This window comes from Lathyrus oleraceus, chromosome 6, assembly GCF_024323335.1.
Source record: "Lathyrus oleraceus cultivar Zhongwan6 chromosome 6, CAAS_Psat_ZW6_1.0, whole genome shotgun sequence".
NCBI lineage: Eukaryota > Viridiplantae > Streptophyta > Magnoliopsida > Fabales > Fabaceae > Lathyrus > Lathyrus oleraceus.
In genome coordinates, this window is record NC_066584.1 from 38,014,836 (window position 1) to 38,071,503 (window position 56,668).

The 56,668-nt window shown below is 37.6% G+C and overlaps 1 protein-coding gene across 1 annotated transcript; it reads left to right on the forward strand.

Moving 5' to 3' along the window:
- The first annotated feature begins 25,254 nt into the window (after nt 1–25,254).
- LOC127092094 (uncharacterized) lies at nt 25,255–34,773 on the forward strand. Its single transcript, XM_051030896.1, has 10 exons — nt 25,255–25,602; nt 25,773–25,855; nt 25,961–26,038; nt 26,676–26,788; nt 26,898–26,963; nt 29,160–29,261; nt 29,398–29,947; nt 31,619–31,824; nt 32,017–32,180; nt 34,324–34,773. The coding sequence occupies exons 1-10, from the start codon at nt 25,448–25,450 to the stop codon at nt 34,457–34,459; spliced, it is 1,653 nt and encodes a 550-aa protein (XP_050886853.1). The 5' UTR covers nt 25,255–25,447; the 3' UTR covers nt 34,460–34,773.
- The last annotated feature ends 21,895 nt before the right edge of the window (nt 34,774–56,668 follow it).

The following is a 56,668-nucleotide window of genomic DNA, read 5'->3' on the forward strand; positions in this document are numbered from 1 at the left end:
AACTAAGGATCAACGTCTATGTGAATCCACAGTTTCACCGCTTTTCGATTCAATATCTAGAATCCAAGCCACTACGTCTATTTCCAATTAAGGATCAACGTCTGCTACGCCTATTTCCAATTAAGGATCAACGTCTATGTGAATCCACAGTTTCACCGCTTTCCGATTCAATATCTAGAATCCAAGCCACTACGTCTATTTCCAATTAAGGATCAACGTCTGCTACGCCTATTTCCAATTAAGGATCAACTTCTATGTGAACCCACAGTTTCACCGCTTCCACTATGAAGTCGACCATGCCATGAATGAATGTACAAATACCGACACATATGCAATTAAGATCATATCTATCATCTTAACATTCCACATATCACCATAATTTAACTCTATGAATTATCCACAAATGGTACATATACACATTCATAACAATATATCATTCACAAATATACGCTAATTATCAAGTAAGCACACTTAGATTTCATTCCAAAATGAATACAACTTTCAAAATCTCAATTTTTCATTTTTCAACAGTGTTAACCGGTTAACGCTTTTGGTTAATCAGTTAACACAAAACAGAATGCAATTCCTGGTAGATTTTTAAGTGGTTAACCGGTTAACGGTTTTGGTTAACCGGTTAACACAAAAACAGAATGCTATTTCTGCGCAGATTTTTAAGTAGTGGTTAACCGGTTAACGGTTTTGGTTATCCGGTTAACACCAAAACAAAATGCAGAATTTTCTGCGTTTTTCATCGTTGGAGGACTTTCGGACCTCCGATTTCGATTCCGTAAAAAGCCAAACACTCAGAAAATTATAACTCATATAATACTTTAAGTATATAAGGTTAATTTGCAGTTTTAACACAATTAAATCACCACAAATCAAGAATACTCATCAAAACCTAACAATTCCAAAAACCATGAAATTTAGGGATTTCAACGTAAACATATTTCTACCCATTGACCCAATCATACTAACCCATAATAATAAGGATTCCCCCCTTACCTCTTCAATTTTCTGGAAACCTTAGCTTCTCTCTTGTTCTTCCCCTCTTCTCCTTACTTTTCTTCTTTTCTTTCTCTGTTGCCGTCAATGATCAAATGAATCCTACTTCTCACTCTCCTCACCTCTTATATTCTAGTATTGTATTTGGGCTTAAAGAGTGATACCTCTAATTTAATTAATAGGCCCAATAAGACCTAGTATTATAATTATCTCTATTTAATTCAAATAAATTAAACCAACACAGTATACCCACCAAGTTAATTAATATAATCAATTATTATACTACCTAACAACCAATTAATTAATTAACACTCCAAATAAATAAAATATAATATAATAATAATAATATAAGAAATAAATACTAAAATTGGATTGTTACAACTCTCCATCACTTAAAAGATTTTCAGCCTCGAAAATTTACCTCAAACGAACAACTCCGGATACGATTTCTTCATCTTATCCTCGAGTTCCCAAGTAATATTTCCATTGGCGACTCCGCCCCATATCACTTTCACCAAAGTAATCTCCTTACCCCGAAGCTTCTTCACTTCTCGATCTTCAATTCGCATAGGTGATGTATCAACCGTCAAATTATCCCTCACTTGAACATCATCTACTTGAACAACATGCGATGGATCCGCAATATACTTCCTCAATTGAGACACATGGAACACATCATGAAGATTAGAAAGTGACGGTGGTAATGCAATCCGATATGCCACTTCAACTACCCTCTCGGAAATCTGATAAGGACCAATGAAACGCGACGTCAACTTACCCGACTTCAAAGCTCTACCAACACCCGTTATTGGCGTAACTCGAAGAAACACATGCTCATCTTTCTCAAACTCAAGAGCTTTCCTCCTCTTATCATGATAACTCTTTTGACGACTCTGAGAAGCCTTCATCTTCTCTTGAATCACCTTAACCTTATCCGTAGTCTCTTGAATCAACTCGGGTCCAACCACAACACTCTCTCCCAATTCGTACCAATATAAAGGAGTTCTACACCTTCTACCATAAAGAGCCTCGAAAGGTGCCATTCCAATACTCGAATGGAAACTGTTGTTATACGTAAACTCGATCAAAGGCAAGAAATTATCCCAATTTCCTCCTTGTTCCAAAACACAAGACCTCAAAAGATCTTCAAGTGACTGAATTAGTCCTCTCCGTTTGACCATCAGTTTGCGGATGATATGCCGAACTCAAACGCAACTTCGTAGCCAAAGCACTTTGCAAACCTTCCCAAAATCTCGAAGTGAACCTCAGAACTCTATCCGAAACAATGCTTGACGGAATACCATGCAAACACACAATCCTTTCGATGTACAACTTAGCAAGTCTCTCCATCGAATAATCCATCCTTATCGGAATAAAATGGGCACATTTCGTCAACCTGTCCACAACGACCCAAATCGCCTCACAATTACTCAATGTTCTCGGCAAGCCCGAAACAAAATCCATAGAGATACTATCCTACTTCCACTCGGGAATAGATAACGGTTGCATCAAACCAGACGACTTCTGATGTTCAATCTTTGACTTTTGACAAGTCAAACATGAATACACAAATTCCGCTACATCCTTCTTCGTACCTTGCCACCAAGACATCTTTCTCAAGTCTTGATACATCTTAGTAGCACCAGGATGAATACTCAAACTACTTCTATGCCCTTCCTCAAGAATCCTCTTTCTCAAATCCGCAACATCCGGAACACAAACTCGATCACGACACCTCATGATACCATTCTCATCAATCCGAAAGTCACCACCTTTATCTTGATTAATCAATTTCATAACATCGACTAATTTCAAATCTGACTTCTGACCTTCTCTAATCTCGTCAAGGATGCCACACGTAAGCTTCAACATACCAAGCTTAACACACGAAGGCGTCGCTTCACAACCTAAACTCAAATCTCTAAATTGCTCCAACAATTCAAACTCTCGAATCATCAACATAGACATGTGCAATGACTTCCTACTCAATGCATCAGCTACAACATTCGCCTTTCCAGGATGATAATTCAAACCAAAATCATAATCTTTCAAGAATTCCAACCATCTCCTTTGCCTCATATTCAATTCTTTCTGATCGAACAAGTACTACAAACTCTTGTGATCACTAAACACGTCAAATCTCGATCCAAACAAATAATGTCTCTAAAGCTTCAACACAAACACAACGGCGGCCAACTCTAAATCATGCGTCGGATAATTCCTCTCATGAACTTTAAGTTGCCTTGAAGCATAAGCTACCACTTGCCCTTTTTGCATCAAAACACCTCCTAAACCCAACAAAGAAGCATCACAATACACAACAAAGGTTTCTAACGGATCTGGTAAAATTAAAATAGGAGTCGTAGTCAATATTCTCTTAAGCTCTTGAAAATTCGCTTCACACTGCGAAGTCCAAATGAAAGCTTGACCTTTCCTAGTCAACTGCGTCAATGGTAACGACAACTTAGAAAATCCTTCAATGAACTTCCTATAATAACCAGCCAAACCAAGGAAACTTCGAATCTCAGCAACAGACTTAGGAGCTTCCCACTGAGATACAGATTCAATCTTCGTAGGATCCACAAAAATACCACCACTCGAAATCACATGTCCAAGAAAACTTACTTCACTCAACCAAAACTCACATTTAGAGAGTTTAGCAAACAACTTCCTCTCTTTCAACACCGATAACACAACCTTCAAATGCTCGGCATGATCTTCTTTACTCTTGGAATAAATCAATATATCATCGATGAACACAACCACAAACTTATCCAGATAATCATGAAAAATTCTATTCATATACTCCATAAATACACCAGGTGCATTAGTCACACTAAAAGGCATCACGGAGTACTCGTAGTGACCATACCTTGTCCAAAAAGCAGTCTTTTGAATATCCTCAGCCTTTACACGAATCTGATGATACCCAGACCTCAAGTCAATTTTGCTAAACACACAAGCTTCAACCAGCTGATCCATCAGATCGTCAATTCTCGGAAGTGGATACTTGTTCTTAATCGTCACTTTATTCAGTTGTCAATAATCAACACATAATCTCATAGAACCTTCTTTCTTCTTGACCAACAGAACAGGCGCACCCCACGGCGACACACTAGGACGAATAAACCTCTTCTCAAGCAAGTCTTCAAGTTGACTCTTCAACTCTTTCAACTCAGAAGTAGACATTCTATAGGGAGCCATCGATACAAGACTAGTTCCAGGAATTAAATCAGTCGAAAACTCAACCTCACGTTCCGGCGGTAAATCACTTATATCTTCCAGAAATACCTCCGCAAACTCACAAACTATTGGCAGTTCTTCAATCGTCCTCTTCTCACGAATATCCAAAGTTGCCAACAACAGAAACAACTCGGCACCATCTTGCACCGATTCATCAACTTGCTTAGCAGACACAAACCAATCTTCCTACGCACCAACCTCAGGAAAAATAACTGTCTTCTCGAAACAGTTGATATACACCTGATTAAATTCTAACCAACACCATCCTCGAATCCGACCTCTCTTCGGGTTCAGGAAAAGCACAACATTCTCAAAACAGGTTAACTAGCCAACACTGCACTCTTGTATGCAACAACATAATGTCCAAGCTCGATACAATTGGAACATCCAAGATAAGCAAACGCTTCTCCCCACTTATTTCATTCCCAACCTGACAATGGAAAATAAAACAAGCATCGACAGTGTTCTCACACACATGTCGCATACTAGGGAACAGACATAATTAAACAACCTGGGCGGACAGACCAACCTGCTCTGATACCACTAATGTAACACCCCTTTTCTACCCCAAAATACTTAACATATAATCAGAGTGAATAAGCACGCATATAAACAAAAGGGCCTCACATCGACGTTTTCAAAAACTCAAAAGCTTTCAAAAACCAACATCATTCATCATCAATATACAATACACCTGGTCATTTAAAATAACACATTTCAATTATCATGAATATTCAAGAATATGCGTTCGCAGCGGAAAATAAGGAATATTCATGCATTTCATAAAATGATTCATGTCCCATACCATGATCATCTCTCAATAATCTCTTCAAGATAAGATAAAACCATATTCAGACCATTTGGCACTATGGCCTCTCAAACAACAATTGCAATTAAACATGTTCACAAGTAATGACATAATACATATCCAAATAAGATATGAGTTCACTACTACTAATCTACCCCGTGTTACATGACTAGAGCATTGACTCACTACCTCGTCTCTAAAACAAAACACGGAAGCTCTCCGGCTAAATCCCGAGTGAGCTACCGCCCACTTACTCCAGCAATACTACTCTTGAGTATCTACACGATGCCCATGTAAAGGCAGCATTCAAACAGCAGGGTGAGAATTCAAATCATTATGAAGAAGTATAATAAGGCACAATGATTAAATCAACAATTAACGGAATTCATCACACCTTGTATAACCATGTCAATAATATTAACCAACATTTATTTCACATGTTTCAAACATACATCAAACGCAAGGAGTATAACATTAAGATCCAATAATATATTCTCAAATATACACATAACTACAATTATCACATCATCACATATTTCACCAAGTTATGTATCCAAACATCACCAAATTCAATTACCATATCTCATACACACCTCACAATCACATCAATGCATACATTCAATTATCACATAACTCTAATGTGACTCAATGCAAGACATGTGACTCTATGCATGCGGTACCTCAATGTGAACCCAACGTTTCACCGCTTTCCGATTCAATATCTAGATTCCAAGCAACGCTTCCGATCCGGACAAGATCAAAGCCACTACGTCTATTTCCAATTAAGGATCAACGTCTGCTACGCCTATTTCCAACTAAGGATCAACGTCTATGTGAACCCACAGTTTCACCGCTTCCCGATTCAATATCTAGAATCCAAGCCACTACGTCTATTTCCAATTAAGGATCAACGTCTGTTACGCCTATTTCCAATTAAGGATCAACGCCTATGTGAACCCACAGTTTCACCACTTTCCGATTCAATATCTAGAATCCAAGCCACTACGTCTATTTCTAATTAAGGATCAACGTCTATGTGAACCCACAGTTTCACCGCTTCCACTATGAAGCCGACCATACCATGAATGAATATACAAATACCGACACATATGCAATTAAGATCATCTCTACCATCTTAACATTTCACATATCACCATAATTCAACTCTATGAATTATCCACCAATGGTACATATACACATTCATAACAATATATCATTCACAAATATACGCTAATTATCAAGTAAGCACACTTAGATTTCATTCCAAAATGAATACAACTTTCAAAATCTCAATTTTTCATTTTTCAACAGTGTTAACCGGTTAACGCTTTGGGTTAATCGGTTAACACAAAACAGAATGCAATTCCTGCCAGATTTTTAAGTGGTTAACCGGTTAACGGTTTTGGTTAACCGGTTAACACAAAAACAGAATGCTATTTCTGTGTAGATTTTTAAGTGGTTAACCGGTTAACGGTTTTGGTTAACTGGTTAAGACCAAAACAGAATGCAGAATTTTCTGCGTTTTTCATCGTTGGAGGACTTTCGGACCTCCGATTTCGATTCCGTAAAAAGTCAAACACTCAGAAAATTATAACTCATACAATACTCTAAGTATATAAGGTTAATTTGCAGTTTTAACACAATTAAATCACCATAAATCAAGAATACTCATCAAAACCTAACAATTCCAAAAACCATGAAATTTAGGGATTTCAACGTAAACATATTTCTACCCATTAACCCAATCATACTAACCCATAATAATAAGGATTCCCCCCTTACCTCTTCAATTTTCTGGAAATCTTAGCTTCTCTCTTGTTCTTCCCCTCTTCTCCTTACTTTTCCTCTTTTCTTTCTCTGTTGCCGTCAATGATCAAATGAATCCTACTTCTCACTCTCCTCACCTCTTATATTCTAGTATTGTATTTGGGCTTAAAGAGTGATACCTCTAATTTAATTAATAGGCCCAATAAGACCTAGTATTATAATTATCTTTATTTATTTCAAATAAATTAAACCAACACAGTATACGCACCAAGTTAATTAATATAATCAATTATTATACTACCTAACAACCAATTAATTAATTAACATTCCAAATAAATAAAATATAATATAATAATAATAATATAAGAAATAAATACTAAAATTGGGTTGTTACAGACTCAACTCATGGATATGTGTGATTCAAATCACACAACAAAGATCTCAAAAATCTAAGTTTTTAACTATGTTCTGAGATTCTACATTTGACATGACTTTAACCAATCTCAAATATGGTTTTTGTTCAACAAAACTCAATAAGTTTTCCTAAAGCATAATGTTCAAACTCAAACACAAACCCTCTGAATTATGCATGCTAAAATACAAATTCAAAACTTGATCCTAAAAGATATGAAATTGAATAGGAGACTCAAATATAAACTAAATTCAAGTAAAGCTCAAAAGACAAGCAACAAAACCATACGGGGTTCTCCCCCTCAATGTATCAGAGACATGCAACTTCAGACTCAGGGCTTGATGCATGGTTCAACTCACAAGGTCATTATTCGAGTCAGGGCATGGTCATGATTCGACTCAAACTAGACAATGGCTGGGAAAGTGTTTGTGATTCGATTCAAGCATAGATTATGATTCGACTCACAACTACATGATTCAAATCAGAAGCTAGATGTGATTTAACTCATGAGCTTCAACAAACTTCATATCCTTCTTTGCCTTGTTTGACTCAACCAATGGATATGTGTGATTCAAATCACACAACAAATATCTCAAAAATCCAAGTTTTTAACTTTGTTTTGAGATTCTACCTTTGACATGACTTTAACCAATCTCAAATATGGTTTTTATTCAACAAAACTCAACAAGTTTACCTAAAGTATAATGTTCAAACTCAAACACAAACACTTTGAATTATGCATGCTAAAATACAAATTCAAAACTCGATCCTAAAAGATATGAAATTGAATAGGAGACTCAAATATAAACTAAATTCAAGTAAAGCTTAAAAGACAAGCAACAAAACCATACGGGGTTCTCCCCCTCAATGTATCAGAGACATGCAACTTCAGTCTCCCCCCTTTTGATGCTTGGAAAGCTTTCACTTGGAATTGAATCAAGTATAAGAAAAATAAAAATATGATCAATATTTTCCTTCCAATTGATTATACCCCACTGAAACATTGCACAATACACAACATCATAAAACAAATATAGACTCACAATACAACTTATTCCCTTTTGACATGATAAAAAAGAGATAAGTGGTAATGAGTGTAAACGCAAACAAAACCATCAACAAAAATATGTTATAGAGAAACAAATGAGCTAAACACAACTAAGAGGAATATATAATAACAAAGATCAAATATAAAATATAAAGGCATACATGCTAAAGGCAACAAATAGACAAACAGACATGCAACTATTCAACAAAATAATACGTGATCAAAACTAATGTGAATGGAAGATATAAATAATGCATTAACAAACATAATAATGCTCAAATACACATAATTAACAACAATATTTAAAAAGATATTAAATGCAACATATGAACAATCAAAACAACAACTTATGAATGAATCAATGAAATAAGAAATGTAAGAAGTAAGCAAATGAACATATAATAATAAAATATAAACAATGATATAAACATACAAAAGAATGTAAGAGTTAAAAGAGACATACTAATACCTTTGGTTAGAATAAAATGCTACAAGGAAATGTTAGTGCACAACATAAAGATATAATATATGAAATGAAATAGGAAACTGAATCTATTTAAAGCACGATGAATCTAGGACACCCAATTCCCTATATATCTTGTGAAAGGGTTCGAAGGATATAGGTTTGTAAAAATATTATCAAGCTGATTTTTAGTATCCACATATTCAAAAAATAACATTTCCCTTTTCAACGTGATCCATAAGGAAATGATGCCCGATCTCTATATGTTTGATACATGAATGAAGTACATGATTCTTAGTTAGGCTTATTGCGTTAGTATTATCGCATTTGGTTGGAACACACCGAGTGTTAAATTATAATCCAATAATTGTTACTTTAGCTATAAGACTTGTGCACAATAACTACTAGTGACTACATGTTCAGCCTCAGCGGTAGAAAGGGCAACACTATGCTACTTCTTATTATGCCTATAAACTAAACAGTTTCCAAAACAAATGATAAGTCCCACTAGTGTTTTTCCTATCTGATTTGCAACCAATAAAATTAGAGTCATAAAAACCTACTAAGCTATATTCGCCTCCTTTGGGAAACCAAATACCATGATGCGAGGTTCCGTTAAGATACCTCAAAATTGTTTTTACGATCTTAAAGTGAGTTTCTCTAGGACACACCTAAAATCTTGCACACATACACACATTAAACATAATATATGAACTGCTCACCGTTAAATGGAGTAAGGATCCTATTATACCTCGATATTTCGTGATGTTGGTCTCTAATTCACTTTTATTTTTGTCTATACGTACATTTTATACCATGGGGGTTGAAATGCTCTTCGAATTTTGCATATCGAACTTCTTGAGAAACTCTAAGTAATACTTCATTTGGCTTATGAAAGTTCCATCTCCAACTTACTTAATTTATAATCCAATAAAATATGTAAGCTTTCCCATCAGAGACATCTCAAATTCACCCTGCATCAAACTAGCAAAATCTTTGTAAAATAATTCATCAGTAGATCCAAATATAATATCATTGACGTAAATTTGAACTAAAAGAATATGCTTTGATTTACGCCTGATAAACAAAGTTGCATCTCCTTTACGATGATTAAATCCTTGTTTGATTAAAAATCCACTAAGGCGCTCATACCAAGTTCGAAGAGATTGTTTGAGACCGTAGATGACTTTTTTTACTTTAAGAACATAGTCCAGATTTTCATGATCCTCAAAATAGGAAGTTGAGAGACATAAACTTTTTCGATTATATAGTCATTAAGAAAAGATGATTTAACATCCATTTGATACAATTTAAAATCCAGGTAGCAGACAAATGCCAAAAGGAGTCTCATAGTTTCAAGACGAGCTACAAGAGTATAACTCTCCTCGTAGTCTATTCCTTCAGCTTGACTATATCAATTTGCCACTAGCCTAACTTTATTTCTACTAATTATTCTATTTTCATCTAGTTTTTTTATTGAACACCCATACAGTTCCAATAACAAATTTGAACAGTGAAATTTGACATCTGAACATTTGAACGATTAACTTTTTATACCCCAAGAAGCATATATAGTAAAAGCGACAAATTATTTATATATGAACAAATCTCATATGTTATCCACCCTTAATGATTGTTAGATCATTAGACGTGGAGAAAATCCTTTTACACCTTAAGAAGATGATGAAAAACTAATTGGTCCTGAAGTACTATGTCTCAGTGTAATTCGAGCACTGATGTATCTTGTTAATTATATACATAATAATATATCATTTTCTATCAATCTATTAACATGATATACTTCTTCACCTACACAAAGACATTGGAATATAGTTAGACATATACTTCATTACCTTAGAGTTGCATGTTAGTTGTGAAATCCTCGTAATGATAGATAAAAAACATGTTACTAATTTATTTATGATGATATAACTATTTAATTGAGATATATCAAACAACTCATATCAACATCTTCTTAAAAACATGCACAATTTTGATCACTATATGAAGTTATTTCCAAGTAGAAATTTCAACTAACTAGTTGTATACGTGCGTTTTTGACGCCATGAGATTAGTATGCAGAATGGTTCTTTCGACAAATGATGCCATGAAATTAACAGCTTAGTTGATAAGTGTTTTCGACATTTCGACAGATCGTGGGTTTTACATTTCGACAGAAGAAGATGTCTGCAGATGAAGAGACGTTTTTGACAAACCTGGATGATGTTATGGTAGTTTAGACAATTCGACAGGTCTGAGGAGACGCGTTGTTTCGACACAAAGTGAAAATTCAAATTTAGAAAATTCTAACGTTTGGCAGAAGACGCGTGGAAGCATCTGGCGAAAGGAAGTCATGCAGAAGGGCCAAATGTCATAATTTTTAGATTTACCCGTTAGTAACAATTATTTTGTTTGTATATAAATAGGATAGTTGTTATCAGAAAGAGGGTGGATTTACTTGTACAAAAATTCCTGCAAATACTCAAAGTACCCGTGTGAGAGAAAAAAGTCATATTTGGAACATGTACGTGTAAACAAACACCAATTCTTTCAAAGTTTTATTTTTATAAAATTCAAAGTTCTTTACCAATTTCCCTTTACATTTACTAGTCGTTTATCTTTTTGCAATTTTGTTTCGACACTTTATGTTTCGCCAGTTATATTCCGCCATTTATCTTTCTCGTTAAGTTTACTTTTATTTAAAAGCCTGTAATCAATGTCTTTCGACATGAAAGATTTAATGAACCAAATGCAAGATACAAGAATTATTTTAGAGATTTTCAAAGTCATTTAGATTTGCACATGTCCTAGGATTTGTATGGTTGATCCTGCAAGTAGCCCAATTCGACAAGTTTTGGGAAACCAGAGGTTGTTCGCCAAAATCCACCACGAACAAATTGGCACGCCCAGTGGGACAGTGCATAAATCTAAAACTTAAATAATCTTTAGTCAAGGTTTCGTCTTTGTTGTATGAGACTAAGAAGCGGTAAATTAGCCGTATCTGACATAGAAAGACCTAAAAGAACAAGAGTAAGAAAAATGGAGAGTCAACCAAATAATCTAAATAACCCTAATCCAAGTGAAGCCATCCCAGTATCCAACCCTATCCCTTCAACAGGAGGAAATGTGGGATCAGTCCCTGTGTCAGAGGTTGTGCTCTCGTTAACAGGATCAATACCAGCGGTGTCAATTTCGCAAAATGCGCATAGTTCGTCCATTAGGGTGCAACAACTGCCTATTGGGACGCCTCCTCCCATGGGAAACAATTTTAGGCCTTTTGTGACAAACTTCACCATGCCCCTGTCTAGTAGGGAACAACCATTTGGAATGCCAACTTCGGTAATGGTGAACTTACACAATTCGCCAGCATTGTATTCTGATTCTATGGCCAATATGTCTTCACCCCTACAAGGGTCGGGATATGGCGGAAACATGAATAGACTAAACCAACAACCGCTTTACATGCCAGCAATAACAAACAATTATGCGCAAGTAATTAGACAACAAATGGACGAGAGTAATCATGATATGGTCCAAATGTTAACACAACAAATGGGGGCGGTGTTTAACCCTCTAATACAAAACACCACCCAAACAAACCAATTATTGACAGCGCAAATGACTCGCATTGCTGATTTTTTTGGGGTCCCTCAAACTCGACACAGAGAACAAGCGGTTCAGAACCCAGGGATCCCAGGAAGAGCCTATGATAGACCAAATACCTTTAGGCAACCCTCAGACAAACGTCAGAAACCAAGAGGATGTGGTCGAACAGCCTCGTGTCGAAATCCCTATGCCACAAGAACCTAGAAGGATAGTGATCCAGAGAGGCCAAGACGCGGATACTGTGTTGCAACAGCGAATCCGGTATAATAACTTGCCTGTCGAAAACAATTTAGCAGCCATGGTCGAAACGATAATGGCACAAAATGGGGTGAACATATGATTGCAGAGACCTAGTTACGCTTCCCCACTGTCAGATTATATTCTGCAAGAAGAACTTCCACCAAGGTGGAAAGTTCCTAAGTTCACCAAGTTCTCAGGGGACACTAGTGAGTCCACCATAGAATATGTGGCACGTTATCTGATCGAAGCGGGGGAAATAGCTCGTAATGAAAATTTGAAAATAAAATATTTCCCTAGTTCCTTGACGAAAAACGCATTCACTTGGTTCACATCTTTGCCTGCAAACTCAGTATATACGTGGACCCAATTAGAAAGGTTGTTCCATGAACAATTTTACATGGGACAAACAAAAATAAGTCTGAAAGAATTAGCCAGTGTTAAGAGAAAACACTCAGAACCAATAGATGATTATTTAAATAGGTTCAAATTGCTAAAGGCTAGATGTTTCACTCTGGTGCCAGAGCATGAGTTAGTCGAAATGGCCGTAGGGGGACTGGACTATTCTATAAGAAAGAAACTAGATATCCAGTATTTGAGGGATATGGCACAATTAGCAGATAGGGTGAGACAAGTCGAAAGGTTAAGGGATGAAAAATTTAGAGCAAATAAGAATAAAAAAGAAAGGGTGGCCTACGTAGGGGTTTGCCAAGATGATGAGTACGACGAAAACGAATCAAGTAACTTCGACGAACAAGAGATCGACTTAGCAGAACTAAAGCAAGGCCCACCTTATTCGTGTAAAGTACTAACTCCGTCGAATGGAAACCCAGTCGAAACCAATGATAAGTTCCCCAAAAGAACTTATACATTCGACATCACCAAGTGTGACGAAATATTCGATTTGTTGGTTAAAGATGGTCAATTAATAAAACCACCAGGCGCTAAAGAACCGCCTATGGAATAATAGAAAAAGAGAGGCTTTTGTAAGTACCATAATTTTCTGGGTCATAAAACGTCTCGTTGTTTCCTTTTCAGGGATCTCGTTCAAAATGCTATCCGTGATGGAAGGCTGAAGTTTGGTGATAAGCCAAAGCAACAGATGAGGATTGATTCGAATCCCATGCAACCAGTCGAAGCCCATTACGTTGAACCATCCATCGTGAACATGGTGGAGGTCGAAATTGCTCCTGATGGCAATCTCGAAATGTTGGAAATTGCTGGAAGTTTCGACATAAATATCAATATGGTCGAGATTGCTGATGATCTCACAGACCGGAACAAAGTTGAAGCTACTGAAGGCTTTGACAACCAGAAAGAGATCGAAACTACTGAAAGTTTCGACAAAAAGGACAGTGACAATACCGTCGAAGATGTTGTGGCTCGTCAAGAAGAGAATTGGGATTTCTTGGGACAACCAAGTGGGAAGTATGATTATCTCGTGAAATACAATGCGCCGGCGAGCTCTCATATCAACATCAACACAATCCAACCAAGCGGTTGGGGAGATGTTCCTTTAAGCAACAATGAAAAAACATCTGAGATAATTGAGAATCTCCATATTGTAAAAAGGAAGGTTACTGAAGACCTCACTATTGAAAACAAGGTTACTGAGGGCCTTGATCCTGAACAAACGAAGATAGGTGATGTCGCAAACTGCGTCAACACCATGGGACCTTTCAGTGAAGAAGTTACAAGAATCAAAGCAGATACTGTGAATGGTCCTGCGAAGCCTGTGACCAGTGGAATCCTGCACAGAATAATGGAGGACCCCAAAAGAAGTTGGAACAAGTGTTGTTGCAAACATGGTCCCAGAAACATGTCTTGGTGCTGCTGCCCAGAAAAGGAGTTCGACCAGACACCAAGAGGTGTCGAAGTCGAAGAAGAAAGACTCATTAAGAAAATGAACGAATTAAGCATTGCTGATGAACGAAATGTTGGGATAAACATGGTGGAAGTATCTCAGAGAGATCAAGCTGAAGTGGACGAAGATCGTCGCCGAAAAGAGTACCAAAGGCTGGCGTATCCGAAAGAAGAGGAAAATCTAGTGGAATTCATCAAGAGGTGCCAAAGGATGAGGACTGAAGTAATGTTATGCCCACGCTGCAGTGCAATCTTCGACAGGAAGGCAGCAACCAATCTCGAAGCGGTGGATAAAGCCAAGAATAAAGAAAATTGGGGGAAAACAAGATATGACCCAAGGAGAAGTGATCACCACCAATGGAGGCGTGGAGAAAGACACCATAACACCTACAAACCATCTAACAAAGCAATGGACGACAAATGGGTTCAACCCATTATAGATGCCCAAGAGCGGGGAAAATGGAGAAAATTTGAGGTTCAGAGAGGTGCTTCGATGGAAGGCAAGAAGGAAATGGAAAAGCGCAAGCCAAGACCATACCCTTCAGAAAATTACAAAGGAAAAAACCCTATGTCGAGATCCCAATGGAGAAGATTCCAGAGGCAAAAGAGGGCAGAAAAAGAGGCTGCAGAAAAAAGCGTGAATGGAAAAAATGTTGACAGCAAAGACAATGCAGAATCTAGTAACAAGCCTCAGATAGTAAGCAAAAAAGAGACCACCCACCAGAGCAATCCTGGCAACATTGTCGAACCCGTAGCGTCGAAAGAGAAGACGCAGGAAGACGACGAAATAACTGACAACTTCGAATCTAACTCAGAAGCGTCCTTTAATGTGATCTGCAATATGGTTTCTATCCTCCCTAGAGATTATGATAGAGTCATGGAGGTCGAAGATGAAGAAGATGAGATGGAAGAGGAAACAATAGCACACAAGCCCGTTTGCTACTATGTCATGAACAATGGATGCGTCGAAGAGCATAATGCTTTCTTCGAAAGGCCAGACGATGCCATGAAAGCACATTTGAAGCCTTTGTTCATAAAAGGAAAGGTGGAGAATGTTGGCGTAAACAAGATATTGGTGGATGGCGGAGCAGCAGTAAATTTGATGCCCCATTTCATGCTAAAGAAGATTGGGAAGGATGATTCAGACGCAAAACCCCACAACATGGTGTTGTCGAACTAGGAAGGGAAAGTAGGAACCACTATGGGCGTTATTCAGGTGAATCTGACCGTTGGAACCATAACAAGGCCAACAATGTTCATGGTCATTGCTTCAAGAGCTAATTACAACCTACTACTTGGAAGGGAGTGGATTCATGGCGTAGGAGTCGTACCTTCTTCAATGCATCAGCGAATAGCCATCTGGAGGCCAGACGGGATTGTCGAAAACATTGAGGCTGATCAAAGCTATTTCATGACAGAAATAAATAATCTCAACAACCAAAGTTTCGACAAGACCTGGCCCACATACCTCCGTGCAGCCCAGCCGAATTCGATTTAAAGGCAACAGACAACGCCTACTGCTCCATGTACCTGCATACCACACATTGTTTTCAGTGGGACAAAGAAGTAATTGGCGAATCTTACATGTGGGGAACTACTCATGTAGCGCCAACAGGATGGGGAAGCGAGTTTGACGATGACGAGTAAAGAATCAGCGCTCGAAAGAATTACGGCTTACATAGCCGAAAACAAACTAAAAGAGGCCCTTGAAGCTGAAGTAAAATATATGGCCGTCGAAGCCAACAAAGAAAACTCCAAAGAATAATGTCCTCAAAGGGACGTTGTAGAAGATTATGATACCAACCAAATGAGCGAATGGCAACACCAGAAGCTTGATGCCATTTATGATGACGAACCTCTAGGGTTCGAAAAGGATCCAGTGACAACTAACATGAAGATGGTGGCACAAAATCCATTAGAAGAAATAAATTTAGGAGTGGGGGCAGAAAACAGACCAACCTACATAAGCGCAAAAATGGCCCCCCAGTTCAAGGTCGAAATAGTCCAATTGCTGAAAGAGTTCAAAGACTGCTTCGCATGGGATAACGACGAGATGCCTGGTCTAGACAGAAGTGTGGTCGAATTGCAACTGCCGATAATGGAAGGAAAGAAGCCAGTAAAGCAGACTCCACGACGCTTCGCACCAGAGATTCTGTCGAAAATAAAAGAAGAGGTCGAAAGACTTCTAAAGTGCAAGTTCATCCGCACAACCAGGTATGTTGATTGGATTGCAAATATCGTTCCTGTAATTAAGAAAAATGGCAAACTTAGGGTATGCATTGACTTTCGAGACTTAAACTCGGCTACCCCAAAGGATGAATATCCCATGCCAGTGGCAGAAATGCTTATAGATTCTGCAGTAGGCCATGAGTATTTAAGTATGCTAGACGGATACTCTGGTTATAATCAAATCTTTATCGCTGAAGATGATGTTCCTAAAACAGCTTTCCGTTGTCCTGGAGCAATAGGAACGTACAAATGGGTAGTAATGTCTTTCGGTTTAAAGAATGCTGGAGCAACTTACCAACGGGCCATGAATTCCATCTTTCATGACTTTATTGAAACTTTCATGCAAGTGTACATTGACGATATTGTGATTAAGTCTGTTTCAGGAAAAAGTCATATTGATCATCTTCGACAATCCTTTGAAAGGATGAGGAAGTTTGGTTTGAAAATGAATCCACTTAAATGTGCCTTTGGTGTGCAGGCGGGTGATTTCTTAGGTTTCGTGGTCCACAAGAAGGGGATCGAAATAAATGAAAACAAAGCAAAAGCCATAATGGAGGCGAAAGCGCCATCAACGAAAAAGGGGTTGCAGTCTCTGCTAGGAAAAATCAACTTTCTCAGAAGATTTATCTCCAACCTTAGCGGAAAAACGCAAGCTTTCTCTCCTCTACTTCGACTAAAGAAGGAAGACTTTGCATGGGGGCAAGAACAGCAAGCTGCCTTCGACAGAATTAAGGAATACCTGGCTAATCCCCCAATCCTAATGTCTCCTTGTAGAAAAAGAAGTATGAGATTGTACATTTCAGCATCAGACAAAACATTAGGAAGTATGTGATGTCAAGAAGATGAGAATGGCGTCGAAAGGGCCATTTATTATCTCAGTAGAGTCCTGAATGATGCTGAAACTAGATATAGTATTATAGAAAAACTATGTTTATGTGTATATTTTTCTTGTATGAAGTTAAAGCATTATATAAAGCCTGTTGATGTATACATTTCTTCCCATTTCGACGTAATAAAATATATGTTGTCTAAATCTATTTTACATAGTCGAATTGGAAAATGGGCTTTAGCATTAATAGAATACTCCTTAAAATATCTGCCTTTAAAGGCTGTGAAAGGACAAGTGGTTGCTGATTTTATAGCTGACCATTCTATAGATAAAGATGTAGGGTATGTCGAATTAGAACCATGGAAACTGTACTTCGACGGTTCCAGTCATAAAAATGGAACTGGCGTCGGGATGTTGATTATTTCTCCTGACAGAATTCCAACAAAATTCAAGTACAAAGTTAAAAGTCTGTGTTCGAATAATGAAGCAGAATATGAAGCTTTTGATTGTTGGACTTGAAATATTGTTGAAATTGGGGGCAACAAGAGTCGAAATAATGGGCGACTTTGAACTGGTGATAAAACAGTTGACTAAAGAGTATAAATGTGTGAAAGAAAATTTAATTATGTACTTTGTGATAGCCAATAGACTTCTCAAGGAATTTTACAATGTGGCCTTTAGGCACATTCCCAGGGTGGAGAATCATGTGGCAAACGACCTTGCTCAACTGGCGTCTGGATATAAAGTGTCGAAGGAAAAGTTAGAAGAGGCTATTGAAGTCAGAGGAAGAGTCGTATCCACCAAGTTGTCCCCATCAGATTTAGAGTCAATAAGAATAGGATACGGTGACGAAGAAAATTTTGAGATATTCAACATAGATGATTCAGGAATTGCAGACTGGAGAAAGCCTATCAAAAATTATCTACAAGACCCAAATCAGAAAGCAGAAAGAAGGATAAAATACAGAGCTCTAAGTTATGTACTTTTTGGAAACGAATTGTTCAAAAAGACTGCAGAAGGAGTCTTGTTGAAATGCTTAGGCGAAGATGAAGCTTACGTAGCATTGTCGAATGTGCACAGCGGAGCGTGTGGCGCACACCAGGCAGGTCACAAAATGAAGTGGTTATTATTTCGACAGGGAATGTATTGGCCAACAATGTTGAAGGACTGTGTCGAATTTGCAAAAGGATGTCAGGAATGTCAAGTGCATGCAGGCATACCCCATGTTCCTGCAAGTGAGTTGCATTCAATTATAAAGCCTTGGCCATTTAGAGGTTGGGCTTTAGACTTGATTGTTGAAATTCGACCAGCCTCTTCAAAAGGGCAAAAATACATTTTGGTTGGAATAGACTATTTTACTAAATGGATTGAAGCCATACCATTGGTAAATGTAGATCAAGAAGTAATTATAGATTTTATTCAAAAGTACATAATCTACAGATTTGGGATACCAGAAACAATAACAACAGATCAAGGATATGTGTTCACTGGTAATAATATGCAGAAATTTGCACAAGAAACAGGATTTAAACTCCTCACTTCGACACCTTACTACGCTCAAGCCAATGGACAAGTGGAAGCAGCCAACAAGGTGGTAATAAATCTGATCAAGAAGCATGTAGGGAAGAAACCTAGAAACTGGCACAAAACTTTAGATTAAGTTTTGCGGGCTTGTCGAACGTCTCCAAAAGAAGCAACAAATTCGACTCCCTTCAATTTGACCTATGGACATGATGCAGTCTTACCAGTCAAAATATATTTGCAGTCAGTTAGAGTGCAAAGGCATCATGAAATCCCATCAGACATATATTGGAGTATGATGATGGATGAATTAGTTGATCTAGACGAAGAAAGGTTGCGTGCGCTAGATCTAATAAAGAGACAAAAAGAAAGAGTCGAAAGGTTTTACTACAAGAAAGTAAAATTCAAGACCTTCATAATTGGTGATATTGTTTGGAAAGTAATCCTTCCTATGGATCGAAAAGATAAGTTAATGGGAAAATGGTCTCCTAAGTGGGAAGGACCTTTCCAGATTTTGAATATATTTTCAAATGACGCGTATGAGATTGAAGAAATAGGGAAAGATGAGAGAATCTTAAGGATAAATGGTAAATATTTGAAAAAATATAAGCCAATATTGCAGGAAGTAAAAATAACAGTAGAATAATTGTTAACATAATTGTGGTAGCTTTGCCAAGCGAAAATGACACTAAAGTTATTACAAAGAAAGCCTCAAAGGGCTGAGAATTGTTAAATTAATTCGACTACAGATGGAGACTAGCAAAAGTTTCTTTCAACATGGCGAATTTCTTCCTCTGAAATTGGAGTCGATGATCACAGAGACTTTTGTGAGTAGAGAGAGTCTCAATCTCTTGACTAAGTTGCTGGCCCTTTTCTGCGTGTCGAATACCCGCCTTCAGTTCGTCATCAATCTCATTCTGCCTAGGTTGCTGTATGGATGCTTTGCATTTTTTCTCTTGGGAGATCTTCTCTCGAAGTGCTGCTATTTGTTTCTCCCATTTCTGGATATTATCATCACAAGCAGCAACTTCTTTGATGTAAGTTTCAGAAAGTTGTTGTAGCTTTGAAACTTTGTCAGTCGAAGTTACAACAACATTCCATTCAGCAGTTTGAGCTTCAGATTTTGAGGAGATTTGTTGGGTAAGATCTCTTTGACGATGAATGTCTGCAGTCGCCAAGTCAATAAGGGTCATCAGCTCCATCACAAAACTACCAACCTCAGCAGAAGCTTCCAAGACATTTACTTGCTTTAGAATTTTCTTGAGTTCAATATGGGCAAGGGCGTTTTCTTCCAAGACTTTGAACAAATCAACGTCAAGGATCTTCGTCTTAATCTTGGTCAACATGTTGCCAAGTGATGGTGCTTCAGAAGTGGCCCCAAAAGTAGTCGAACTGCTTTACGAAGAATCTTGAAAATTGAAACGGGCGCAGCATAGCCTTAAGATACTCTAAGGGTTTCTGCACTTTGAGACTCTCAAGCTCCTCGCAAGAGAAACTAGTCGAACCAGTTGATTTGCCACTTCCTTGGGACTGGTCAGGAGCGGATGGAGTGTGTCGCCCTAAGGTTGGCCCAACCTCTGTTTGTTTCGACTTGTCACCCCCATCTTTGGCAGTTTCGTCTTTATGATCAGCTTCGACCCCAACTTCCATATCAGTATCATCACCCTGATTTGCAGCATCGAATCCTAGATGAGGAGGAGATTCGTCTTCAGAAGCTTCACCCGTTGTAGCGTCGAATTCTGCTACAGTTTGCCTGCCATGGTCACTTGTGGGGATATCTTCTTCGTGGACTGTTTCCTCCAGAACTTTCTCAGTTGTTCGTTCGACAACAAATTGTTTTTGAAAGAAATCCTAAGTTAGAAAAAGAGAGGCAAAGAAGATAAACATATACAGTCAAATTAAAGATTTACCTCAGGAATCTCACTGTTGAAACTGGATTTACCATTCTCCGCATCCTTCGACTGAAGGTTAGCAGAAGGAGTACTTGCAGGATCCTTTCTAGCTGATTTAACAACGGATCTTTGGGAAGGGACTTTCTGAAGTTTCTTCTTCTGAGGAGGAGGGGGGATTAGCTCTGGAGATTCGTCACCAGATTCTTCATCAGAAACTTTATCCTCTTCTTTTTCCTCTTCATTCTTTCTTTTCTAGACTGTTGGGGGTTTTCGACTTACCTAGTCATGCAAACCAAAGCCAGTTAGTTTCTTAAGAGAAAAAAAGAATAAATGAGAATAATGAGTTTGATACCTTTGTCGAATTTTTCTTAGCAGCACTGGGTGACGCTTCGACATAAGTTTTCTTTGTAGGAATCCTTATGGCTAAGAAAAGAAAAGAAATTTAGAAACAATATAAGAAATACATGATAATACAGTTAGAATAACAAAAAAAAATCATGTTTTCTCTGTGAACACCTTCAAGAATGGGATCTTCCACACAAACATGTTCTATTCCAACATGAAGGTGTCCTGGGTAATTGTCCAGATGATAATTAGTCGGAACCACACGCTCAACAGGTCGTTTATAATGTTGACGAAGAATTCTCATATAATTCCCACAAACGAACCAATCTGGAAATGGAGGGCTAAATGCCACGCCAAACTCAGTAGTAGGTAAAGAGGGGAATTTTGGCGGGTGACAGCTGAAAGCCAGGTCATAACGCGCTTCTGGTCGAACATTTGAAGGCAATGACAATTTTTCGAACTTCTCTGTCAACTTATGTTTTAAAGTTACTGCTGCTTCGCGTATGGTTCGACTAAGATCATCAGGTCTATACTCAGTTTCAAAATATTTTTGAAATTTTTGTATTTCTTTAATGTGTCTTTGAATACCTTTTTTGGTTCGATCCTGCACAAAAGCAAAGGGATTTGTTAATTGAGTAGTGAAAGCTGCTACGTCAAAAAATCTGTTGGAATAATAATCCTTCCACCACTCATCAAACTCAGGAGTACATAGAAAGGATGGTCGAAAGATCATTGGTCGAATGTCAAGAAAATCATCAGTCAGCCTCTTCGACAATTCTCTGCTCTCATCTTCAGTATGGAGGGAGTTGTAGAAAATGATGGATCCTTTCTTAGGAAATATGGGTCAAAGCTTTATCTGGATTAAGCCAAATTGCCTAGCAACAAAATTGGGTTTATACATTATCAAAGCTATCTGGTTCTTGGTTGCGTTACGATGGGAAAAAAGAAGCCTGGGGGTCAAGAATGATTCCCAAACATCCAAAAATACATTTTCGTCCTTCTGCATTTCCAGGGGCAGTTGTTGGGTAAACCATTTAGGTCCAATCTTTCTATCAGCAAAAGGTGCCATGGTCGAAGTAAAATGATACCTCTTGGCAAACATCATGACATAACTTTTGAAAGCCTGCCGAAGGCTAATTCCTTCATCAGTTGGGGTTAGTTGCACTAACCTAGGCCATTCGACAGTTCTACCTTTCACTTCTTCTTCGTTCACTTCTGGTGTTATAGGAAGAGTAGCTTCAAAAGTGGCATTGAACCATAATTGTAAGAACCAGAAAGGTCCTGACAGATTGATTTTACCCTGGGTTTTGATGGTTTTCAGAAGATGTACGCTTTCACTCAAAGATTCATAGAGATTCGCCAAAATCATTTCACTCAAGCATAGTTTGGTGCCTGCGTGAAGCTGATTGGCCATGGTGATGAACCTCTTAGCAACCTGGAGGGAACGAGAGCAAAACACATATTTGGATAGCCACAGAGTTAGAAAGGCTATGTGTTCGACATCTGAAACGTCAGTGGTGCTCTTGTCATGATAATAGGACGTAAATAAGGAGTATGGGGCGAGGCTAGTGTCGAAAGCGATGGTATCTTCGTTCAGGATAGTGGGGTCGAAATCTATACCGTTGGGGTGAAGGCCAACGATGGCTGCTGCGTCGAAAAGGATAGGCATAACCATCCCACAAGGAAGATGAAAGGTGTTATATGTGTTGTCCCAGAAGTAGAGGGAAGCCAAAAGCATATTAGGGCAGACATTGGGTCCTACTCTCGACAACTGAATAAGGTCGAAAATGCCTACTTCTTTCCAAAAATCCCCTTTAATCCTTTCAATTTTATCTAGCCAAGATAAGTAATCTGAAGGGTCCTTTGACCATGGGCAAGTTCTAAATATCCTATTGTAATTCAAATAAGTTAAGTTCAACTCTCCAATATCCGTCGAACTCGATGGGTCGTTTTGTTCTACAATTTTCTCTTTAGGATGAGGTTTCACTCCAGCACCTATGGGTTTGGTATGAAAATAAGTTGGAAAAATTCTCTTAACCGATCTGGTTTAATCTCTGGATTTGGAAGGGGACCTAACATAGCGTGACAGTTTCCAGAAATAAGAACAGGAATAAATACCTGGAATTTATAGATGCATTCTTTTTCTTTCTCATTTGGAGGTTCAGGAACATACTGTTGATTTCCAATAGTCGTTGGTCCCTTCAAATCATGTGCAGGAGGAGGAGTTGGATCTTGATTCTTCTTGGAATGTTTGCTGCTGGAAGGTTTGTGAGGAGCCATTGTTAGGAAGAACAAAGGAATTTTTCTCAGGGAAGTTTGAAAGTTTAAGAAATGGGTATGAAGAAAAGAGTTTTGAAGCGTTAAAAGAGTTCAGAAAAATGGTTTATGGGTATTTATAGAAGGAAGATGATAAAAAACGTTTTAAAATGTTAATGATGATGGAGGGACACGTGGCCGATTTTTATGGTAATGTTGGAGAGGTGGAAGTTGAAAAGTAACCACGATGTTAGGAAATGATGAAGGTAGACTCTGAACGTGGGCTAGACGTGACATCTTGGAGAAAGTGTAATGATGATTCTGTATTGGAAATTGAGATTACAAAAACTTGGAAATAATAAAATTAAATGACATGGCATCAAAACACTGGTTGACAACAAATGACTGTTTCTCCAAAAACAAACAGTCGAAACATATTTGCTGGGGGACAATTTGTATACGTGCGTTTTTGATGCCATGAGATTAGTATGCAGAATGGTTCTTTCGACAAATGATGCCATGAAATTAACAACTTAGTTGATAAGTGTTTTCGACATTTCAACAGATCGTGGGTTTTACATTTCGGCAGAAGAAGATGTCTGCAGATGAAGAGACGTTTTTGACAAACCTGGATGATGTTATGGTAGTTTAGACAATTCGACAGGTCTGAGGAGACGCGTTGTTTCGAAACAAAGTGAAAATTCAAATTTAGAAAATTCTAACGTTTGGCAGGAGACGCGTGGAAGCATCTGGCGAAAGGAAGTCATGCAGAAGGGCCAAATGTCATAATTTTTAGATTTACCCGTTAGTAACAGTTATTTTGTTTGTATATAAATAAGATAGTTGTTATCAGAAAGAGGGTGGATTTACTTGTACAAAAATTCCTGCAAATACTCAAAGTACCCGTGTGAGAGAAAAGAGTCATATTTGGAACATGTACGTGTAAACAAATACCAATTCTTTCAAAGTTTTATTTTTATAAAATTCAAAGTTCTTTACCAATTTCCCTTTACATTTACTAGTCGTTTATCTTTCTGCAATTTTGTTTCGACACTTTATGTTTCGCCAGTTATATTCCACCATTTATCTTTCTCGTTAAGTTTACTTTTATTTAAAAGCCTATAATCAATGTCTTTCGACATGAAAGATTTAATGAACCAAATGCAAGATACAAGAGTTGTTTTAGAGATTTTCAAAGTCATTTAGATTTGCACATGTCCTAGGATTTGTGTGGTTGATCCTGCAAGTAACCCAATTCGACAAGTTTTGGAAAACCAGAGGTTGTTCGCCAAAATCCACCGCGAACACTAGTATAAAAATCTAACCTTTATCTTTGAAGAGATTATTGTTCTTGGATGACTGAATTAAATACACTATATATTCTTTTTCCATTCACTCTGATTTTGTCTTATTGGATTTTTCTAATAAAGTTTTTCATGAGTCAGTTTTCTCACGAGTAATATTACGTTCTTTTGTCTATAATAGCTTTTTACTATTGAATTTTTTAAATAAAATTTTAACGAGATATATTCTATCCTCACATTTTAAAAAAAATGTTAGAATAATAAATGTTATTTTGTCTTTTTTTCTTCCCACTTAAGTGTATTAATGTGTATCAATTGATTTGTATAATCGACTCATTTGTAAATATAATAGAGAAATTCTAATTTCACTCTTTGTCTCTTTCTAGTCTTATAAAATTCTCAACCATTTTTTATTTATAAAAAATCCAAATACTGACAATGTTTTTATCATAAATGTGTTCGTAATTGACAGATTTGGAATGAGATTGGCGCTTCTCTCTCATGATACTCACTTCACCATGACAGCACAGCAGATAACTAGAAATTCTAAATACAAAAATTCTCTGTAACAGTAGTTGAGTTCGTTACTTCGCACACAACAGAACCAAACCCTAAAATAATGGAAGAAGGTAACCGAAGAATGCTCGAGAGGGAGCGATACCAAATCGAACAGATTCTCGAGCTCGATCTCGAGGAGTTGCAGGTAGAAGAGGTCGACGAGTTTCACGATTCTTCCGACGACGACAACAACAACAACGACCACCGTGATCTTACGTAATTTCCCCTCTTTCACTTCGTTCCTTTGTTTTCATTTTATTTAACTATCACCGTTTTCCATTTTCATGATTTGTCTATGAAAATCGTCCCATTGGACCAATTTGAGTTTTCAATTTTTGTGGTGTGGTACTGAGAGTCTATTGTTCTTGCTGTTTGGAATGCAATAGGATTGGCTATGGTAGTGCAGGCGTCGTCCCTGGTGAATTCACTTACAACACTTGTATAGCATCCTTACATACATATCTGGGTGGTAGGCTTTGTTTGTTTGACTTGGTTCTATATGCTTTCCTGTTCTATATATATGGGCTTCTAATTGGATTGCTTGATGTTAATTTGATGTTGCTTGTGTGTCTAGATGTTGAAGACACGCACCACAGGACGGCTTTCCTGGATGGTGGGACTGTGTTGAACCTTCCACTTTTCTATCTTCAAGGTATTCTGTCATCCTTCATGGATTTGAGTATAGCGGTTACATATCTCTTAAACATGTTAAGGAAACTCAGCATTTTTTATTTTATTTGCATTCTTGCCGTCTTGCTTTTATAAGCATACAACTAAAAATGAATACAAAATATGGGGAAACTCTTTTATTAAAGGAAGGGAAACCTATAGACATTTTGTTTGTAGGGTTATGCTTACACATTTTAACCATATCTGTTGCCTGATGAGGAATGTTTCCTCTAAAAAAGTTTAGAAAGTTCAAAAGAGGCTTCACCGCGCTTCATTTTTTACTTGCTTATATGTATTCATTGAGGTTTTTATTTGTTTTCCCCTGGTCTCTTTCTTTTATGTATTCTTTCCCCTGATTTGTTTATGTTAGGATTGGATATGTGGTCATCAGCCTTTTCATTCTGTGCTGCATATTGGGGTGCTTTTGCCTACTTAATGTTTGAATTGTATTCTCATAAATTATTGTTAAGTACATTCTTAAAAATTGCCAAAGATATTACTTCTAACATAGATTTTGGAAAGTTGTTACCTTGTAGAACGTATATTCTTATCATCATTGTGTCCTGCATGTAAGTGTTAAATTATTGGAAGAAACATTTACTAATCCTTGCAATATTCAGGAGTTGTACTCTTTCCTGGGGCTACTCTTCCCTTGAGAGTTATTGAATCCAATTTTGTGGTGGCTGTTGAGAAATCCTTGAGCCGAGTTGATGTTCCTTACACCATTGGCGTGGTAGGTAAATTCCATATGATAAATGCTTGTGATTCAGTCATGCTGTGGAGTCTCTTGTCATTTTTCTCAAAACACATGAATCTAACAAGCTTCTCCATGCTCTTTCCAGATCCGAGTTCACAGTGATACTGAACATCGTAGGATGAAATCTGCAAGCATTGGGACGACTGCAGAGGTATATTCTCTCAATCAGTGTACTATTAACAAATTGAAACAAAATTATTTGCATTTGCATATGAAATCAATTTCAATCTTTTAGATTATGGGATAATGAATAAACTGTCTGTCCGCAGGCAGGAGTGAGTCCTAAATAGATATGCCAACATCATCAGTGTTTGTTAGGATAGAATATAAGAAGTTAGTTAGTGATAGTTATGTTAGTTGACGAGCGTTAGAGAATTAGCATACTTAGAGATTCACATGATTTTGGTTGTCGTTAGAGGGGTTCTGGAGACAGACCAAGGGGGGCAAATGGGTATTATGCTATGAAGCCCGGACTCAGACACGTACACGGGACACGACACGGACACGGACACGAGGACTCCGCTAATGTAAAAATCATAGGACACGGACACGGTTATATATATTTTATATATTAATATAATAATGCAATTTATGGACAAAATTTGTAAAGAGTTTAAAATGAGAAGCAAAATTTATGTTTATTTAAGATAAAACAATCAAAAATTCTTTCAAACATGATAATTGATATTCATAGATACCTTGTGAAAACCGAAGCAATGGTGCGCAAAGATGAAAAATAATCGGAGAAGATAAAAGAATTTTGTGGAGACAAAAGCAGTGAAATATAAAAAAATAAGGAATCCTAATTGTGTTGTTTTTATAGTGAAGAAGTGGAATATGAAAGCTAAAAAATCTATTTATTTTTTAAATTTTGAAAAATTGTGGGTAGGGTTTTTTTTTAACAAAAAATTCTGGAATTTTCTGAATTGCCCGTGTCCTTTATTTGAAATAAGGTGTCGTATCCGTGTCCGCATTAATTAATTTTTTTTCTTCTATTGGACACTTCAAAAACGTGTCTGATACGTGTCATACGAGTGTCGGTGTCCGACACGTGGCCGACACGGCGACACGCTGTGTGAATGGCGTGTCGGAGCTTCATAGGTATTATGTGATAAAGGTCTGATTGTAACCTAATGTTCTTGGCTCAAATTGAGGATAGTATGTGGGTTCTACTTCTACATCCATCTTCAGCTCAAATGCATCTTAGTAATGGGATCTCTGAGATATTATATGGTAACTAGCAATGTCTACCAATCAAAGTGATTAATGAGCCAACCCCAAGTACCTAACAGAACGGAGGAAGTCTGGAGCACAACCCTTATTTTTTATGGCACGAAACAAAGATTCACACTTGAACGGTAACAGCCTGTCGAGTTGAGAATGCACTGGAGATGGAAACCCAAAATGGGTATGCAAGTAGGAGCTGGAAGACAAAGTCAAAGTTAGGAGCGCATTAGATATGTCATCATGCCCCATACAATGGCATCCTAGTGGAGGGAACTTTTTTTTCTCAACTACTATTGAGTGAACCACTCTATGCGATAGGAGTGCCCAAATTATTTCTTTAACCATTCCTACAAGCTACAACAATATAAACCGACATCGATTATACAAATGTTGCCATTAATGACCATGGTAGCTCATTAACAACTTTGAAATTACAGGAGCCAAGCCTATACAAATAATGGAGCGTGGAGGTATTACGAGATGAACTAAATTGGAGGGAGTCATTCACTCTACAGTAGCTACAGAAATGCCAAAGTACTCTATCTGATTATTTCGTTTTCAACCTTGAGAACAAGGTTGAAGTTATGCCAAATCCTAATAACTTAAATATCAAATTATAAGATTGAACTGTTCTACACTAATTAACTTATCATATTTGCAAAACCATAACACTTTTGTAGTTCTATACATAAATACATAGAACGTTGAATCTTATACAAATAAAATATCAATCAATCTTGTAATAATTATTTTTCTACATGACATATTTTCCCTATACATCCAACCTGAAATATGAAGTCTTTGCTTGTGTTACAATTCCATGTACTTTATAAAGTTTATGTCTGTAAAGTTCTGTTACTTGCTACATGTAATGCTGCATAACCTTGTCTGGTGCAGCTGAGGGTCTGGGATATGCAGAGCTGAATTACTTATATCTTATTATTTTTTTGGGATATTGCATACATCTTATTTGTTAATGCAAGAAAACCTAATTTTCATATTCAGCATTGACGGGGGTTAACAGAATTCACATGTATTTATAATAACTCACAATCTTGCTATAGTTAATCATGTGATTGCATCAACCAATTTGTATTGCTTGCTAAACTTATCTCTACAGATTCGACAGTACGGGCGCCTAGAAGATGGTTCCCTTAATTTGGTTACTCGTGGACAACAACGATTTCGCCTAAGACGGTGTTGGATTGACGTGGAAGGAGTGGTTAGAATATTATCATGTTTACTGTTTTTTTTTTTAATTTTTAAACTTTAAATTAATCTTCACAAGATTTTATGTTGGTTAATATTGGTTGCTTTTTGTCTCATTTTCTTTCATTGGTTGGGGTGCTTCTTCTTAGCCTTATGGAGAGGTCCAAATAATTGAGGAAGACATACCATCGCGAACTCCAAGGGATGCTTTTGGAAAATTAACACCCCTAAGTAATCTGCCTTGTAACCGTGCCGCCTCAAGCATGTTGTCATCCAAGTATTCTATTGATGGTCAGGGTTCCAAAAATGAGGAAAGTGATACAGAAGATAGCTTTGAGAATGAACTTTCACCAACAGCGAGAAGAATCCATCAGTCACTCATTCGTTCCAATTATGAATATGATGAATCAGCAAGCAGCGGTGATGATAAATTAACAGATGAGTCAGATCAGGAAATTAGATCTAATCTAGATGACCCAGACACCTTAATGCTAGCTGACCATGAAAAGTATGCAGAAAATATTGATTCTAGAGTTGGGAGCTGTTCCTCTTCTGGAAAACAGTCCTCCATCAGAGAAGGGCTTAATCGGTGTTATAAAAGTAAAGACCTCTACTCCTCACATAGAATTTCAAGAGCATTCTTGCCTGGTTGGGTGTATCGTATGTTTGACTCCTATTGGCTTGCACAAAGGGCTGCAGGTAGCTCTTCCTTGCTCCTTATAACTCTTTATCGAGCCAATTTTTTAATGTTAAAAACTTAAATGGACGTATTTATAATATCACTATTTTTAGTTGCACGAAGTGTTGTTTTGTTTTCTGCATGCTGATTAATATGTATGGTTTTTAATTTTAAAGATCAATCTAAATGGGAAATTCTTATGAACAGTTCATGCACTTGTTAGAATTCCTAGAAACAGTTTTACCGAATTGACAATACTCACAAATCTTTGCTTATCCCTATTTTGATATTTGTTTTAGGATAAATTTTATCCTCACCTCGACTAATGAATGGAAGCGCTCTTATTTCTAGAGTATATCTATTTGCAAATTTAAATAATGGATCCTTTGGGCTTTACAGAGTATCTATTGATCAGAAGCCTTTGGCAATGGTTTTTTTAATCAAGGCTGAAAGCTCACCAGAAGGCCTCAGCCCTCACTTGCTGTGCACATTGCCATAATTTTCTGATTAGAGCTTTTGAGTGTAGGAGAGAGATTATACTGAACACCTATTGCTTTCCTTTAGAATAAGAAGCATTTGTCAATAATATATCACATATATTTGTTAATTAATCTAGCTTAGTGTTTTAGTACAATAAAAGGGAGCCTTGGTGCAATGGTTGGGGTTCTTGCCTTGTGACAAGATCACAAATTCAAGTCATGGAATCGATCTATTGCAAATGATATGACTGCCCACAGTAGATCTATAACAGGTCCGAACTTTCCCTAGACTTCACATTAGCATCAGCCAAGAGCTTCATGGCACCAGGTTACCCTTTTTAGCACTTTGACACAATTGAGATATAGTTAGTAAGGTCCAGGTTTATATAAAACAAAATATATAATAAAAATGATTGATTGGATCCGTAAAATATGTTGCATGGAATATGGGATAACACCGTTTAAAACAGATGATGACATGCAATTGATTAAGTGGGTAGCAGTGAGTACTACCTCTGCCCAAAAAATCTTTGGAACTTTCATCCCAAATAATAAAGCTTGAGCAACTTCTGTTAAGTGTTTGTTTTTGCGCTCAACAACTCCATTTTGTTGTGGAGCGACAATGCAAGATGATTGGTGAATCATGCCATGATGATTCATGAAAGTATTAAATAGTGCAAAAAAATATTATTTGACATTATCACTTCGGAGAATGTGAACATGACAATTAAACCGAGTACGGATTTAAGCACAAAAATTGCCAAGTATAGTAAGTAACTCAAATATGGATTTTATTAGATATAACCAAGTTGTACGAGAATAGCCATCAACAAAAGTAACATTATACTTATAACTAAACTTTGAGGTTACCAAATAAGGACCCCAAACATCGGAATGGATAATGTCAAATAATGCTTGAACCCTTTTTTTAGACGTGATAGGGCTAGGTTTTTTTTGATAGTGGCAAATTTTTCTGAACTCTAGTAGGCTCTAGATATGATGTAGAAAGAAAGAAGACATAAGTAATCAATGCGATACACACTCATGTGTAGTGCCTTTCATATTTATATTAATAAGTTAAAAGGGTAATAAATAAGACTGACAGATGAGTCAAGTCCTATACTTAATACTAAACTCTAGTAATATATTTATTATAATATAACTCTTAATACTCTAAAATCTAACACTAACAGTTGTGTTCATGATCTGTAGATATGTGGAAGCAAATCATTGGCGCGCCAAACATGGATGCCCTTGTTAAGAAGCCTGATGTTTTATCATTTTCTATTGCCTGTAAAATACCTGTATCTGAATCTACAAGGCAGGAGCTTTTGGATATTGATGGGATCTCATATAGATTGCGAAGAGAAATTGAACTACTAGAAAGCATTGATCTAATTCAATGTAAAATTTGTCAGGTAATCATCTTCAACAATCCTCGTAATATTGTGTTTTTCAAACATTTATATAGGATATTTTTGTATGATATAAAAGTTATAAATATATTATCTTATATTTTAATAGGATACTATCGTAATATAATTATTCTTTCCAGCTTTCATAATTGCACATATTAATTTTTCTCCTTTTGCAATATTTTAAAATTGTAGATTATAATTGCAAAGCGGAGTGATGTGCTGGTGATGTCTAGTGAAGGTCCCGTTGGTACATATGTAAATTCAACTGGTTACGTGCATGAGATAACGACTTTGTTCAAAGCAAAAGGGTTAGCTCTTAAGGGGCCAGCATTTACAAAATACTGTTGGTTTCCGGGGTATGTTTCTGCCAATTTTCGTTTCTCATGAATATTTTGAACTGTTGATTATTTCTCTTTGTGTTGGAGTATGCCATATTATCACTACCAGTTATAACCACATCATCCACATAAACAACAATCCTATACAATAAATATAAATATTCTAATATATCTTCGACAGTCTTGTTATATATAATTTCAGAATATAGTTTAGACACTGATTCAATGAAATATATCTTGATTCTTGTATTTCTTGACACGGTATATAAAAATTAATTAGAGATAATCCATGAGTCTAAGTCCTACATTGGAAGTCTATCAAAATGAAAATGAGTTTAAGTTTTAGACATCCCTAGGATTGAGTTTGGTCTAACCCAAATTTTAAGATAGCATCGAAGTCTATCAAAGATCCACCGGATGACATGCTATCAGGACACTCTGGTTATGCTCCAAATATTTAGTCGTGGACGTGAGGAGTGTGTGTTTTGAGTCCCTTATTTGATGTGGTAAGACCTAAACACGAGTTTACAAGTGGAAGATATCCTTCACCCTACAAACTGATTTCGTATTATTAGGTCCAACCCAAATTCTAAGACATGAATACCGAAGGGTTCATTGTCAAATGAAAATTTCTTGTTGGAAATCATACTTCATCTCCAATTTTAATCTCCCTAACGTGGTCACCTCCAAAGGCTAACCCTCTTGTCTTCACCATGTCAATGCCTTTGAACTTCTAGCCGAATGAGCGGTGCTAACTATGACACATACTTTTTTATCAAGCTTTGGCTTAGTGGTCAAGTCAAAACTATATGGATTACTCACCATCTTAGTTGTCTCTGGCCAGACTAGAGCTTTCTTATTGGACCCAGATTTATGCCCATGTCACTTGTGAATTGGGTTGGCTGAGTCCAAAGTCTTATTTTCTACATTAATGACATTCTGACATCTGAATGGAGTCTGCCAAAATCCCACGAGTGTCATTGCTCCACAGAGGTTGGAACACTGCCCCTCAAGCTATCACAAGAAGCCAATATGTTTCTAAACAAATTAAAGTAATGATTAAGGAGGCAACTTAAGGATGCTAAAGAAGTCAGAGAATCGCCTGAATGATAGCCAGAATGATTATCAAGCTTTGAATATTATTGATAGGAATTGCATAGTAATTTCATACAAAAGAATACGGGGAATCCTTATTTTTAGGTATACAAGGCCTAATCCTAAATAAAAGGGAAATTGGTAAATAAATCAAGCTAATATGAAAACAAATTTTCTAAGATACTCTAAGATTAGAAACCAATCTTAGGAGATAAACACGCTCTCTCACACACACTTAACAAAAAATCAAGATATTTTAACATAATATCAAGATATTATGAAATATTATTTTATATTCTTAGACTTGTTCTATCTTCATGATGTGATTTTTTTATCCTTGCTATTGTTTATGTTCAACTACTTGAGATCGCCAAAGCTTAGAATTTTCAAGTCCTGATCAGGACATTTTTTAAAATAACGGTCAAAGTCCTTGACCAGGACATTTAAAAAAAATAAGAATACAGTAGAAATACTTTCAAGTCCTGAGCAGGACATTAGAAAAAAAGTATAACAGAAATACCAAAACAATGCCATGGACCCGCGACCAAATGTTTGGAAATATGTCCCCTTGCCACTACTCGCGACCTAATGTTTGGAAATATGTCCCCTTGCCACTACTCGCGAACTAATGTTTGGAAATATATACTCCCTCTGGTCATATTTATAAGGAAAAGTTTGTTTTTTTAGATTCATTGAATAACAATGTATCTAGACAAAATATAGACTAAATACATTAGTTATTGAATGAATCTAAAAAATAAAATTTTTCTTATAAATAAGACCTGAGGTAGTATAATTTTAGGGTGGCCGAGGTTCCCAATGTCTGTTTTATACCAAACATAAAGCTACTCAAATGTATTCATATAATATGATTGCTCAAGCAATTATGATAGTCAGATCAAGATATGGTGTGAGAATGATCCAGTGGCTGTAAGTTTGATCCCTGCGAACCTGATAGATTGTCTATAACTATCACCTCTGAGAATCTTCCAAGCTGTTTTTTTTTTCTTTAAATTTCATTTTATCATGAAGCTAATATGCAAACCAATCTTTTACTTTTTGGCAGGTATGCATGGACAATTGCTAACTGTGCCACCTGTGAAACCCATATGGGGTGGCTTTTTACAGCCAGGAAGAGAAATCTGAAACCCAAGTCATTTTGGGGTATACGTAACTGTCAAGTTGCAGAAGAAATGCACTAAAACGTTCATTGTTTTGCAGCTGTAGTGAAAAATCTGGAAATCCAGTTTCATTTTGCAGTATAAATGCTGATGAGCCGGTTATATCTTTTTGGAGAGGTGTGTTATTTTAGACCATAAAAATCGGACACCAGATAAAAGTAAAAAACTGTATATACATACATTGTTGATTGGGATTCTATGTCCGAGAAACATTTCCGATATACCTATCTTGCCTTTTACTTGTCGTTGAAACCAGGAAACAAATTTAAGGATCATGAGATTTATGCACGGTTATTGGATGGAAAATAATTCAATGGATTGTTTGTTACTCCTAATTGCATACAGTTGACGTTAAAATCTCGGAACAGATCTAAGTAAAAGATCAAAAGAGTTATTTTCAGTTTATTTAATTTTTTTTAAAGGAGGCCTCGTTATACTTTTTTGGCAATTTCTTTTTCTACCCTTATATGTTCTTCCAAATCTTTGGCGCACGTCATATTAAACATGTTTGAAGATGCATCTCACTTTCATCGCATACATGAGTTTGATAGTGCTAGAGTATACTGAGGATTGGTCACATGCTTGCCTATATTTCTCGCAGAGGAAATGGTGTTGTAGGACTGTTCTGTGTGTATATTTATTGGATTCAGCACAATGACATTGACTAGGCACCATACAACACTCACTGAGACACTGTTTCCTTTGACCTCGTTTCATTTTACTCTGGATGGTTGGCATGTGGGGCGAATCTGATGTGCAAGCATCTTCCAGAGCAATGCCTACGTCAGTGTGGATATGTGCATATCATTCCGAGATCCCCCTTCGTGTCTTCTCTTAGTAGCATAGTCCATCGACATCTTGATGACATACTGGCGGACTACGAGAGCCATATGGTATCAGAGGAGTATCATAATATGTCACCCACAAGTCAATAGTCTTATATGGATGATTATATGACTTGGTTCTATAGTGTCTCACACCCTATCATGACATCACACACTCCTGGACGTCCACCTAGGCCTGCTCTTAAGGAGATATTGGAGAATGAGCAGGTCAGGGATGATCATGCCATTGATGTGTTTCTGATATGTCAGAATACTATGTGGATTACGTTGGAGGGCATAAAGTCTGGGCTGTAGGGCATAAAGTCTGGGCTGTTTGAGAGAGGTGACGATGATGCATATGCCCTAGCACATTCCGTTCTTACAGAGGCACAAAATGCCTAGTGTCGCAGGGCGAAAAAATACCACGAGCGCTCGCATTCCCGAGATGATAATAAAGTCGCTATCGAACTTTATTTATTCCAAAAGAAAAAAGAATATATTGATAAAATCCCAAAAGGAAAAGAAAATGATTGTCGCAACCAAATTTGAGTTCGGGAGTTGGTTATGCGAGGGGAAAATTTTAGCACCTTTCACATCCGTTGTAATCAACGAGAACCATTTAGTTAGATTTTCAAATAGAATGTTAGCTTTTGTTTATTTGTTCTCTTCTAATTATTAAAATTATTTTTAGGATTAATTAAAATAAAAAATAATAACATGATAAAAAAAGAAGGAAAATGAGGGTATAAGCATATGGAGAAGGTGATGAATAATGTAAAACAATGGTGGACTAAAGATCCAACAAGCAAAACTTAAAGAAATAAAAAAAAACAAAAAAAATATGCAGCCAAAAAAACATGGGGCGTAGGAGCTAAATTGGTGCAGGGCCACAAGGCCCAAATGGCGTCTGGCCCAGTCACATGGCCAAGGGAGTAAAAAATGTTGACTCATTATGGCACGTATGCTGGATGTATGGCATGATGGATGATTGTATGTAGATGGAGTATGTAATGCTGACTGCAACCATGTAGTTCACAGCGTGTTTAAACATAAATTATTCAATTCAAATTATTTCGTTTTATTCATTTTGTTTTAATTTCAATTCAATTTGTTTTTGCTCAATGGGTGTAATGATTTTGTAATGAAGATGATGGTAGACGCTGAGTATGTATGTAACATGGATGTAATATGAACTCATGTAATTCACATTTATCCTTTTATTCACTAAAACAAATATTTTTCATTTCAAGTTCTTTTGAGTTCAAACTCTATTATGATATGTTGATGACAAAGAATGCTATGGGATGTTGATGAATGAATAACACATGATGCTGCTTCGCAATGGAACAAATTTTAGTTTTAACTCAATTTGAATTTGTTTTCAATTTTCACCTTTAATTCCAATTTGGTTGTGATGATGTAGTGAATGATAACATGTCATAATGCTGATTTAAAGGATGATGAGGTAATATGGACAAAGAGTCCAAATTTGAATGATGAGATGATGATGCTATGGTATGGCTTGATTTTAGTTCCATGTAATATTTGGAAAATAAGCTTTGTGTTATGTATTTGGAGGATGATGGCAAAGTTTGGACATGTTTGACCATGAAATTAAATTTTGATTAGTGTTTGATGGAATGTGAATGATGATGATTAACTAACCGTTTTTTCATTTTGTATTTGGATGTAAAAAATGACATGCAAAATGATATAAAATAATGAATGAAGTAATCAAATGGACATGAATTTAAAATTCTACCAATGCAATGCAACGAAGAGATGTAATGGAAATAACCAAATTGGAAAGTTTGCATACAAATGCACGAATCCTACTTATTGACTTTTACTTTGACTCAGATGAACCATGCTTAAAAAATGAAATGTATGAAATGATGCAAATGAATTGAGAAAAAATAGACAAAGAAATGGGGAGGATAAAATTGGGGTATGACAGCTGTCCCTATTTAATTACCTTGAAACTGGGAGTATGAATAACCACGATTTTCATACCTTCAGGGTGGAAAAGAATAAAATACGAAAAGACTAAAATTTTATCCTAAAACGGTGATGATATGGGTAAATTTATGAAGGTTTAACCTTGTTGGGGATATAAAGGAGTTTCCTCCATATTACAGTTAGGGTTTCACCTTCAATGACAAACTTTGCAAAGAAATAACAGCTAAGAGATCCTCTGAGAATTAATAGTGAAAGCTCCCAACACACAAACATTGACGTATTATTTGAGACTTAACAAAGAAGACTTTCAATTACCAATTGTAACACCTCCAAATTTGCCCTCCTCTTCTTGGGACTAGCTTAGCATATTGCATTTCATGTTTTAGGACATTAGGCATTTGCATATTGCATATCATGTGAAAATAGACAAGTCATCCTCCAAAGTCTTTCTCAGAAGATAGAGAGGTTAAGAGATTTAAGCCTGAGGGTCTTCATAAATTGATCATCAACCATCTGAGAGTTTTTACATCTCATCAGGGATTCTTGGTCCTTCAGAGGTTGAGTATTATCTTGTTGGCAAGGATATATCACCATCATCATGGTTTTATCATCTTCAAGGGGTTCATTGTGCATGATCATGTTCCTTAGGATTAGGGTTTTGACCACTGGTCAACCCTAATCAATGGCATTCTTTCAACCAGGGATTTTCAAGGAGATGAGGTCTTTTTTGGATGGAGATCATAGGATCATTATTTTGGGCTTGTATAAGCTAGGGTTCATTTTGAAGCAAATTGGCCAAGTGTTAGAGGCTCAAAGCTGAACAGAGCATTGCCATGTCATCTGAGGCCCAAAAAAGTCAACAGAAAGTCAACTGAGGGCTATGAGGTGGAGAAATGAGTTTCAACATCTCATTCATGTTCAAAAGAGGTTCATTTGTCATTATAAATGCATATCTTGAAGAATTTGAGGCCAGATCAAAAGTTTCGCAAAATGGAAAGTGACCTGTAATTGAAAGTTTCCAAAAATGGAAAGTTTTTGGTTCAAATTCAACTTGATCTTACATCATCAAAAAAGCTTCAAATGAAAATTTTTCCAACATGAAAGTTGAAGATCTTTCTCTCCCATTTCCAAAAAGTCCAAGATCATGAGTTTGTGATGAATGGTTGAGGAGATATGATCAAATCATTGCCAAGTGTGCTTGAAACTTCAAAAGGGCATAACTTTTGACTCATAACTCCAAATTGAGTGCTTCTTTTTGCATTTTGCTTGTCATGACATGTATTTTCCAAATCATCCATCACATTGCATGAAAATTCATCATATAATCATTTGCACATTCATGACCTTTTTGGAGGGAAAATGATAAATTCAAAATTGGTGCATTGTATGGATAAAATGACATTGCCATTGTGTGCATGAGGTGTTTTTAAGTGAATTTGAGCTCTCATTGGTTACTGTTCACGTATGCATGCTCCATACACCTCCAATTTTCCAAATTTGCTCACACACCTTATTTTCACTTAATCACAATTAACCAATGCTAATTAACATTTTCAGTAGGATTAACACATAATATAAATACATAATCCTAACAGAATTTGAGAGAATCATCATTTCTAGATCTAAAACTTTTTCCCTCCAAAATTTTCTCCCAATCCAAATTCAAAATTCTTCCACATAACATTGAGTTTTTCTTCCATATTATTGTTCTATGATCTTGATTTAGTGCAGATCAAGCTTTATTCTGAAGGATTCGTGTGGAAATCAAGCATGGCAAGTTCATGAAGGTGAAGATGGAAGTTCAGATTTGAGCAAGATCTAAGCAGTTCCAAGCCTCAATTCATTCATCAAGCTTCATAACAAGTGCTCAGGAGTGGATTTGCACACGTGCCAAGCCTTGAATCACCAGAATTCACTACTGCCATTGTTGGAGCTTCAAGAAGGTGTAAATTTCGAATCTCCTAATTCTCTATTTTATGCACATAGACTTGTAGATCTATTCATGCTGGAAATTCTGATATAAAAAACATGAAAAATGGTGCAATATTGACAAAGTTATGTGGATTTAAAGTTTGGTGTTCAAAGATGTTTTTGATCGATTCTTGAAATATATGTGGAATTAGGATGAAATGATAGTGGATTTGAACTCTACATGGCAAGGCGAGTTGAATGATGTAATTACTTTTAAAAACTGGAAAAAAATTGGTTGGAAGCTACTGTTCCTCCACCGTCTCCACGAAGGAGACGGTTGTTTCCTCCGCGAGCTACAGTGGCGCCGCCCTCTGCATAAAGCGCTAGGGCTTATCCCTGTCAGCGCTGGCGTGGCGTCTTGAGTGGCGAAACGATTGGTCCTCGTTTCTTTGGCAATTCCACGCGTGCACGAACCTGTGAGTTGGCACGCCAACTCAGTTAAGTGAAACGACCGCGTTTTGGTCCAGGCGCGCACATGCTTCGATCCTCCACTCTGCCACTTTTTTCAAATTAAATCCATTTTCTTCATTTCCCTCCATTTCACCATATGCATGATCATTTTATTTCAAATATTTTTGTCAACTTCAAAAATTCATATCAAATTGAAAAATGATCCAATTAATTCCAGGTTTTTTGCTACATGATCCTTGAAATGTCTAGAATTTTATGGTTTTGATTTTATGATTTTACCATTTCTGAATTTTGAATTGTGGTTGATTATGTGAACATGTATGCCTTTGTGACATTGCTCCATTCTTTCTATCATGAAATGCTCAATAATGCTCCAATTGCCATGAAATTTTGCATGATGATTCCCAACATGTTGATGGATGTTTGAGGCTTGATTGTGCATTTTTCTCATTTTTCATTTCTGTTTTATACACATGATTGCATGGTGTGACAATGTGTGTCACACAATTGGATGTTCAACTTGTGCATTTTCATATCCATATCAAATGAGCTCCTATGTTTATGATTTTTGGCATGATGATTGTATTGGACATGTTGTGTGTACATGAAAATTTCCAGAATTGTTTGAGTCATTTCTGTTTTGATATGGAATTTTGATTCTTAATGTCCAATTGTGTGCCTTGAATTTGCCTTTGACTTCTCTTGCTTATTACATGGCTTTGCTTGATGATTTTGATTTGGTCCTTTTTAGGACATGTTCATGATTGATTAAAGATGATTCATGTTGAGTTTTAGATTCTGTTGAATTTTTTCTTCACTTTTGACCCTAGGCTTTGCCTTAGGGGTTTGTACTCACAATTTGAGTTTTGCCTTTCAGGACCAAGCCTTTAGCTCCATGGTTGATGTTGCTTCCTCTTTTGAGCTTTCTTTACTTGCTTTGTTTAACTAACCTTGCTGTTTTGTAGGTTATTTGAATGATGAAACAATTTGAGTTGCTTGCACTTTGTACCTTGCTTTGTGTAAAACTGTTGATTGGGATTGTCTGATTGTTGTTATCTGTTGGCAGTTTGTCTGAATACCATACTGATTGATTGGTTGTGTCATACCCCAAAATCTGCGAGTCAATATTACAAAGCATTCCTCAAGACCCTCTGACTTGTTCTGCAAGGCACTGATATCAAATGGACAAAAGCCCAGCTCATAACAGGCCCAATCCAAAGGCGGCCCAAAATAGCTTGCTCGCTAGGCGAGCAGTCCCTTCGCCTAGCGAACAATTCATCATGACACTCGCCCAGCGAAGCATCAGATCCAGAAAAAGCCCAGAACTAGTTTGCTCGCTAGGCGAGCAATTCCTTCGCCTAGCGAAGCTTGCGAAAATCTGAAGTTTTGGACCTCATTTTAAGCCCATTAGGTCACCACCACTACTACTATAAATACCAGCTCCTCAGCCACGAAAATAACACGCAAACCCAGAGGGAGAAACACAGAAACACACAAACAGACGGACGAAGGACGGAAACCCTGGTGCAAAAACCCTGCTAACCTGAAGGCAGCCCATCCGCGCCGAAGCTACCGCCGCCCAACTCAAGCCGGCCTCCAAGCAATCAATCCCTTTCACTATCGCAATTGCACACAGGTTTGCGTATCACCGCTGTTTTACGTCTCCAATTGATCTCCTTTACATACATGAAATTCTGATTAAAGTTTTGATATGCAAGTTGATTTCGCATGTGAATACAAGTATGAATATCCTATATAATTGTCTATGCTATGCCTGTGATCAAATGCAATAAGAGTGCAGGTTTTCGGAAGTCGTGCTGCTGCCAAATTCCAACCCGTGGCCGCTCGCTAGCTCATCGCTAAGCGAGCCTGCAGCGAGCCTTCGCTGAGCCTTCGCTAGGCGAAGCAGAGGCGAATGGGACAGTGACTGCTTTGTCTTTTTGTTGTCCATTTTATGTTTATCTAATCATGATTCTGCATTATTTGGCTTAAATTCCTGACTGTTATATTTATATTATGGTGCAATTTCCAATTGTATTTTACCTCAATGCTCTAATCTGTGTGTTGCATGGTGTAAAGGCTAGCATACTTCCAAAGAAATAGCCGGCTAGGCATGCCGCTTTAGGTGGACATTCTTGAGGATATGGCTTTTGGGATGACCTAAGTTTAATGTGGAGATTCATCTTGAATCACCAAGCTTGATTTTTTTAATGTATCGATTTCATTGATTCACTGTGGACCTAATTACCTAACTGATTATGGCTATTTAATTAATTGTTAAAATCCGGACTTTAAATAAATAATATCGGACCTCTCTTTATTACCCCTCGATTACGTAATACGGTCATGTCCCGCGAATATGGGGATACACTTAGCAATGGCCCTTCGGTTAAATCATCATGGTCCCTCGGATGTTGCCTTCGGAAATACGATTTTGTCCCTCGATGACCCTTCGGTGTAGCCTACGGTTAAATGATGATAGTCCCTTCGAATGCTAAGGTATCCTCACAACTGTTGCCTTCAATGACCAGGCAATGACCCTACGATGACCCTTCTACATCCCCAGGATAAAACTACTTACTTCTCAATAGTAAGGACAGTCTTACCCTCATAAGGATAGGAAATGCCCGGAAAGACCTCGGACAGGTACAACCCTTAATTGCTCATTCATAACAAAAAATATACTATTCATACCTCACACATTTCAAACATCCTTTTTTAGAAAATCACCACTTAGCATACATCCGTACTAGGAGCATTGCCGAGTTATATTTTTCTAAACTATTTTCTAAATTAAACGAGATAACCACTTCGTATACATTCATGCAAGAATCATTACAAAGTTAAATTCTCCCTTTTCAAAACATCTTTCACATTTTTCACAAACACGTTTCAAACTAGGAAAACATAAATGATTGAGCAATTAAGAGCCCATGGATAACCATGGATACAAAGGGCGCTAACCCCTTCCCTTTGTATAACGTACCTCCCGAACCTAAGAATTTAAAATTAAGGTCTTTCCTGTTCTTTTCCACCTTTCCTTATGGGATAAAAGAAAAATCGGTGGCGACTCTTGCTAACCGCGACATTGCGATTAAAAATCCAATAAAGTCAGTTCACCGTATGACAGGTTGTTTACACAGGTACTTTAGCCGCTTTAACTCATTATTTGAGTTGCTTTGCTTTGCTTGTGGTTGGCATACCACTTAGGTAACTTCTTTTCTCCATGTAGTCTGAAAGACCTGTCATGTTATTTTGGCAGGCACCTGTCTGAAGCCCTCCTTAAGAGGCAATGTTTGTGCTTGTTTATCTTTGTGCCTTTTACATGTAAAGACCTCCTAAGTGAAGAGGCATTGGCAGATAGAAGGGATGTGCAATCCATCCCCTGCTATTCAGTTGAGTCTTTCATCTTGCTCGCACTACGTGCTGATGCATTTTGAATAAACAACCAAAAATCTTGTATATAGAGTCAGTCATTGTGGAGTAGAGTCCCCCATTCTGGACTCCCACACCTTCATTGATTGAAGCTCACCCAGACCCGGGTTAAGAGCTATGAGGTCTTACCCTCATTACCTTTTCATCTGCTTCACCCTAACTCTCAATGTTAGGGTTAAGAGCTCAAAACACCCATAACAGAACCGGCTTGTTTGTCAAGGTTGATTTGACCCCTTGACTAAAGCTCAGCCTTGTATGAGCCACTTGTTTGCATATAGTGTGTGTGCTTGCTCTCCTGTGCTTGTGTTTGCTTACTTGATGTTTAGGCTAGCTTGCTTCCTGTGCGAGTTAGGTTATGTTAGAAACCTCAACCTAGGACTATTGTGGATTGCATGACAACTATTAGGCTCGAGTCAGTCTCCCTTTTAGTTTGTTATTTCCCGGTCTCTGGTTAGGAGAAAGTTTCTCCCCTGTTAAGGGGAACTACGTTGCCCTGATCCTCATACCAGATGAGGTACGTAGGCAGGAGATTGTGCGAGATCTCTCTGGGCGCCCATTTTTCCTTTTGTGTGTGTTGTTGTGGCAACTTTTAGGTCTGAGTTCCCGACTCCCTATTAGCCTCTTTGTTTCTTCTGACGTCTCAGCGTCTTCTTGGTGTTTTGCTTGGCAGCTATTAGGTCCGAGTACCAGACTCCCTTTTAGTTTGTCAATCTGCTTTCAACCTTTGGTGTTCGCTGGTTAGCGATTGCTTATTTGTTCGGAGTTGGACGTAAGACCAGCTATTTGCAGTCCGTTTCCTTGTTTGTTTGTTTTGTTTGGAGTCTGATGTAAGTCCAGCGATTGGCATTCGGTTTCCCGGTGTTAAGTGTGTGTTTGGAGTCTGATATAAGCCCAACGATTGGCATTCGGTTTCCTGTTTGTGTTTCTTTTGTTTGGAGTTGGATGTAAGACCAGCGATTGGCATTCCGTTTCCTATTTCCTATTGTGTGTTTTCTTTTGACGTCTCAGCGTCTTTGTGTTGTGTTTTGTTTCGGCGTGCGTTAGCCGAACTACGGTAGCTCTGATTCTCATTCCAGATGAGATACGTAGGCATAGGATGCGATATCCTAGCGAGCCCGTTCCCATTTCCCCGAACTACGTCGACTCTGATGTTTGTTTCTGACAAACTACGTAGGCCCAGGATGCGACATCCTGCCGAGTCCGCTTCCTCCGTTCTTCTACCTGTTTTATTATTCCAGTGTGCGTGCATTCTTTGAGCAGTTATTCAACAACCTTATTCTATTCTTTTGAGCGTGGATCCCGTCGAGTACGACGGACGTGAGGGGGTGCTAATACCTTCCCCTTGCGTAACCGACTCCCGATCCTTGCAATCTCCGGTCGTAAGACCATTTCTTTTCCAGGTTTACTTCGAGCGTTTCCTTTCCCTCCTTTAGGATAAATAACGCACGGTGGCGGCTCTGTGTCTTTTCCCGCCGGTTGTTTTTCGCGGATGCGACACCAATCATTGAAAGATTCTTCGAGAGTTAACAAATCAAACTTTCAACCAACTGTCATTGAAAGGATTCTTTGAGGCTTAACAAAGAAAGCGTTCAAATAACAAACATCGAAAGATTCTCCTAGAATTAACATATGCAACTTTCAACTAACAATTATTGAAAGATCTTTTGAGTCTTAACAAAGCAAACTTTCAACTAACCTTCATTTGGAAGGTTTTTCGAGGACTAATCGATAATTTTTTTTTTGAAATTTTGAATTTTAACAAAGAAAACGTACGACTAACGAATACCGAAAGATTCTCTGAGAATTAACAAAGACAACTTTCAATTAAAAATTATCGAGAGATCCTTTGAGACTTAACAAAGTGAACTTTCAACTAACTGTCATTCAAAAGGTTCTCTGAAAATTAACCGAGAAGACTTTCAACTAGAGAGTATCGAAATATTTTTTTTTGAAAATTTGAAATTTAACAAAAAAAACATGCAACTAGCAATCATTTGAAAGATTCTTCGAGAATTAACTGAGAAAACTTTCGAATGTCAGCAGCGAAAGATTCCTTGAGACTTAACAAAGAAAACTTTCAATTAGCCATCATTAAAAGATTTTTCAAGAATTAACAGAGACAACTTTTAATTAGCAATTATCGAAAAATCCTTTGAGACTTAACAAGGTGAACTTTCAACTAACCGTCATTTGAAAGTTTCCCCTAAAATTAAAAGAGCAAGCTTTCAACTTAGCCACATCAAAAGACTCTTTGAGACTTAGCAAGGAAAACTTCCGACCAAAATGAAATAAATGACAAATTGAGAATCCTCTAAGAGTAAAAACCTTAAAATAAACAATGTAAGTAACAAAACGGAGATCCTATGAGAATTAATAGAGAAGTTGCTCCACAAAACAAATGGACAATGTAAATAACGAATGGGAGATCCTCTGAGAATTAGCAGAGAGATAACCTCCACAGGGGATAATTTGAGGCTTTTTGAGAATTAACAGATAAGACGTTCAACAAACTACAATTGAGACTCTCTGAGACATACAAAGCAGAAACTCAAATAATCAAACTACAATAGGGAAATACTTTGAGAACTAACAAAGAGCAACACTCCACATAAGACAATTGAGGCTTTTTAAGAATTAACAGATAAGACACTCAAATGAGATACAACTGAGAGATACTCTAAGAATTAACATAAAACAACACTCCATAGAAGACAAATGAGGTTTTTCGAGAATTAAGAGAAAAGACGCTCAATCAAAATACATATGAGGTTCCCTAATACTTAATAGAGGAGACACGCAAATGATCAATATATAAAAATAACAACTCTACTAGGGGTTGACTAGTATCGCATAAGATGACCATCAAGTGGGGGAACGTTCCAGAAAATACTCACTAGGGAGAAGATTTACTAGGGAAAGCTCTGCATGGGAAACTATCTAAAGGAAACTTTTTAGGGTAACCTCTGCTTAGGGAGCAAATTCAATGGACTCACTAGGGATACACAATGAGAAATATTGTCGGGTAAAGACTCACAAGGAGAAATACCACTAGCTTAATTGAGGATTAACATGGGCTTGCACGAAAGGTCTCAGATCCGGGCTCATGCTATGATTGCATGTTTTGATTGTACGATGTAATGCTCCAAGTCTGTGGATATGCTACACATGAAATGATGCACATAATGTTATGATCCATACATGTAGGTTCCCCAATTGATGTTTGGACTTTTGCAAGGCTTGGTTTTCTTTGATTGGAAAATGTCAAGAAAAGCTGGGTTTATAAATACCAATGTTAGTTGGTGTTCGATGTGTCAATGGAGATTGAACTTTGGTTGCCTCAAGATGGGTGCCAATGAAGATTAGACTTTTGGGCTTTTTCTAGTTGCCAATGAAGATTGTACTTTTATAGGTGGGAAGGGTTTAACTTCCCGAAACTCTGAACTTTGACAAAGCTGTGATCGGAAGGTAGTCATATATTCTCTTGGTGTCCCAAGTTTGATCCACTACTGGAAAGTTGTATATTCGTTCATAGAAGAAACCTGACTTCAGTGCTGGTTAGGCCATGGTGACCTGTGTATGATTTCATGTCTTCGTGCATTGAGCATTTTGCTAGGAACTATTAATGTCCCTTCAGACATTTCAAGAATTTTTTACAAAAATAATCCACTTTTTCATTGAAATTCCTAAAATACCCCCGGTTTCAAAAAAAATCCCAAACTACCCCACTTTTAGGAGGAGTCGCCAATTGAATTGGCGACTCCTCTTAAAAATTAAATGGAGGCGCCAGTTGGATTGGCTAGGGCATGTGCCCTAGCCAATCCAATTGGTGCCCATGTGTATTACTTGATAGGAGGCGCCAATTGGATTGACACCTCAGTGTAAAATGCATTTTTTTTGGTAAATGGTCTACGTGATACATAAATTTGAAATAGGACCAATTGATATTAATAAAAAAATTTGTTTACACAAAAAAGCCTAATGGTGATAACCGGGATCACCTAACTGACCTCCGGTCCCACATCCCCTAGCTACCCTAACCCGTGGCCCTAATCCACGTTGATGATTCACTACTGGTGTTTGAACATCTGAGGGGCCAGGAGTGTCACTACCAACTATAGGAGATGGTCTATTGAGGTAGTCAGACAAGTCGGCATAGTCTTCAGTATGCATCGAGGGTGTACTGTCGTAGCTGAGTTCATGACCCATGCCAGAGTAGTTGGGTTGTGGTTGACTCATTGGTGGGCGACCGAGACGGTTGAAGGGCGACATGGGTGTGAATGATGCGTCGAGGAAAGGTTGATGGGGTGTTTGGTAGAGATAGGGTTGTTAGATGTTTTGGTTTTGTGAGGTTTGGGCTTCTTGGCTATGGTAGAAGGAAGGGCGATTGGTGTTGAATGATCGTTGGGTATTCTGGCTAAGGAGACTTTGGTAGGGTGACGAGGTGGGTGTGAAGCGATGTTGGGTCTCATGTTGATGGTCAATTTGTTGGTGGTGGTATGAGGTATGCTCTTGGTATTGGGTTTGAATCTGCACGACGATGATACATCCAACATTGTTTTCTATAACTCGTATCCACGATCAGAAGGCAAATTAAAGGTGGGAGACATGTTTCGTGAAGGTGAGTATAATTATATCCCATATCAGAACAACATATAATTATACTCCATCTTACTAGAAAGCCTGGATTGCGAGGACAAAGGTTGTTGAACAGGTATTCGGCAACTGGGAGGATTCGCACAAAGAATTTCCACGGTTTTTATGGGGCCTTAAAACATATGTCCCAGGAACTGTGGCACTTTTGGAGACATTGCCAGCAATGATGCTACACGAAACCTGTGTTACAGGTAATAGAATCTTTCATCGTCTCTTTTGGGTGTTTGACCCATGCATCAAAGGTTTCGCATTCTGCAAACCTATTATTCAAATTGATGGCACTTGGTTATACGGCAAATACAAGGGTACTTTGCTTATGGCGGTTGCACAAGACGACAACAACAATGTCTTTCCCATTGCCTTGCTCTAGTTGAAGGTGAAACGACTGGTGGATGGGGTTTCTTTCTTCGGCATCTCAGAACGCATGTGGCTCCACAAGCCAATCTCTGTTTAATTTCTGATAGACATGATGCCATTTAGAGTGCCTACAACAACCATGACAACGGATGGCATGATCCTCCTTCAACCCATGTCTATTGTATCATACATATTGCATAAAACTTCATGCATGCAATAAAAGATAAGAATCTTCGCAAGAAGGTGGTGAATGCTGGGTATGCTCTAACTCAGCCGTCATTTCAATATTATCGTGATGAAATTAGACTGTCTAATAAAGACGCATGGAGATGGCTAAATAACATGCCAGTAGAGCAGTTGATATGGGCATTTGACAGAGGTTTTCGATGGGGCCACATGACAACAAACCTTGTGGAATGCATGAACGGGGTATTCAAAGGAATTAGAAATCTGCCAATAACCGCCTTGGTAAGATCGACCTATTATAGGTTGGCTTCTACGTTCGCAACCAGAGGTGAAAGATGGAGTGCAGTGTTAATGTCCAAGCAAGTATTCAGTGTAGGGGTGTTCAAAACCAAACCAACCCAATAGAAAACCGCAAACCAAACCAAACCAAACCAAAACCGCATTTGGTTCAGATCCGTTTGGGTCATTCTCTAACAAAACCGTACGGTTTGGTTTGGTTTGCGGTTTGTATTTTTCAAACCGAACTAAACCAAACCAAACCGCATTATGTTACAACTCAAACTTCAATTATCCCACATACAATCCAAAACTCAAACTTAGTATGCCTTAACCTTACAATTAAAAACGATTTTCTCTTACTCACACTTAGGATTTCAATTTCAACCTTCTTAAATCTCTCCCAGTAGTATCACACATTCTTCTCATCTTCTTTACTATGTACGTTTCGCTTTTTCTACTCTAATATTTCATCTCTTATGTTCTTTCTTTTTTATCTTTTACGTTACTATTTTCTCTTTCAATTACGTTTTTATCGCACATTTCTTCTCAATCCCGCATCTCATATGTTCTTTTTTTCATCTTCTCTAATCTCTTATCTCATATGTTTTTTTATGTTTTATTATAATGTTTTTGATATTATTTTATTCTACTATTATATATATGTTTTTTATTCCATTTTTGTCTAATCTAATTTTGTGTATATTGAATGCGAAGTTTTTGTCTAAATATGATAAGTTTTTGTGTTATTTAGTAATGTATGAATGATTTAATACAAAGTTACATTGTTCTCTATAGGTGTATGTACGACTCAATAAAAATATTGTAAAAAACCGAACCAACCGAACCAATCCAAACCGCATTGGTGTGGTTTGGTTTGGTTTGGTTTTATTTCTAAAAGTCAACCGAACCAAACCGAACCGCATGTTTTTTCTCTTGCGGTTCGGATGATTTTTATCGTCAAAACCTCCCAAACCGCACCGCGAACACCCCTAATTCAGTGAGTGTTGCTTGAAAGTCATGAAAGAGGAGAGCATCAAAGCTAGCACACACGTTGTAACAGTCTTTGACCATCATAGGCAAAATTTCAGCGTCCAAGAAACAATGGACCACAACGAGGGGAGACCAAATTTAGCCTATGTTGTTAGACTAAAAAGAAGTTGGTGCGATTATGGAAAATTTCAGGTCTTCCGCATTCCTTGCTCCCGTGTCATTACAACATGCGCTTATACTCGTCAAGACGTTTACAACCATTTGTCTGATGTGTACAAGGCCATCACCGTCATGAATGTATATAATCAAAGCTTCTCGGTACAACCAATGGAGGAATACTGGCCTCCATATGAAAGTGATATAGTTTGGCACAATGACGAGATGCGTAGAAAGAAAAAAGGAAGGCCAAACAGCACACGTATTAAGACAGGAATGGATTCCAAAGATAAAATGATAAGATTATGTAGTATCTATCGTCAACCAGGACACAACAAGAACAACTGTCCCAATCGAGGAGCATCATCTGGGTCTTAAGCTTTTTGTAACATTGTATTTATGTAACCTTCAATCATTATATATCATTAAGTTTTTGTTACAACGAGGTTCACAACAAACATCAGTACAAAATAATCTATCTGAAAATAGAAATATTTCTAACTGATTACAACAATCAAATTGATGTCATCTCGACCGAACATCATTTCCCTAACATCCTTATCAGTCTTCATTTGCACCCAACCAAAGATACTGTCGAGTCTCTCAATACTTATAATTTTTCCCCTTCTGGTATTTCCTATCTAACCAACGAACCGATTCCCTCTTCAGTTGATCGAACGTAGTGATGTTCCAAAACAGCATCAGCATCTGAGGTTTGTCTCTCGCATAAATCACCTATCCGTATCAGCGACAAACACCAAACTTGATTGCCAAATGATTAAATGAGACGTGGAACAATGACTCACACAACACATCTATTTATAACAAAAAATTGCATTTTACACTAAGGCGCCAATCCAATTGGCGCCTCCTCTCAAGTTATACACAGGGGCGCCAATTGGATTGGCTAGGGCACATGCCCTAGCCAATCCAATTGGCGTCTGCATTCAATTTTTAAGAGGAGTCGCCAATTGAATTGGCGTCTCCTCCTAAATGTGGGGTAGTTTGGGATTTTTTTTAAAACCAGGGGTATTTTGGGAATTTCCTTAAAAAAGGGGTTATTTTTGTAAAAAATTCACATTTCAAAGTCAAAACAATATACTATTTTTTTAATTTTTTTTATTATTTCCCCAAAGTTTTAATGTAGTGTTTATAAAAAATGGTCAAGATTTCTCAAACAAGTAGATAAAACAAAAATAGAGAAAACTTTGATGAAGAAATCATTATTATTCAAAGGAAGAATTGTCCCGTAAATGAGTGATAATAAATAAGGATAGAATTCCTATAAGAGGTATTTGCTGAGATAGAAGAAAGTAAAATGACAATGGGAACTGTTTTGAGTTTCCATCTAATTACAACAATGCTATTTTCCTTATGTCTTCTAGAATCGCAACACTTTGATTCTGAGAAGAGCGGTTGGATTAATTCTTATCATCTTGAGTTTTCCATTGTAGTGCGGGTTCATGGACCATAATCTATTACCTTTGGAAAATCCCTAACTTTTGCCTGGACCTCTCTTTCGGGTTTTCAGTCCACCAGGATACCCTTTTTTTGCCTAAGTCGTCGTTTCTGGTTTTCGACTTAGCGAGCTCTATTCTTTTTCTTTTTATCCCTAATTTTTTCCTGGAAAATTATATCATTTTTTGTCTATCAGGATACCATTTTTTTCCTAAGTCGCTCTTTCGAGTTTTTCGACTTAGCGGGCTTTGTATTCCTCTTTTTTTAGGCAAAGTATCTTTTGACTGCATCCAAATACATTAGAAGTGGAAATTCTTTGCCATCCACAATTGTGAGAATCATAGCACCTCCAAAAAAAGGCTTTCTTCACAATATATGGACCTTCATAGTTAAATGTCAATTTGCCACATGAATAGTTATGAATAAGCAATATCTTCTTCGACACCAGGTCGCCTTCTTGGAACTCTCGAGGACTAACCTTCTTGTTGAATGCCTTCTTGAGACGCCTTTTGTATAATCGACCATGGCATAATGTCGTCAAGCGTTTCTCCTTTATAAGGTTGAGATGGTCAAACCTTGTTTGGCCCCATATGTCCTCTTCTAACTTAGTCTCCATCAAGACTCTCAGCAAGGGAATTTCAACTTCGATGGGAAGTACTGCTTCCATTCCATATACTAGAGAGAAGGGGGTTACCCCTGTTGATAAGCGGACTGACGTCTGATAGTTGTGCATCATAAAAGGAAGCATTTCATGACAGTCCTTGCGAGTTATCACCAATTTCTGGATGATCTTCTTGATATTTTTGTGTGTTGCTTCTATGACACCGTTCATCTTGGGCCGATATGGTGATGAGTTATGGTGTTCAATTTTGAATCTTTCGCACAACTCTTTCATAATTTTGTTATTCAAGTTTGATCCATTATCAATGATGATCTTGCTGGGAATCTCGTAACAGAAAATAATATCTTTCTTGATGAAGCAGGAAACCACTTGCTTTGTTAGATTGATGTAAGATGCAACTTCAACCCATTTGGAGTAGTAGTCTATGGAAAACAATAAGAATATGTGTCCATTTGAAGCATTTGGTTCAATGAGCCCGATCATGTCTACTTCCCACATGAAGAATGGCCATGGTGCTGTTAGAATGTTTAAAGGAGTTGGATGTGCACTTTGTCCGCATAAATATGAAATTGATGACATGTTTTGGCATAATGAAAATAATTAGTTTCCATGGTCAACCAGTAATATCCCCCCTTCATGGATTTCCTTGATGAGTATGTATGATTCGTGTCTATCCATGAATTTGAGCAGAAATGAGTCATAATTCCTCTTGTAAAACACATCTTCATTTAGGAAGAACTTGGTTGCCAATCTTCTCAGAGTTTGCTTATCTCCGTTTGAAGCATTTATCGAGTACTCTTGCTTTTCAAGATAGTGCTTGATGTCATAGAACCATGGTTTGTCATCAGATTCTTCCGTTGTTGATGAACATTGTGCAAGTTGATCAAAATGCATGATTCTGATAGCTAGATCCTGATTAGGACAATTCACTTGGTACATGGGTTCCAAAGTAGCCAAAACATCCGCCATTTAATTTTCATCCCGAGGGATATGAGTAAAGGCGATTTCTTCAAACTAGGGTATTAATTCTAATACGTGATCCCGATATGGAATCAGATTAGGATATCTTGTTTCCCAATTGCCTTTTATCCGGTGTATAACCAATATGGAATCTATATTACACCTCAAGGGGTCTTGATCTTTAAGTCAATGGATGCTTTGATTCCCATTGTGCACGCTTCATATTTCAATAGGAGATTCTTCCTGTGAGAGCGGGTTTCTTGAAGATGTATTTGATGGGATCCATCTTGGATATTAGCCATGTGGTGTGGGTCAAAATATATTGTCTGAGGCATCAGGTACCCCATGCAAGTGCACAACAAGGTTTTCGAGCAGTGAGTATCTGGTCTCGCAGTTAGTAAACTTCTTGCTTAGGTAGTAGATGGCGTTATCCTTTCTACATGTTTCATATTGCGTCCCCATCATATAACCCAATGATTCATCAAGTATTGTCAAGTACATGATTAGAGGTCTTCCCTGAATATGGGGTATCAAGATCGGTGGTTCTTGCAAGTATTCATTTATCTTTTTGAATATTGCTTGGTAATATTCATTCCACTCGATACTTGATCTTTGTGTAATAGGTTGAAAATTGGGTTACACGTGGCGATAAGGTTCAATATGAATCTAGAAATATAGTTCAATCTCCCCAAGAAACCACAAACCTTTTTTTCTTGTATTATGGGTGCATGAATACTCTGTATAGCTCTGACCTTATCAGGGTCGAATTCGATTCCTCTTTGGCTTACGATGAATCCCAATAATTTACAAAATCATTCCCCAAAAGTGAATTTGTTGGAATTTAGCCGCAACATGACCTCTTACAAAAGAAACCTGCATGGAACTGCTTTATGACCTTTTATCTGATCTTGAAGGCCATGTCAGGTCAAGTTCTTCTGAGTTTCAGCTTGACTGACGGGCATTCTCATCTGAGAGGCATCTTGTGCACAACAATGTGCATATCTAATCCAGGCATATCTTGGTATAACCAAATGAAGACATCCACATAATCATGAAAGAGTTTGATCAACTTTTCTTTTTTCGTGTCTTGTAAGGAAATACCTATCTTGACTTCTTTCTTGTCCTTTACTGTTCTGAGGTTGATAACTTCCACTGCTTCCTAGTGCGGTTGGATGATCTTAGACTCATGATTTAGTAGTCTGGAAAACTCTTTAGGGAGTTCACAATCTTCCTTACCATCCTCTTTGGCTTGGTTAATTGGACAATCAAAGTCATAGAGGACTATATCAGTGTAGTTATCAATGGATTCAAGAGTGGCTCTGCATGTTTATGATTATGCATTTATTTTAGAAAGAGAAGATGAAAGTGTGTAAAACATTGCCATTTGAAAAGAAAACATGAAAGGAAAAAAACACAATTGAATGAGAACCATGTTTTTATTGATGATAATGAAAGATTAAAACAATGGTGGCCCCTACAAAGCGCTATGATATGCGTTGGGCATAACATAGGGTTTAGAAATGGATGGTAAATGACTTTTCTACGAAAAAGACTTTTGGGATCTTAACAACCATCCAGTTGTTGAGCTTTTCTCCTAGAATTCCTTGGCGCACAATGTCTAGTATTGCTTCATCACAGGCTTCGACATTTTGAAAGTTTCTTGAATAGGTAGAACTTATCCCTTTCCAGCTTTCAGAGTTTGAAAATCCTCTTCACCTAGAGATAGTTGGTATCCCAGCCCAAACCTACCTCTCTTCTCATGAAGCTCCGGGATTTTCCCCTAACCTTTAGTGTTTCCAGCCTCGACAATGACCTTGGCTCCCTTCTAGGAGGCCATTGAGGTCTCAGGTTTTTTAGGCTCTTCAATTGGCTGAATTTCCACAACACTTGCAGCTTTTAAGGATTGGAAAGGAGTTTTGATAATTTCTCCTTCAACATCAATATAACAAAATGAGGATATATGGCTCACCAAAATATCCTCTTATCCAACCACATCTATCATCATGTTACCAGCGATGAATATAAGCTTTTGGCATAGAGTTGAAGTAACTGCTCTAACAACATGACTCCAGGGTCGTCCAAGCAAGTAGCTTTATGCTGGACGTATATCCATGACTTGAAATGTGATGAAGAATGTGTGAGGACCATCAAAAGCTTTTATGATTAAATCAATGCGCTTTATTGAAACTCCCTACAAAGTTAACTTCATAAATGTAGTTTTTGGTATGATGTTTAAGGAGGATTATGTGTCAACTAAAACTCAGGATAGGATTGTGTCCAAACATTTCATAGAAATATGCAGAGCTCTGTTATGTGCTCTTCCTTCTGTAGGTAGTTCATTGTTGTTGAAACCCAGACAACTTCCTGCATCGATATTAGCAACCATCCAACAAATGGATCCACTGTTATATCCTTTGTCACGTGAGTAGTGCCTAAGACTTTCATCAGGGATTCTCGATGCGCCTCTAAGATTAGTAGTAAGGATAATATCAAGATCTTTTAGGGAGTGTGGTTTAATTGATCCACCACTCGATAATCACTTTTTCTTTATAATCCTCGGGAACTCCTCAACTTCTTTATAAGAAGATGCCCCTTTTGGAGAGTCTGGATTTTGAGCAGTGTCAACAACTTCTTTCCTTTTAGCCTTGACCGGGGTGCAACATTTCTGTTCCGAGTAGGAGCGGGAGCTAACACACGACCACTGCGGGTCATCCCTCTTGGGCCAGTAATTATGGTGACACTAGGCTCGTTAATCACCAATTGTCAGCTTTCTTGCCCCTACCTTTGCATGTCCACTGTAGGCTCGTACCTCAATGGTACAACTCAGGTTATCTCATAAGGAAGTGGAGCGGGAACCTTGATCATCAAAGGAGTTACATGTATTTGAACCTCAGGCACTGTATATGGAATTTCCAATGTGGCAACTTCTTCGCCTTTGGTCAAGCGTCCAACCTGGACGGTCCCTTGGTCTATCAATTCTTGCACATAGTCTTTCAATCCTTCACAGGTTTCAGGGCTATAGATACAATTTTCGCAACAAATGTGGTTTTATGGGATCAAACCACGCCTCAGCAATTTTTCATGTACTACCAGCATTGGTGTTTCTATTTTCTAAACCTCAGTAACCAGCTCTTGGCTGACAGATCCCTCAATAAGACTAACAGACGAGCCCCCATGTGTTGGCATGGGATTGTTTTTAACATATGGACAACTGGGCGTGAATGGGACGACTTTTGAATTTATAACTCTTGTACCATGTGTTTGATAGCTTTATGATTTTTAGCTGACTGCCCTGGTGCACCTGCATGAAAGTCACATCCGACATTGATGTCAAAGACTGTTGAGTAGGGAGGATAACTGGCTTCAACTCCCTTGGCACTACCAATCCACTTTTAATCAAATATGGGACTATTTGACCATATGGAATTGGCAACAAATCAAATGGCCTCTCATACTTTCTTAGTCTTTGCTAGGGTATTGGCGCTGCTGTTGTGGAGCGTAATGTTGTTCATATGGTTGTTGTGGAGGCACTCATGGTTGTTGTACTTGTGGCGCTAGGTAGGCCTATTGTTGGTACTAATTTGGTGCAATAGCCTCAACCTGGTAGAATGGTAGTGGGAGAGGGTGACGAGCTTTGTTCTTCCTCTTGGCCATCATTATTTCATTTGTTTCCCCTTCCTTCTTCTTTTGGAAGTTAGAAGAGGGTTTCTTTATTTTGCTTGTATCGCCAAAAACACCTAGTAATTTCCCGTTCTTCATATTTCTTTCAATCCTCTTGCCAATGGTGACGAAGTTGGAAAATACCGAAGAAACACTTACAATCATCTTCTCCAGGTATGGGGTTGGCAGTGTGCCCATAAACATATCAATCAACTCTCTGTTAAGTAGGGATGTTGGACCTTAGTGGGCATCTCTCTCTCCATCTTTGAGCATATTCTTTGAATTATTTGTTGCTTTTATACGAAAGAT

Coding starts and splice junctions, on each gene's coding strand:
- LOC127092094 (XM_051030896.1), top strand. CDS start 25,448: ATGGAAGAAGGTAACCGAAGAATGCTCGAGAGGGAGCGATACCAAATC. Junction 26,789..26,897: donor TTCCTTACACCATTGGCGTG/GTAGGTAAATTC, acceptor TGCTCTTTCCAG/ATCCGAGTTCACAGTGATAC. Junction 31,825..32,016: donor TTCAATGTAAAATTTGTCAG/GTAATCATCTTC, acceptor TTAAAATTGTAG/ATTATAATTGCAAAGCGGAG.